Consider the following 72,089-nt stretch of genomic DNA (forward strand, 5'->3'; position numbering starts at 1 on the left):
CATTTCACACGTCATAAAAGGCTTTTAGTCATCGAAGCATTCAAGACAATGTAATGCAAATATTCTTGACGATAATGTGGTTCAGTTCTGAACAATTGTATAATTAAGGAAGCTTTGGTCTTGTAAATATGTTCAGAAATGGTTAACTACATCTGGAAAATGTAGCTTGCAATGTTGGTTCGATGGATGGGGATGTGAAAAAAAGTTTGGAAGCGATTCCGTTTCTGAGGAGGCTATTTCTGATGTTGAAAGCATCTCCCCTTCAGGAACACTAAACATTCTCACTTAGCATATTACGAGATTATAAATATCTACTTGGGTGGTAGCCTTAGTTTCTTTCTAGTTTATTATATTCTATTACCTGGTCGTTTTCAGTTTATTTTCCCTAACTTTTTTTTTCTTTTTTTGCCTCACTTCCCTCCCCCAACTAACTTCTGTCGCCACCGTGAACCAGGATGCTGTCAAGAAACTTAAAGCTCCCCATCTTGAGGGGTATTAGTATGTCAGTTCTCTGATGACATCAGTGGCAACTAGCATGCTACGAAGTTTCCGGGACTGCGTTCGCCGTCGTAGTTGACGGGATCGAATGTCCCTGCTGAGTCTTCCTGTGAACATGGAATTAAAATGGCCTATAATAAAGCCCATGGACTTAGTTATTGGTGGATGAACGAGAGAGAAAGAAAAAGATAAAGAAATAAAAAAACCACCGAAAAGGGAAAAAAAAAAAAACTACGGGAAATGGAAAACTCTGTCGGCTGTTTCACCTAAGTCTATTTAGCGGAAACGAGGATGTACCGTCCTCCTCAAAGATACAGTGCGAGAAGCCTTGACAACCCCACTTTTGTCCAATAACGCAAATAGCCTGCTTTTTTTAAGCTTCTATTTGTTGTGCTGTACAGTATCTAAAGCGTAGGAGGCTGGGGAGTTTTTTAATCTTTGTAATAGTTGCACTCGCAAATAATCTCAATCTCCACTAATAGAGTTGGTCTCTGGCAAGTTGCCAAACCACTACTGCGAGTCAAGCTGCCAATCAAATGTGGTATTTATATAGAATAAAAGGACTGGATAATGTAGAGTTACTGTCCGTGCATTAGAAGTGCAGTTGTAGTAATTCAGACTAGAGAATCAAGTAGTAGTAACCATTTTTGTGTTCTTCCTTAATAGAGAGAAGCGTTGTTTTCTACTGACACGTAAGAACACAGCTGAGGAGTTTTGATATAAGGAAGTTGTCACGTAATTTTCTATAATTTGTTTATTTGTTTCCAAGGACAAAGTTTTTATTTTACTGTTACTGCCAGGGTAACACGACGAGATGGATATACGAGGGTGGTCTGAAAGGTTCTCGGCCTAACAATGAAAAAACAAATTTATAATTTCAAAATTATTTTTATTTTTAACATAATCTCCCTCAAGAGTAATACATTTATTCCAGCGATGCTCCAGCGCCATTATCCCGTCCCTGTAGTGGTTCTCAGTGAGATCTGCAAAATACCCTCCAGAGCTGCAATCGCCTCTTGATTCGAAGAAAAACACCGACCAGCGAGGAAGAGATTCAGTTTTGGGAAGAGATAGAAGTCAGAGGGAGCCAAATCTGGGTAATAGGGTGGATGTTCCAACAATTCATAGTGCAGATCCCTTAATTTTCCCATCTGATGAAAGATGATGTTTTTTTTCTTCTGCAAACCGAGTCTTTTCTCACGAATTTTCCGTCTAGTCTGGTTAAAAGATCGGAATAATATTCCCCGGTTATTGTTTTACCCTTTTCATGATAATTAATAAACAAAATGCCTTTAGCATTCCAAAACACCGATGCCATGACCTTTCCTGCTGATGGAACCAACTTTGTCTTCTTTGGTGCTGAACAACCGGCTTCTCTCCACTGGTTTGACTGCTGTTTGGATTCTGGTGTGTAATGGTGAATCCAAGTCTCATCCATAGTAATAAACCGATGCACAAAATCAGTTTTATTCCTGTTAAAACGCTCCAAGCACTATTCAGAGATTTTCATGCGAGTGCGTTTTTGATCTGCTGTGAGCAAGCGCCGCACCCATCTTGCGCAATGTTTTTTTTTCATTTGCAATTCTTCTTGCAAAATATATTCCTATATTTTTGAAATGTTCTTTCAAAGTTCTTTGAAATGCCTACAGTCTCAGAAATTTCACGCACTTTGACTCGTCGGTCATCCAATACCATATCGTGCACTTGATCAATGATTTCTGGTGTTGTTACACTTTTTGGACGTACTTCACGTGGATCATCTTCAAGGCTGGTACGGCCACGTTTAAACTCGGCAGCCCATTTCTTAATTGTCAAAAACGAAGGAAAAGAGTGCCCATAAACATAAACTTTTATGAACTTCGAATGAATTTTTTGGCATTAAACCTTCTTTTACAAAGAATTTTATAACCGCACGATACTCAATTTTATCCATTTCAAGGGATACAGACAGCTGTATGAAACAAACTACTTGATAGAATGACTTGCAATTTCACATGGATGCGTAAGACAGATGTACCAACTTAGAAAAAAAAAATCTTGCCGATAGTGTTGCCATCTATGGACTAAGCCGAGAACTTTTCAGACCACCATCGTATTAGATGGATATACAAGTGATAATGACGTGATCATAATCAACATAAAACTGAAATATTAATTTAATTTTTCAAAATTTATTATTTTGAATACTCGTGTCCTTATAAATACTAAAGATCTACGAAAAAATAAAATATTCACAATTCATTTTAATTTGTCCCCACTGCTCTACAAACACTGTCCAACTACAAACAGCTCCGAACTCCTCACGTGCGTTAAATTTGGTAGGCAACTGTTTATTTCAGCGTAACAACCACGCCTCTTGAGACAGCGGGGCCTAAATTAATATGACGAGAACAATTTTACAGGTGAAACGCAGAAACAATTTACAACGAGTTGCGTCAAACTGTCAGCACAGCCATCACTGCTTGTTTCGAGGTTCTTGCCAGTTACCGTTCTGGGAATCCAACCCGTGATTTGCGTGCTGAATACTTGTTCATGTTGCTGTTTCGTTTAATGAAAATCAACGAAACAGCAGCAGCATTCACCCCGCGACAGATCAGCCATCTCTTTAAGGTCACTTGTAAGCCAACGGAATCGAATTAACTAAAGTACATAACGGAACTATTTCACTGAAAAAAATATATTATAAACGTAAACTATCCTAAATACGATATTTAACTATGTTGACTTAATTTGACTATTTTTGTTATTCGGAAAATTTTCTACTACTTTAAAAGGTTGCTTTATCGTCTGTAATCCGAAAATAATAACACAAACACGAATTTCCAAATTAATTGTATTTAAAAAATCACTTATTATCTCCTGGAGTATTGCATTTTTTCATATAATGTTCTCCTTACATGTGCTGTCGCCCGCCTAATCTTCCCAATGGTATTTTAATTGGTTCTTCTACCTCCCTCCATACTTTCACTGTTAACTGATAGCACAATCTAATTTTTAAATAATTGTTTTTTTTTCCAGACTTTTTCTAGACTATGAATGTGAGTTGCGTAATTTTTCTTATTTCTTTTGTTTTATGCAAATTTAATCTAAATTTTAGGGCAATGCATTATACTTCTTATACAAAAGTGCGTTAAGTTTTTAATTAATACTTTTCTATCTTTCAATTAATAATTAATCATAGAATTATATGATTTATTTATTTTTTAATATATACACCTTTTATTGCTGATCTAATAATCATTATAATTACTACTCCCCCTGATTTTGCTTGTAAATATGATTCATGAATTTAATTTTTTTTATTTTTAATCTGCTTCGCCGGCAGCACTACTTTTTTTAAAAAAATCCTTTACTGCATGTTTTATTACGTTGACATTTATTTATACTAGATCGTTTCGATGTTTTTATCGCTCCAATTAAAAGTTCCCTATTAACGTATCCTCATTTTTATTACCATATTCTTAATAAGCTACTATATATCTTTCTTTAAGATGTTTATAATCTTTCAGTTTATGTTATTCATTGTTTTTATGTCTACATTAGTAAGACAAACCATTATATGATAAGTAATAAAGGCCTGTAGGAGAAAATCTCGCGTGTGCAGCGAAAAACAGTACAGCGAACTGGGATTATTCCTCCTCATGCCGAATACTCTCAATGTATTGTTATCCTTACAAGTTGCGATTGTTTAGAATGTGTTACGACAGCCATTTGCAGCTTCACTATTTGCTTTTGCCAGACAAAATATGCACGAGACCATCAGTGCCTTGAAAAAGCGCCATGTTTAATTTTTACAGAAGGGTTCCCGGATAACTAATCCTTAGCCCATCCAGGTTAATAGCCTTTCGTGGATGGAATCACATAAAAATATTAAACAGACCCGTAATAATATACAAGGAATGCTTAGCAATATGCCTTATCTTTCTTTTTTCTTTCTCTGTTAAGTTAAATGAAGCATCCCGTTTCTTTATTTCCTCTTTGCTACGTCGCATTAAGTAAATAGTAACGCCATGTAGTTTGCAGTGGACCAAACTGCTGATAATTTTTATTGTATTCTGTTTACAGAGAAAACCACTTCAGGTACGGGATCTTCGGTAAGAACTAAATAAGATCAAATTATCTCCATTTCCCTCTAGTTTACTAATTTAGTTCCTAAGTAACTCATCCACTGGCGTATATGTTCAAGGGTTCCATCCGAGAGCCAATGATTGAAGTCCTTTCTGTAGAACTGCAACAATAAAACACGTAGCACGTTAACACGGGGCACGTTCTCTTTACTACATGGCTTGCATTTTAGCCAAATTCAAAAGTACTTAGCTTTGCTATCGTGTAGAAATTAGCAAGATTTATTGGGAAATTCCCGAAGCTCCTAAGGTACTCAAAACTTCTTCTGTGTGTGTGTGTTCACTTTTATTAAGAATGATTTCTCTCATGACTTCAAAGAAAAAAAAAACGTACACACATTTAAGTTAATTTTTCTCTTATTAAGCATCTTCATGAAAAGTTTGAAGTTGAAATAATTTTGTAGGTAACTGCATTTCATACAAGAACAATCAGCATAAACATCGAAAAGTGGATAATGATTAATTAGAATAATTTATAGTAATTAGCCAAAAATAATTCCACAACGTAAACACGATACTAACACGCATTTCAATTTAAGTCCATCAAGAAATTATTATTATTTTTTCCTCACGGAATTAGGATAGTTGATACCCGACCTAAGTTTGAAGGTATGAACGCAATCAGCTACTTAAATTTACGCACGCTGGTGCTAGAGGAATACTCGACATTATTTCGCGCTAAGAAGACAAGCAATACAGTCCTTACCCTCACAGTAACAACAAAAAATTCGGCTCCCATCTTTCAGAATTTTATGAGAATTATATTAATGACTTGACTATCTTTTCATTGACCTTACGAATGATAAAAGACTGCAGTTTATTCCCCGTAAACCACACGAGAGTGTATCAACTCTTAGACACATACAGGCCTCCGATTCCAAGAGTATATATCTGAATAGGATCCATCTATAACAGATCACGTTTGTTATGGCTGTTTATATGTATTAGTAATGTTGTGATGATCAATATAACCTATATTTTAAAAAAATCGTCTTAAAAAAGATCGTTAATTAGCTGGCTCTTGTTATACGCTTCAGGTAACTTTATAAGTATGTACATATACTGGACGAACAACAAACTGGAAAATACATATGCAACTACAAATCCTCTAAACGTCCGGCATATGACTAACCATCAGCGCCAAGAAAAAAACAATATGTACAAAACAACAGTAACACCTCCACCCACACGAACTTAAAAAAATCTTCCTAAGAAAGCTGACAATCAGATTATATAATGGGAACGAATGCTTGAATTGCTGGATATGAACGTACGAATGAACTCCGTCTTGACATCAGAGTCGTACAAGTTATGGTCGAGTTTTCTCGATAACATCCTTGGACAGTGAGATTTCGAAGAAGCAAATAATTCCAAACAAGACTTCTCTTTTGCTAATCCTACTTAGTTCGGAACAGACAGCATTAAAGAATTTTTTGATCATTCTGCTCCAGTTAATATTACTACCTTCTTTCATTCTAAAGCTTCATAAATTGCACTTTGAAACTGATTCACCAACGCAATCCCTGAACTAAAATAGCCTACGTAAGAAAAGCAAGATCAGTCTCCAGTGGATACCAGCTTGTCATAAGACAGAATTCTACAGAGCACACTCTTCACACAAACAATCACTTTAATCTCCCTTACATCCAGGGGAAAGCGCGTTACACCCACTATTGCAGCAACAAAACCTGGAGAAAGAGGATTCGGACCCTCTATAATTGGTTGCGTGCTTCTGCAGACAGAAGTGGTCATCTTGCAGTGAATTAAGGAGCGTGTTCTCCCTCAGCACTTCCACATGTGCATGATCTGCATCGGAACCGTATAAATTGTGGATATTTTTCCAGTGGGTTCACTAAATGGACTTGCCTGAAGGTTCTATTCCCGAAATCACATATTTCTATTTCCAACGAGTCATTTCTCTGAACTGTATTGAACTGAGTTTTTGGTTTCAGCCAAAAAAGTACGACAGTGGTGCGAGTTGCTAAGATGTACATGTCAACTGCTGTATAATCTAGAGGGTGGTTTGTTTGTAGTTCCGAGAAATGTCAGGATAGGATATGAATCTCCAAAGAAGTGGTGGTGGTGTAAAGAAATAGTTTCCTACGCAACTGCGCCGTGTATTTATTCATGGGAGTGTTTTAAAGCACGAGTGCAGTTAACGTAGCACACCAGAGGGACATCTAACAGTAGTCACTGCGAAGAAGCTGATAGGGAAACGTAGCGATGGGTGAAGCTAAGCGCATCGCTCTAATGACTAACTTACAACAGCCCCACAACTACCATTAAACTGTCGGCTATTAATAATTAACAGAACTCCCGCTTTCTGCGAACGTTACGTTTTCTGGGGACTACACACCTGGTTGCCCGCGGCTCACCACCTGCCTACTCCTTCACTCTCACGCGCTATTAGGAAATCTACGAACCGTTTAAGTGATGCACGCTCAAATTATGAGTCACTCTTGGTGGCCTATCTTTCATTCTCCTTCGGCGACACTCCGCCAAGAAAATGGTCTTTTTCCAGGGAAGGGGAGAAAAGAGGTGGGTCTTGCTTCGTTGACAACAGGTATCGACTCTCCCGTGCTACGGCGTTTTGACGGTAACCCGTGCCCGTGCAGTAGACAAAGAAGAAACCAAACGTGATTAATTATTTCCAAAAGTGGACAGGTTTGTCAGGTGAAAGACAAGGATAATGGATGACGGGACTGTTGAAAAGGAGCATATGACATTTTCTTCGCACTCATGCAGCAGACGAAACCTGATGGGCTTCTTATTATTATACAGTCGGTGGTTGTGCATCATGAAGAGGACATTACGAAGGCCTTTGTTACACGGGCTAGTTGCTTATGCGAGCCAGGTAATAGCGAACTCAGTTTCGGGCAAAAAAATCTTCTGAAACAATGGCAGCAGTAGATGCAAGCAAGCTCAAATTTTTACTTTGTTGAATAGAAGTAACTTAGTCAAATTAATGATTGAAGATTTAAGCACGGAACCCGCTTAGCAACAAACATAATAAATAAAGCTTACCGGTACACTTTGTTAATAGAAAGAACATTGGCTCTTTTTGAAGTTTTTTAAAATTAATCAACTCCTTATTAAATACAAAACTCTTTACAGAAACAAAGTTCATTAAATTACTTTGCTGTTTTTCGTAAATATTAGCAATACCTTGTTAAACATAATCTAAAAATAGTGTTGAAGAATATATACCTATAACCAATTATTATCAGTTTGCATTATAATCATTTTGGAACGTTCGGCGTGTATTTTACCAAGGGGTTTTTATTTCTTTTTTAAAATATTAAAATTTGTTTCCACATTGCAGTATCGATTTGTTCGTGATTTGATTACGGCTAATTGGAGTACAGCTTCCCACCTTATTTTTTTTAAAAAAAATTCTTCGTAACTCTTTCGGAGTCTCTCAGCTAATTTTTATTGTTCTATCTACGTGATATATATATATACACCAATCCAAAACTGCTTGCAACATTTTGATTGGTGTACATTTTAGGTATACTGGACACCTGTCAATAATCTCTTGCGATGAGGGCTGAAAATATGTGCTAAATCTGACATTAGGGTGAAGAGTTCATTTAAAAATGTTATTTAGGTCAAACACCTATGATAAAATATTAATGTTTTCGTATATCAAACTAAAAAATTATTAGTAGTTGGTTGTTTAGATTATTAGTCAAGACCAATTACATGAAGCGTCACTATCAGCTTGTCTGTTCTCAATATGAGAGGAAATCCTCCCCCATCCACAAAAATAACTAAGGAAAGTGTGATTCTAATCCTATTGTGGTATACGCAAATAGTTGGACTATTTGAAACTACCATTTTGAAATGGATAAACAATACAAGTTTCGACAATTTTTTTTTTAAACGAAACCTCACATGTCTTCTTTCGTTAGTTATCAACGGTATGATCTTTATTTTTTCGGTTAGCAGCACAGGAAGTGCGAAACATGAATGCTTAATACTTCGGTGTGCATTCAACTGTATTATTAATTCAAACTTTGTTCTAAGAATTAGTCTTATCCGGGCACTTTGTAGGTATTTATCTCAACAACCCATGTATAACGAGGAAAATTTTTCAGAAAAAAATCATGGATGCGGCCCGCAGGCATTGGCAGACCAAACAGATTGGTGAGCGTGCGGCCTCAGGGAAGTAAGGCTGCCCCAATGCAAAGGATACCGAACAGATAAAAAATATTGACATAGTGTTAGTTATTAGGTAACTTGATTTATACAATATGGTATAAGATATTTCCTCTACGTCCGACGTGCTTTTTGAGGGAAGGGAACTGGGGATCAAGCTAGTATCACTTTTTCTGACAAGCCTTGGCCTACACATCTGGTTCTGCCGCATATGTCTGTCTGAAAGATGGGAACCGGGAAGCATACTTCGGACAAGATAAGTTGGTAAGTTTTAGAAACAAACCTCGACTGGAAATAAAAAAATCACAGGAGTTATAATAAACACTATTGTAAGAGTTATTGTATCATACTAAAAATATTTACATTCAAAGATATCTCGCGAAAAACATCAAAAAACCCTGGATAATTATTGATATGGATTTACGAGCCGAATGCCAGTAAAGACTTCCTTAATTTTTTTAAAAACTTTTTCTACGTAAATCGTCTACTCTATTGTGGTATTAAGACAGAAAAAGCTGTGTGTTGGCGAAATTTTTCTAAGCTCTTATTGGTGCCTGGTGATTAACGATAATCTCATCAGTAATTTTTACGTTTTAACTTTGTTTTTTTTTTATCCCACGTGTTTTTTTATACCGCATCAGTGAATTTATTTTCCGATAATAATAACCAGACATCATCCATACCTTAATAATTAAATACTAAAATAATCAAAATCGATATTTTTAAATGTGTTTTTTTTTAAAATAATAATCACTCATAAAATCAGCTGTAAAACTATAAAAACAGTAATTGTAGTTGGAAAAACAGCAACTGTATATTTTATTTCATGTCTTTCAAATGGTATTTTATATAAAATCAACAAACAAGAGAAAAAGATGAAATAACACCAAAGAATATCCTACATAATTTTCATACAATTTGGATATCACACTTATACTACGTATTTTTTGATTTCATAAGTTTTTCCTTAATTGCAGAAAACTCACCGCCTAAAATGAAATCACGGAATATCTCTCATGTTTTGAACACTTCTCGAAGTGTATTGAAGAGAAAGCTTTTCACCAATTTTTCTTAGTTTCCAAGAACAAACATTCGACTGTAAGTGTGATTTATGTGGAGAAACAAAGGTAACAAAAAACGATGGTAAATGTGGTTGGAAACTGTACAAAATTTGCTTGGATCTGATGATAAAACGATAGTATCAGCGTGCGTTTACAATGAAACTACTCTAAACAGAAAGCTTTTACAGAGGAAGTCATCAGTAAGTGCAAAAAAAGAATTGGTTGAAAATTTATGCATTACTTATAATAAGAAAAATTGCACTGGAAAATTCCATTTCTCCAGAGAAATTAGCATCCTTCCGCATCTATGTACATCGTATCTAGGATACGAAACAAAAATCACACGATGCTAGCGACACATACAAATAATTTGAAAACATTGTATTCAAGAAGGGGCAGTTGTCTACAGTTCACTTTGTGTGATGCGACTTCCATTCGGCGCCAGCTTTGGGGATTCGAAGGGCTTCTTGTCAAGGATTACGAAGATTGATTTCCAACGCGGGAGTGGAACTTTATTAAAAGAACCCTCTACTGCTTAATGAAATCTTCCCTTTTTAATTTATAGTTACAAAGCCACTTTTGATAGCCATCTATTTAAGTATACGTACAATGCTGTATACGCAGATAATCCTTATTCAACAGATCCATAATTATTTGCTCAGAATAATGATAATTCTCCTTGGAAACTCATATGCTAATTATTATTTGCCATTTGTGTGCATCTGTGGAAAGAACATTTGCTCACTGTTTGGCTAAAACATGGGGGGGGGGGCAATACCAGCAAATTCATTCGTGTTCGTAAAAAAAAAAGTAGTACCGATCTGTATGTGTTTAATGCGGATATCAGAACTCCATTTTGACCATGCAAACATGCAATTTATGACTACAGTGAGACCATCCGATTAACTGGATGAGCTCCTCATCGGATTGCAAGTACTCATCATTTGGCGTCTTTTAAGCCATTTCAAACTAACAAGAAAGAGCATTTGAAGGCCATTATCTTGGTTATTTTTTGATATCTCCACTTTTCACTCCATCAAAATATGGAAAGCAAGTAAAAAAAAAAAAAACGCTGTCAAGATTCAATTCAAACTGATCGGAAAAAACTTAGAGAAATCTTTGAGATGTTAAAGTTGCTTGGGCAGGAAACAATGCGTGTAACTTAAACTTGTTTCGTTTCCTAAGTTCTAAAGTGAACGACGTTGGTAATTGTGCTATTTCTTTTTTTATACTCATGAAAATGTGTATGGCCGACTAGTTCACAGGAATATGAACCCATATTTTAGTCAGATAGTCTGCGAAAAGTGCTGAACAAGAGAATGATTTCTCATCATGATAATGCGCCCGCTCAGTCTATTTCTGGCTGTGCAGAATCGCCTAACACGACAACTGTTCGGTGTATCTTCTTCCTCCCAACATTCTACTCCAACTTCTTGTTTTCTATTTTTTTATAATTTAAGATGATACCGAACGGAAGAATACCTGATTAATTCCCTCGCATTGTTTAAGTCGCACACTATATTCACAAATTCCCAATAAAATATTTTAGTGTCGTCGACGTAAAAAAAAAAAGCAATCAGGATTTTTTTTCTTCTTCATCGTAACTTAGAATACTACCAGAAATCAACTTCTGAATATAAATTATTATAATTTAATAGTTTTTTTTAACACATATGCCATATATATTTATATGGTGTATGTGTTAAAAAAATCCTATGGGAGCATCACTTTTAGAATGCAAAGAAGTTAATTTTTTTTTTCCTCGCTTGAATATTAATGCTTATAAACAAACTTTTACGATGATTGCTGTTAAATCGCTGTTCAGCAATGCTAAGACAATCGGCTGCATATGTGGCCTTGCGAAACCTGCTTGCAATGAGATCTCCCTCACACCTCACAAGAAGTTGTTTTAACCTTCCGCTCTCGAATTATTACACCCGCCTTTGTTGTTCGGGAGGATCCCCTTTCTCATTCAACAGCGAAGTTCACTCTGCCCACATTTCAATGGCGCACCTTTCAGTAAAATTTTTGCTACTTTCTGCCTGATAAATCATCAGAACTTTGATTTTTATTTACTTTTCTCATTAAGAACAATAAACAGCAACCATTAGTGCTTTCTTTGTAGAGGGCGCTGTCAACTTCAGACTAAATGAGCAGTGATAAAACCCTGAAGTATGTGTGGGTTTGTCTGCTTCATCACTTTGCTGTTTCGTTTATGAAAGAAGCAGAAGGCCAATTGGGGTGTTTGGATATGTGGCCTTCTGCAGGAAGCGCCTCGAGAGAGAGAGAGAGAGAGAGAGTCTGATAAAGATGGCTGATTAGAATTCTAAAGTTGCATCGTCAGAATTCTGAAGATGCAACTAGGATTTTGAAGTAAATGTATTAAGTCTGTTAATTGCTTGTAACCGTATATTTTCCGGGATGATAAACCTTACCACCCACGAGACCGGCGAAGAACCTTTATTATAAAAGTTCTCTGCGTCCCAGACAGAATTCGAAAAAGGGCGACGTAAGTTCAATTCTAGTCGCCGGAACTTTACTAAGCCATTTTTCGACAGGTTCCCGAGTTCATCAATCCTGGCACGGGCAAGCGAGTTTTTTCTCCCGGGAACTCTGGTTTTCGTCCGGCGTACTCAAGAAAATCGACCTTAGAATCCACGCTATTTTCAGACAGTAAACACAGTATTAGGATTACGGACCACGAGATGGCAGCACTTGTGAGCCGCCTCTCCTCACAAGATGCCAGGTATAATTATTGTAGGTCTTAGGCCAGCTATCTATGATTGAACTGTTCCCTCAGACTCCAAAAGTTAGATAGAGCTAAAACGACCTCACCTACTCCCTGTAGGGAAATAAAAGGCGTTAGCTGATTTCTTTTTAACTCTAGACATATAAGCAGTGGAGGCTCGTGGCTTCAAATCGTGGGGTGCTGCAACTTTCGAAATATACATACACACTGTAAGTCCAGTGTATACGTGTTTGGATAAAATATCAAAATTACGGTAAAAATAAAAAAAATAAAAATTAAACATGAAAAAATATTGTTTATTATCGATAAAATTATACAGTTTGGTATAATTCAAAATTACTTAAAAATAAAATCCATTCCTTTAATTGTAATTAAAGGAATGGATTTACAATTTTTGGACATTACAATTAAATCCTTTAATTATAATATCCAAATATTTAAAGAAACGGAGTAAACACGATAAGCACTACGAACACTCTACTACTAGCGCAAACCGCATATAAACAACAGTGGAACTGCGGGACGGACAGTGCCGCATTACGCTAATAGCTCGCATCTCACTATGACGTGCATATGCTTGCGCTCGTAGCAATATGACACTGTGGAAAACACAGTGCCGCTAAGGTCCTTCGCCCTCCTAAGTGCCACAAGATGGATTTTTATTATTTTTTACACAAAATACGGGAATTGTATAGGATTGTTGATGATGAAATTAAATATTACAAGCAAATAGAAATAAACTAATAAATATATTTATATATCGAGAAAAATTGGGGGTGCTGCAGTTCCGTAGTTATGTACGAGCCGCTCCTGCATATAAGAATTTCTTATTAATCATGTCTTCACGAGGCATCGTGTATATACATTGAGCGGCCAGTTATAAAGTGTTCCATGATCTCTGGAATATGACTTCGTCAGACATTGACGTTTCGTTCTGAATTTTATAAAGCAAGTTGGCAGTTACTATGTGTGGGTACGTGTGTATAATTTAACACGATAATCGGCCAGCATCGTGACCTAAGGAACTGCAACTGTGCCCAAAATGGGAATCCCGCCGTGGGCAAAGATGTTTATGATTGTGTTTAGGGGAAAGATGAAGTTCATCGCCCGGTGCAAGACTACGCCCGGCTTATTGGAGGCCTGAAGTGGCTTGAAAAGTTCCATTACTGGTTTCCGGACCAGGCGAAAAATGAATTAAAATATACAAAAATTTTATGCAAATTAATAAAATATAGAAAACAAATCCTTTTGCCCACCCACGATGCTAATAGGTTACGACCTTTCCTGGCCGGGAGTCACACAAAAATGATAGTATTTATTTCGTATGGGGTTCCCCCCCTCCCTTTCCTCCCCGTCCCTCAGGGCGGGTTGAACTCTCCTAATGAGGGATTAAGTAGGTATTTTATTACTAGGTCCGTGTGTGTGTGTTCACGGGTGGGTGGCTGAGGAACGAAAAACTGAGTTTCCGGGTGAAAAACCCTCTACCTCCGTTTGAGAGTAATCTATTAGCATCGTGGGTGGGCAAAAGGATTTGTTTTCTATATTTTATTAATTTGCATAAAATTTTTGTATATTTTAATTCATTTTTCGCCTGGTCCGGAAACCAGTAATGGAACTTTTCAAGCCACTTCAGGCCTCCAATAAGCCAAGCGTAGTCTCGCACCGGGCGATGAACTTCATCTCGCCCCTAAACACAATCATAAACATCTTTGCCCACGGCGGGATTCCCATTTTGGGCACAGTTGAAGTTCCGTAGGTCCCGATGCTGGCCGATTATCGTGTTAAATTAGTGTTAAACTATTTCGTATGGGATTCCCCCCCTCCCTTTCCTACCCCGTCCCTCAGGGTTGAACTCTTCTAATGAGGGATTAAGTAGGTATTTTATGACTAGGTCCGTGTGTGTGTGTTCACGGGTGGGTGGCTGAGGAACGAAAAACGGAGTTTCCGGGTGAAAAACCCTCTACCTCCGTTTGAGACCAGCTAACTCGCCTTTAGTCGGAAGGAACCAGATCAAACCCAGGTCTTTCCGACCAAAGAGCTTCGTCTATACTGACTGAGCTATGGAGGCTCAAAATGACTGAAATTACAATAGTGAGTAGCTGACGACCTCAATGAATTCCATTCGTTCAGCCAAAATAATAATAATAATAAAAAAAAAATACACTTCCATCAAACATTCAAGTATTTCTATCTTTCTCTCTCTGTACCGCTGATTTTGAATAGCAACTGATGCTGTTTGAGAGATGGCGTGTGAGTTTTTTTTTTTTTTTTTTTGAAGTGAATCAGCATTCTATAAATAAGGGCAAAGCTGATGCTGAAGTAGCACTTGTAAACTTTAAAGTCCAAATTTAATTTAGGCTTTGGATTTTAACGTTCAAAGAACATTTCTCACATATAATTACGAAAGGTCACGCTCTCAACTTGCCATAAAACTTCACCATGATGTTATATTTTAATAAGTGGTTCAAAGCTTACTTCGTTAAGGTACCATTGCCTTGGCAACGTAAGCACCACATTATCAAAATAACATGAACTTGCTTTTATTCAAAAAAAAAATAAATAAATAAATAAAATAAAAAATACAACCTCAGAAGCGCGAGTTAAAAGAAGACACCTCAAGCTGTCGTCTACCCGAAATAGTAAACACAAAAGGCCTTTAAAGATACATCTACAAATGCCAGGGTTCAGTTTACATTTGAAGGATGTTCTCTGCCTGAAAGAGTTTGAAAGGCGTAAAAAAAAAAAAAAAATTTTAAAAAATCCATATCCTTTTCAACTGAAGTCCGGAATATATGCATGTAAAGCACGGGCTATTTCGCAGCCCCTGATAAACATCGTAAGGCAGCTACCGATGTCGAGAACAGGGCGCTAAAGTTTTCGACATAATTGTTCGTCTGACGCGATAAGATCTTTTTACGGAAAGCCTACCATTAATGTCTCGAGGCACGCGCCATGAAATATAAATAGAGTTTCAGCATTCTGCAGTCCCGAGTATAAAAGGGAAGGAGAGAGAGGCGCGTGTTCGGGTGTGCAGACCTGTGTACCAACCGAGTATAAAGGAAACAAGGGATATAAGGGTGTGCTAATGAACTTGGTTCACACGAACGCCAATGATGTATTCTCTTCGTCTGAATATTTTTAGCATATCGAATGAATTTTTATGTAAATGCAATATTCAGTAAAACCAGGTAGGAGTCGACCCGTCTGGCGTTCCTTTCACTGTAGTGCAGTGTTAGTTTACATGCCCATAAAAAAGTCCTTTTTAAATAGCGCGATAAAATGTCTCATTCAACAGACGCACCTTTACACAATAGGCCCCAACAGAGCACGCATATATTGAGCGAAATACAACACTAGAAACGCGTTGATTTTGCATTATATGTTTAAACAGATATTGACAGAACTTCTGTCACTACTCGTGCATATTGCAGACGACAGTTCATTTTGTTTCTAATAAATCACTTCAGCCTAAACAAAAAAAGATTTCTAACAATAGCTTGTTGTAACTGATTTCATTGTTGCAGCGACAGTAATTCATTTCATAAATCTGCTGTATTGTTATGCATTTGGTTTTACATTTCATGCTATTGGATGGTTTTCAATCTATTCATGTATTGACCAGGTTAGTGCTACATGAAGAATGCCAGGCAACTGAATTTGAATATCGGGATGCAACATTAAGCTAGACAATTGTGTAAGATATACGTCTGGGCAATTATGCAAATATGTTTCGCGTTCTGTAATATCTGCGGGCCAAGTATAATTTTGAATTTCACATTATTCCGACATCGGGAGATCAAATTAAATTTTGCTTGGCTGTTAGTTTATGGTTAAAATCCACTGCACTAAATAAAACAGGCAGTTGGTTATGGCAACGTACACTTCGAAATATGATATGATGTCGAACTATCATTAAATCCATACTATTTACAAGTGGCGTTTTTAATTCCACACAGGAAAGTCATCAGAACCAAGAGTATATTAGTATGAAGCGTGGACTAGAGGCCGATATAAGACAGAAACCTACTGATGTCCTTCTGAACACTGCAGTAGTATAATACTTTTGGGGACATTTGATGAGAGGGAGACTGTTCTTGGGGGAGGGAGAGAAGCCAATCTAGCAGGTGTGAGGTTGCGTCGGGTACAGTGTCAGCTGCTACAAGAGTATAGTTTTTGAAGGGGGGGGATGCAGGAATGATTGATGATTCAGTTAAGTAGCCCATTAAAACCCATAGAAAAAAAAATCATATGGTAGGGTGGGCTGCGTATAGACCTTGGTTGTAGCATATAATACGTGAGAACAATATTGTCTTGTTGCACGGCTGTGGGATTTGTATTTGAATTAGCAGCTTAGAGTGGAAGAATGCTAATTTTTTGGAGGCTGGAAAAGCTGTGTCGTTGTAACATGCAAAAGTCAGTCTGAAAAAAATTATCTGCTAAATTACCCTCAGGCCAGTCCTTAGAATATTGAAATCAATGGAGAAACTGACGAACAATAGAAAGAACGGACAAAGTACAAGTTTGGGTATCTTGATTCAGGGAAGCTATTAATCTGCCTTATATACTGTCTGTATACACACACACACACACACACACACAGAAAAAACAACAAATTAATGAAATAAATAGGAGAGAGAGAGAGAAATTCGCGATTTTCCCCATGTGTACATTATTCGTATTACACCAGAAAAATACAATCTCTTGCTTTTTCGTATTTTCAAATTACATGTTGGATTTTAAGCATTCTAACCCCTCCGCGTCCCCTAAAAATGAGAATCTCACCACTAACACTGAAAAGCTTGTGAAAATCCTATCTGTAAAGATTTCATTTATTGTTTTTATTCATTTCAATGTTTAATACATTATATATACTGAAGCTACTCAAAACGAACAAAAGACAAGTGCAAAATTATGGAAAGAGAATTGAAAATCTAAGATTGGATAAGACAAGAGAACAGACCAAGAACGACAATCTAGTCGGAGGGAAACTGAGCGTGCGAATTTTGGATCAGGTATGGATGCTATTTTATCTGCAGTTTCGATAAAGACCAACTACGTTCGATTTTTTTTAAAGCGAAGTTTTCGACTAAAATAATCTCTTCCCGCAATTTAGATGCGGTGGAATTCCATATTTCTTAAACGCCTATAAATTTGCTTGAACATATAACTTACCGAATTCTTTTTAATCCCAATCTAAACATGAATTATCTAGAAAGTACAAGGCAAATTCGGTGAATGTTTCAGGAAGTCTTCTGTTGGGCCCAAGTGTCCTTTCGGGCTGGAATAGGTAAGTGAACGTCTTGTTGGCCAGAACGCGTGGGGTATAGCCTTAGCTGGATCGGAGCCAACTACGAGAAACAGATCCTTTGTGAGAGTTTTATGCGAGTAAAATGAATTATAGGCATTCAGCTATTAAGGAGTAGCACACAATATACAGAGTACCCACCTTGGCGCACGAAATTGGCGAGCCGAAATATATCACAAACTATCCGGAATATTTTCAGACGGTGTAATAACCGCAGAAGCCATTTATACTGAATAATTAATTTCTTTTCTTTACAGGGCATTTGAATGCGGAATAGATCAATGTTTGCGGGCATTTATCATAAAGCTAAAAATATTTCTCGACGTGTTTAGTTCTGGTCGAAAGAGTTCATGAGATAATGTTACAGCACGAGGGGTACCGAGTAATGTTAAATATTTGAAAGGCGGGGCAATAGATTATTTCTAAAGGGCATTTTTTCGTCGTAATTCTAATAGAACAATTTTCGTAGAGCTGAAGGACGTAATTTCGCTTCAGTAGTAAATTGTTTACAATGTGAATCAAAAAACCGGAGAACCCGGAGAGGAAAGAAATTAAGATCGCATAACAAATCCGGCTATGAGCTTTGTTTTTTTAAGTGACTTAGAATGTAGTCTTTATACTTGACATCCTTTTCTTCGTAACGAAGCAAACACTTCTTGCTTTCCGCCAGTCACTTGGTTTAGTTGGATAACTAAAGTTTAATTTAAGCATTGCTTCATTACAAGTGGCGGATGCCTAAAACCTTCTTATTGCTATCCTCACTGCTTTCTTCAGCACGAAATCCAAGGAGTAGATGAACTAAAGAACACAGCTTCTGGCTTTACGAGCCATCACGGACGGAGATTGGATGTCGAAGTTACAAAAGTTAATTCCCAAGACACGATGCGTTCGCTCTTTCTACGAGCACGTGAATTGATTTTCAGTGTGTGAGAGAGAGAGCGAGGCTAATATGTTAAGCAATGACTTCAGTACCTAGCCTTACTATATATTGGCAATTTTTTAAAACTATTTTCATGTACTTGTTTTATTCAGTCGTTTTTTCCCTTTAATAAATGGTTTATTGCAAAACATTCGAGGGACGGAATTTAAATGTCTAATCCTGCATTTTTTCACAAAAAAATGCAGGATTAGATATTTCACAAACAATGCAGGACTTCGCACAAAACAGTATTGTTTTGTCCTTATAAGGACTGGCTTAAAGGGGCGAAGCAAAAATGCTTTTCATCTTCCCCGTTATCTGTAGAGGACAGTGTAGGGATAAGGTGTTATTGAGCTATTAAAGCTCTGATCATGGCAGGAGGGTGACAGCAATAGCCGAACCTCAGTTATAACTTCATTGGCTACAGCACTGCCATCCTTTACCCTCCAAGGGTATTATTAATCACCGCATCTCACGGTCGATTAACCTTCTCCCTAAAATATTAAAACGCTATATTAATAGAAAAAAGGTGTACTTGAAAACCATTTTAGAATAATTAAACTCTGCTATACTACAGAAAATTTTCAGCCATTGCATTTAATGTATAAATTTTACTTTAATATTCTATATAACATAAATCGAATAAATAAACTGTATAATCTTGATTTGTAAAATAGTGCAATCAGAACCCCGTTTTAAAAGAACATTTCCTAATTTTTTTTCAGAATTTAGAGGATTTCGTTTTCGTCATATATAAATATATTATTCCTGAAAAGCTGGTTTTGGTTTTATTTTACCTTCGACCACCGAACAATGGATTGCTCTCAACGATTCTGTGATTAGGCTAATACCTCTTAGACACACACAACACCATGGCAACGATAGCTGTCACTTGGTCCATCTATAACTGATATTAAGAGTACCTTGAAGTCTCGTTTAAACGCGGTACTTTATCTGTGTTAAATTCGAAATGCGTTGCGCCCATCGTAATAAAATGGGCTCAAGTGCCGAGTACAAGAAAAAGCATGAGAAAAATATAAAGGCTATCAAAGAATAAAAATGCCGACAGCAGCTCGTTTCTTGACGACATCCCATTTGCCTTATTCGCCGAGGACGGCAGGCATTAGAAGTAAGAAATAAAAAAAAAAAAAAAAAAACATGTCCAAGAAAGAGGCAAACAAAAGTGTACACATTAATAACGAAGAGCACTTGAGAGGACGGCATTCAACCGGCCTGTGGCTCAATAAATCGTCCTATTATTGCTTCCATAACTGATGCGCCTAACGACTAAGGCTGGCTGAAGAAAAGAGAAAAATTATCTAATAATATGTCGTAAACGTTGGTATCTCTCGAAATTTATGGAAAACAACGAATAAAAGCAGACCCTAACTAGAAGTCTATGGTCTGATATGACGATACCAAGCTTGCTTTAAAAGGGGCAGCCGTAGGAAGAACTTTTAAGTTATGAGATTAAAAGAATGAATATTTCCCGCACAAGCTAGTATTTAATAAAGATATCGACTTCAGTGAACGTACTAAGTTACCATTACGATAATACTTGAGATTCACTGATAATGTGCACTGGGAACTTTCCCCTGCAACTTCTTCGTAACTTATACAAGTTGTCACCAGGTAGCAGCACTAATGTAATACTATTAGCAATTTCGGAGGTAGTCGAACCAAGAAATATTCCAGTCCATAATTATAACAGAACTTTAATGAAACATTTTTCGCTAAAATATAGCGCTATTTAGTGATATTATTTAAGAAACTCGACTGAACTTTTTTTTTATTTGATAACATCTTAAGTGTGTCTTTATTATAATGGTTTGTCCTCTGATCTTTCAAGATGTGGAAGAAAGGTAGGTTTATGTGCAAATCACTCGATTTACTTTCCCGTACTACATAATATTAATGGATGTCGATGCAATTTTTAATCAAAAAAGTTTTTACGATCACCCTTAACTTTGCTTTAAGGAGTCGACGAGATCGGTGATATATTATATTTATTAAATATCCGTTTTGCTATTAAAAATTGCAATAATTCTGCTTAATCTATTTTGGTTTACGTAGTCAAGGGATAATGATTATATTAATTTAATTAAGGAAAATATATAATAATTTCAATTCGATTATTTTGTAGGACTTTAGGCTGTGTTAAGCCTAATTAAGTAACATCATTCTTAACTCTAAGCCTAATTAGGCTTAAGTTCGAAATTTGTCATCAAGATTACATCCAGAAAAACAAACAATTTTTTATTTAATCTGTAAATAATCAATCTATGTACATAATAAACGACTATTCGGAACAACTGCGGATAGATAGCGGCTCTATTAAATAAATGTAATTTACAAAATTCAGGAGATTTCTTATACTTGTAAAGGGCTTTGTAGTTTTATGTAGCGTGTTTGTGTCTGTCAACAGTTTGTCTCCTTATCTGAATAATTTCCATATTTATCTACGAAACTAAAGCACGCTCATAGATTTAGCATATTTGGAAAAGAGTTAAGATAGCGCACGTTCGTTTGAGAGATTACGGCTTTCTTGATATAACCAACGTTGACAGCAACACTTCACAAAGAGCGTGAGAATTATTTACTGGGATTTTGCTGACTAAAATGGCAAATGACGATAGCCCTGCCTCACTAACATAAAGGAATAAAAATGTTAAAACCGAACTCAAAGAAACGCTTATTACGGTCAACAACAATAAAATTGTGGCTTCGTCGAGTCATATTTTTTCGCATTTTAATCATCCAAATTTATTTATTTATTTTTAATGCATAACTCGTCCGCGAATAGTTCTAAACTTATAGTACGCTCGTACAAAGACAGGATGACATAAACCAGAAATCCTACTGCACTAGAGACCAAATACGGAACTTTTTTTCAATTCACTTCAGGCCTCCAAATAAGCAGGGTTGTGGTGGTCTCACACGGGCCAACAAGGATAGCAATTCTAATTAATCTATTAGAAGTAAATTTCAACTCCAAACATTATATATAGAAACAGGATTATCACTATTATATTATTACAAAATTTTTGCTACACATTGCACGTGCCCGGTAAAAATGTTAGACAAGTGCATTGTAATTATTAGTGATAGCAATTGGTTCCCCGATAAAAGTGCTAATGCTAATTAAATACGAAGGCAAAATAGTCAATACGGATTAAATCTTGATAACTGGATTGGAATATCTCATGACAGAAATAACTTGAAGGAAACTATGCTTGAAAGAAGGATTTTAATTAATCAGAAATTGAGCTTTAATTGGTAGATTTATGCATGGATGGGAAAATGCTTCAACATTAAGGAGATTCAAACAGAACTAGGTACTGATAGAAAGAAATCAGATCGTAAGTTTGGTGTGTTCACAAGTTGCATTAGCGAAGGGACATGTCGTGTGTGTGTGTGGGGGGAGTCCCAATGTATCCCAAGGCTTCATACGTTGAAGATTAGATCGTTGAAATATTAGTAGCAGTCTTCTGTTCTTTTATATAAATAATGGCTTCACATATGCTTTTTTTAACTGTCAGAAAATTAAGTGTAAAACAAAATATTTGCAATCAGTTATTTAAAACAACAAAAGACATTTTTTTAAACGTTGGGTGAATGATTGTTGGATGATAAGCGATGCGCATGTGCCAGAGCATTGTTAAAAAGATGGTACGCTTCCCATTGTTGGAATATTCCAATTCTTTCAATGTACAGCTAATACATATCTCAAAGCACGACTCGAGAGAAGAGTAGAGTAATCTGTATACCGAGGACTAAGTCTAAAGGCTAAGAATAAAGAACAATTATAATTTAAATCAATGATCTGCCCTTCGTGCAACAAACTAGGGTTATCTCTCAGTGAGCAACAATGACGTAATTAGGGATTTTTGGCTGGGACATAAATTGTTAATTTCTTCACAAACATTAATAAGTAACAATTTTTTTTTTAACGTCCGAAAAAAAAACCTTTAAAGACAAACAGTATATTAATTCAATGCCCACTAAACCTAAAAAAAAAAAATCTATAAACATATTAATGAATTATTAACGACTTATAAGACAAGCAAACATGTACAGCAGTGTACATTAGATCTACGATATTAAACTGTGGTGAGATATTAATCACATTTATTAATATTTTGTTTGTTCGCAATGTTAAACAACTCGCTCTCAAATGCAACCGAACGAGCGAAGCCCGATTTATTCTTTAATTGAAGCAATTTATTCTGATAATTTTCCACTTTGGCGCGCGCAAATACGGCACGTCCCCGAACAACGTAAAGTCAAATTGAAAGTGGGGGGAGGGAAGAAAAAAAAGTGTTTACCTGAACATCACTAATTACCTTTTGCTCCTGAATCTGTTTTTATCTTGCAGCGGTGTCTTTAATGATCCGTTCAAAATCGCAACTCTTGGTCAAACAACACGAGAGGGTTGACTGTGTGTGCTGCACGAAGAAGTGCCGGCATCCATTAGGGCGGTACCGCCGCAATATGGACACAACCACATCAGTGGGGTGGGCGGGAGAACATATGTAGCGATGAATGACAATTTTTCTTACAGGCACAGCCCCTTATTGAAGGCCCAAATGCCACACGAATCAACGGAAAGTCCTTAGAAAGAGTGAAAACGCGGCTACACGAAACGAACATTCATTTCGCTCACGTACACCCTTTCGTGCAGGAAGAGGACGACTTCGTATCAGTGACAGAAATAGACCCAATTTATTGGGTTTGAAGATTAGATCGTTGAAATATTAGTAGCAGTCTTCTGTCCTTTTATATAAATAATGGCTTCACATATGCTTTTTTTTTAACTTTCAGAAAATGAAGTATAAAACAAAATATTTGCAATCGGTTTTTTTAAACAACCAAAAGACTCGTTTTTTAAACATTCGGTGAATGATTGTTGGATGATAAGCGATGCGCATGTGCCAGAACATTGTTAAAAAAGATGGTACGTTTCCCATTGTTGGGATATTCCAATTCTTTCAATTCACAACTGTGCTGCTGCAGTGCAATAGGAAGGTTCGAGCAATCTCAGAAATTCTGAATGTTTCTTTCATTCCACCCATGACAATATCACGTGATATTAAAAAGTAAAAACAAACCTTTCAGGAAATATGTGAAATACCTTAGAAAATGTTGCAATAAATACTTCTTCAGGAGAACAGAACCATGCTATGCATTCACAGTCTCCGAATTGTACATAATGAGAGGGGGATTTTGGTTCATTTCAACACACTGAAATATAACGGAATTGTCGTCTAACTTATAAAGAATAAAATAAAATACACCATACAATAATACTCGTCAATATTTATATACTTGAATATTGTGAAGTCTAGCAGGGAGACATTGTGACGTAATAATGAATGTGAAACAGAGTTTGAATCTTTACTTGGTTATCAGTGGCTTTCTTCACCAATTATTCGTGAGGTTCTGTTCAGTCGGTAGGGTTTTTGATTTATTATTTTTTGTATTTTTTTTTTCCACTCCCGACAGCTTCTATGGATATTTTATTTGTAGACATATTCCAGGGAAATATATCGACTGCTCCTAAATAATAATGCGGAGTAATGAATGCATTATTTCTTATTCTGAAAGACAAACCGGTCTGAATGATTGAGAGAGTCGTAAAAGTGCGGAATTTATCTACGGGAGCAAAAGTTACGGTTAATGGAAGTTTGCAGGAATTCTTCCTCAAACTTTCTTCTCGAGTAATCGCTGTCGGGTGGCAAATATATGAAGAGGAAAATCTCCTTACGAGACAACCAACCAAGCACCGAAGTGGGTACGCACTCCGTCACAGTCAGATGAAACAATCTATAAGGCGCTGCTGAAGAGGGTCGCTTTTTCTTCTTCTTGCTCTTTTCTTGACGGTGCATCATCCCTCCCCCCCCCCCTTCCGCTAGTCTCTTTACCCCTTGAGGATCAGAAATGATTACGTCACGTTTGCTTCTGCCCCCTAGTGATAAGCGCAATTCCGAACTATCACACCTGCCACTTCCCTGATTGCACCTTATCAATCAGAGATCGACTGCTCGATCGAATTACCTATCTGGTGGTGACCATTTGGCATAACTTCCCACCCATCCCCTTCTGCCTTTCACTTCGCTGGAGCTTTCTTCTTTTTTCCCCCCAGTTTAGCGTTCGTAGTTTCTTTCCTTTAATATTTTTTCTTTAAGCGAATAAAATCATCATAAGAAATTGAGCTCTCCATCTTCCGTGAATTTTTGAATACTCGAAACATTCTAAGCGAAGTATGCGATACAAAAAAAAAAAAAAAAAAAAAAACTGACAGTGAAGCCGCTTGTCTACTTTAATCCAACACGAGATATCTTTCCTCCTACAAATTTTACTTGAGATTCTTGGTTCAGAAAGTTCGGTCTCTATTTCTTTTGTCCCGAGACTCGAAAATAATTCGATTATTTCGCATCCTCATCTATCTGTAGGGCCAGTAAAAACTCTTAAATGTCACTCAGGATGATGACAATGTACATCAGTCATTTTACTATTCCAATCCTAAAGTTTTAGAATTAACTTTCAGAATTATCATATACGTATATAGAAGTAAAAATAGAAAAAAAGTATTTCTATTTTTATATTTCCCAATATTAACATTACTTTAATTACCGATTGACAATCGTGCTGTTTAAGGGGTTTCAGGCCTACATTACGTGATATTCAACGCTGCTCCAGAGGGCCATTACCATCTGAAGACTCGAGATAATTCAAAGTAAATACATCAGGTATGCTGGGCCGTGGTCTATGTGCCCCTGCAGCTAAGATATTCTGGCTTGAAAATACTTCTATGATGCCAGATGGAACAGCAATGCAGTGTACTGAATATTGCCAGCTCATGGTGAGCATGTAACTTATGATGAATTAGCTGCATGGCCTAACTTGTCAAAAGACAATCTCGACTTATTGCTGGTGTGGTCCTGTTTACCCCAAAACAGACTGTCTAAAGGGAGTTGTGTCACTTTCACGGTGTATCATTCACAGCTGGACGAAATGCCAAACTAACATTGTGTTATTAGCCATCATGTGGAGAGAATCAGGGGACTCTACCCGTCCTAAGGTGGGATCGGTTGAAGAATACATGGCAAATGATTTTTCATTACACTGACCGCACTACACTACATGGTTCGTTAGAGACTTAAAGCGGTCTCCAGAACAAGATTTCTGGCTTTCCCTTCTTAATATAGGTTATAGATTTATTTTATGTTTATGAAGCAGACTAGCGTTTCATGTGAATTTTTTTTTCTCCCGGCAGTCATTCTGAGGGAACCCCACTCCCCGTGATCGAGAGCACAGTTTCAACAGTTGTGAAGACCCAACAGTCGCTGAGCCAGGATGAATCGACTAGCTAGTGTAGAGGCTTCTATATTATCTGACGAGTAAGTTCACCTATCGGCTATGACACGGGTGTTCAACCCGTCGATCGCGGAGCGATGTTTGGTCGATCTCTTGTGTATTCCTCCTTACTTACAAATTTAATTAAAACTGAAAACATAATATATTATTTATCATTATTTTGTATTATTTTCAATTCGCTTTAAGTGTATTGCTATTGTTTATTTATTTTTTGTTAAAATTGTCAAATCAGTAATTTTCTTATAAGTCCAGGTAAATGAATTAATTTAGATCAGTGGAAGTCAAACAGCGAGCCGAGTGAATATGATTATAAGCAAAGTGTAAAAACTCGATTGTAGCCATAAATATTAAATATTCCAAAGCACATTACATCGATTTTTTACTTAGGTTAAGTCCCATGTGGATATTGTAAAAAAATGAACTTTGTTTGTCTCGGTATAGTTTGTAGATGTTTTTGTAAATAACTCTTTTGAAGCTAACTGTATATACTGCTTTAATAAGAATATGTTAGAGTGTTAAAAACAAAGGCAATGTTTTTGTAGCCGAAGCTGTACATGGCGGCATTAGAAAGATTGTTATTGAAACTTGTATGAATGAGAAAGGCTTGCAGGCTGTAAGTGTAAACATCTCTGAAGTCAGTCAGAAAGAGTTCAAACAACTTTCCAATTGCCGGCAACTTACAATCAAAAGAAAGCGGAGGAGAACAAAAGGTGTGAACTTGAAACTTAAGATGAAAGACTCATACTGATTCTTTGGGAGTTGCCAAACTTCATGCGAGGTCTCAGAGGAGGCTTAATAAAAAGGGACTGAAGCAAGCAGAAGGGGTCCCGGTTCCAGAATTGCTCTCAGAGAGGAGGCCGCTCGGATCCACGTTGCTTGAGAGAGGAGTTTCCCGCTTCCAGAAAGGAGCTTCTCGGTTCGAGAAGTCGCTAGAGAGAGAGACTACTTCTAGGCCGCAGACAAGGTTTCAAATTGCCGAAAGGAAGAGTTCCAATTGCCGGAGAAAGTTTCCAATCCAGGTTAATGTCAGACATTCACCAGTGTGTTGCGTTTTCGTTACAATTTGATGAATCAAACGACTTCACTGATATTGCTCAGTTAATGGTATTTATTCGCATGGTATTTCAAGATTATTCAAGTAAAGAAGAACTTTTGAAATTATACCATTATTGGGAAGGACTAGGGAAGAAGACATTTTTTCGGCATTTGATGAATTTGTGAAACAACACAAACTTCCGCTTTTTAAACTTGTGTCTATTACTACTGATCGTGCTCCTGCAACGATAGGTAATAAATCAGGCTTCATTTCAGTATGTAAAAACGATGACAAATATCCAGATTTTTTAACGTACCACTGTATTATTCACCAACAAGTACTGTGTAGTAAAAGATTAAACACAAAAGATGTTTGGATATTACATTTAAAATTGTAAATTCTGTTCGAGGAAAAGCCCTGCATTTAAATTACAGGCAGATGATGATAGGGAACTTATGTTGTACAGTAATGTTCGTTGGCTCAGCAGAGTCAATTTTTAGAAAGATTTCTTGTATTAATTAACGATATAAAAATTTTTCTTGATGAAAAAGGAGATATTAATCCACAATTGAATGATAAAAGATGGTTGTTACACTTATCATTTTTAGTAGATTTCTGTGCGAAATAAAGCAATTTAAATTTAGAGTTACAAGGTAGAGATAAAAATTTAATTGACATGTTAAGTTCAATAAAAATATAAATGACCGCGAATTTAGAACTGATATTGCACAAAAAATTCTGTCGTATTTCGGATCGACATACTTGTCAGAATCCGCTTTTTCAAATATGAACGTCACAAAAAATCAATTAAGAAACAAATGATCATTCGGATGATTGTCTGCGATTGGCTACTTCTTCATATCAACTTGACTATGAAAATATTGTGTGGTCTAAACAATGCCAAATTTCACATTAACTTTTTTTTTTGTTTTAATCAACCAACATTTCCTGTAACTTGTGAATTTGTAATCAATCTGTTGTTTTTTCTATCTTTGGTTTTCCAAAATAGAGAAATAAATATTTTATTCCAATATATATATATGACAGAATGATCATTGACTCGGTTAACATACATAGTTTTATGAAGAATTAAATGACTAGAACCGAGATTTAAGTATAAAGGTTTTAATATAAACACACTACTAGTTTCGGCCTGTAACAGCCTTCTTCAGGTGACATTATAAAAGAAAAAACACTAAACATTGAGGGTTAAAAGACTACGAATAACACAGACAGTCTTTATACATAATTAGCATGAAAACGTTGCAGTTGTATTTGAAGCTGTTCTTTCGTTTGTTGCATTGTTGGGAGAGTGCGTGTTTGCTGCATCACGTGAACGCCAGTACATGATTACAGCTGAATGACTATCTGGGAGGTTGTAGCTTAAGTTGTTATTTAGATGAACAGGAGTGAAGATGATTTCTCTAGATTCCACAATTTTTCTCTCTATTTCGTCATTGCAACGGAAGATGTTAGTAGATTTTTCCCAGCAGACTTTGTGACTTTGGTTATCATCATTAGGATTAGCCGAGAAAAGGATATGACTTGATAATGCACTCGCTCGCTGTCTCTTGTAAGTAATGTCTCTCATGTGTTCTTCCATACGCATTTCGACAGATTTGTCTGTCTGCTTACAAGAGACAGCGAGCGAGTGCATTATCAAGTCATATCCTTTTCTCGGCTAATCCTAATGATGATAACCAAAGTCACAAAGTCTGCTGGGAAAAATCTACTAACATCTTCCGTTGCAATGACGAAATAGAGAGAAAAATTGTGGAATCGAGAGAAATCATCTTCAATCCTGTTCATCTAAATAACAACTTAAGCTACAACCTCCCAGATAGTCATTCAGCTGTAATCATGTACTGGCGTTCACGTGATGCAGCAAACACGCACTCTCCCAACAATGCAACAAACGAAAGAACAGCTTCAAATACAACTACAACGTTTTCATGCTAATTATGTATAAAGACTGTCTGTGTTGTTCATAGTCTTTTATCCCTCAATGTTTAGTGTTTTTTCTTTTATAATGTCACCTGAAGAAGGCTGTTACAGGCCGAAACTAGTAGTGTGTTTATATTAAAACCTTTATACTTAAATCTCGGTTCTAGTCATTTAATTCTTCATAAAACTATATATATATATATATATATATATATATATATTTTTTTTTTTTTTTTTTTTTTGTTGTATTAAAATATTTGTTGTAGTAAAATAATTAAAAGTGATAAATAAAATTTTAAATACACAAAGTTTTTAGTTGTGTATTTTTTTTTTTTTTAGTTGTTTATTTGTGCGTAATCAGATATCAGGTTGGGGGAACGTGATCTATATAAGAGAGTAGATCGCCAAATAACGTTTTATAGAAAAGTAGCTCGCACAGTAAAAAAGGTTGAACACCACTGGACTATGACAACTGAAAGGTTTTATAAATGTTCCTCGCGTCTTAGACGGGAGTCGAACCCACAGGCCTCATGCAGATGTTATGGGTGGGAGGTTAAAAGCTAGTTTCGGAAAGATAGCATTTCCACCTCAAAACAAACTGCGCAAAGTTCGTCTGTTTTGAGAACCCCTTATAAAGCATTGCGAATACGTGGCAGATGATTTTTATCTTCCGGTGTGAGACAAGCTATCTACTTACTGGAAGTGGCGAGCCTCCGTAGCTCAGTCACTATAGACGAAGCCCTTTAATCGGAAAGACCTGGGTTCGATTACCGTCCAAGACGTGAAGAATTTTTATTATACGATTAAACTAAATTTATTATAGTCTAACCAAGTGGAAAAAAAAAAAAAAACTTCCAACATCTTTCTCTAAATTCAGAGTAATTTAATACTCTGGATTTAGAGTATTATCTGGCAACTCTTATAGGTAAATATGACTTCTCCATTGCTTCCACCACCTCTGGGTTTGGCTCCCACTGACGGGACCTCAATAAAGGTAGAAACCGGTCTGGGTAGCGGCCCTTCCCTTAATGCATAGCACTGTACATGTCCGCAAAGAGATGTGCTTTGCATTATGGGAGATACTAAGACAAGGAGTGATGAGAACTTGGTCCACCTTTACCACGAGTTCCCTCAGTTCTGAAGATACTTCAGGTGTAAACTTTGTTTGCTTACACTTGGATAAAGGATTAAACTAAATTATTATAAGTGAAGAACCTTTATCTGGTCTCTTTCGACTAAAGGTGAGTTAGCCGGTATCATACAGAAGTATAGGGTTTTCTCACCCGGAAAGTCGAGTTTTTCGTCCCTCGGAACAGGCAAACCGGCCCGTGAACACACACGGATATATAGTCATAAAATACGTACTTAATCCCTCGCTGGGAGGGCTCACCCAGTCCTAGGGGGGAGTCGAGAACGGGGGAAACCCCCACACGAATAAATAAACTGGAAGTGGCTTGTAAAAATTTGCTAGATAGGGTTTGTGGATGGATTATCTTACCCCCCCCACATGTAATTAATATACGACAGCTTTGTCTTTTTCTATGTGACTCACTGATAAATTCTCTGTTAAGATAACAACTCGGTTTTTTTTTTAAATATTTCTTTCTTGAAATCTAGAGTTCAGTACTCAAATCCAACTATTCCCCCTCTCCCTGAGGATATAACAATGAACTATTTAAATTGTACACTTCGTCCACAGGGATTCGTTACCTTACCGCAATTGACCTCGACCATCCACAGCTATTTCCCCTGCAGCTGTTATGCAAAATCATTCTTAATCTCACGTGCATTGCAATTATAAGTTTCAAATGAGACGCTCAACATTAAATTTCTGATCTTTATTTTCTTGGTCGGACTATTGCATGTGAGCAATGCGCAGTAAGCTGCGCACAAGGACGAAAGTGCCCAAGCTTGGCTAATTTCTCGTTTGTATGGCTTCACTTCTATTTTTATGTTTGGCCGTTCTACTGCTTTTCCTATTTAATGAATTAATATAAAAACGAGCATCCATTTTTCTTTTTCTCTTCACAATTCTTAAAAATTCTTCGTGTTGTTTACTATCAGTTGTTTGGCTCTTTCCACGCTTCTTGTAATTAATTCTCTTCAAGATATATCGCTCCTTTCGTTTGGTAATTATTCATTGCTGCTTTCTTCGTATTATTTTCCCCCCCTTGACGGTGATTAAGGCGGAAGTTCACGGGGCTTAGAAGAAATGATCGCGGATTTTCATTTGTTTCGTTATGGATATTTCATGTCTGTGCTCTCATTTTGTTTGCTTATTCAAATAACTTCCTTTTCGATATATTATTGCTCAGTAAATTTCTTTTTGTTTGCTACACGTGAAAATGAGATGGTAATTATTGTTGGAATTTATCAGGAAATAACTGATTAAAAGAGCAGCAGGAGTTCAGCAAACGGTTATTATATATCTGAAAACTGAACTAAGAGCGACTCAATACACGAGAGATAATAGAAAGAAATTAAATTAATTGGTATATTAAAATAATCACTGTTTGCACTGGCTCATTTTTATTTTTAAGACTTTAAGCCAGTAAAGTGCTTTTTATCTTTTTTCATTTGATATATCTTCTTACTATTCATATTTTGGGATTTCGGTATTAAATTTCAAAAAAAAAAAAACAATTAAAAAAATTAAAAAAAACCTTTCACTTATACCGCAATTAAATTCTATCTGATAACAGCACAATCATGAGAAACAACAATGGCGTTTCCATGGCAACAGTACATTGTTGTTAAACCAACAATTCAACGTCCATTATGTTTATTCATTTTGTGTCTAAGCGAAGTATGGAATATACGACAAAGAGCCAGTTAAATCAATAACACCGAATCAAATAGAATTAAAATGTTAAAATCAGGTCGACAGGAATACATTAACAAAACCACCAGTTACAGAAGAAAACGTGTTCCAAATTTTTCTAAGAACAATTTATGAATGTTCCTTTTGGTATGCAAAGCCTGATTCCATGAAAGTTTCCTTTAATAGGCTGAAATTCCCGTAGAAATTTCACCGTCTGTAAGTATGCCTCAGATATTATATCAGGATTTATGAGCACTTTCAGTTTGATCACATAATTCAGCCTACTTACGTAAACAGAGATTTTCGTATATATTTGCACAACGTTACTGTTTAAATGATACCTATTTGATAGTTTGCTGGTTAAATATACCCATTTCTATCTTAGGAAGTCGCGAAAATGTTACAAGTTCATTACTTAAACTACCAGAGTGCAACAAGAGATAAATGAATTAACGGGCGTAGATTAATCAAACTATTCTGGTGTTATAATATCCGCAGCTTCCTTTTCGCTGTATGTAGACTGATTACAGGTATTTAACTCCGCTAAGATGATTTTTTTAAAAAAATTTTTCTTCGGGGTGTAGGATCAATTTAAATTATGCCATATTTTAGTCAACAATGAATGAACGAATGATTCGCGTTAGCGATAAATAATATTTATAATAATTAGAACTTTCAAAGAAACTAGCACTGATTTATTTAGGACTAATATTAGCACTAATAGTCAAAATTGTCCTTATAAGGACTGGCTTGAAGGGGCGAAGCAAGAATGCTTTTCATCTTCCCCGTTATCTGTAGAGGACAGTGTAGGGATAAGGTGTTATTGAGCCATTAAAGCTCTGATCATGGCAGAAGGGTAACAGCAATAGCCGAGCCTCAGTTAGAGCTTCATTGGCTACAGCATTGCCATCCATTACCCTCCAAGATTATTGGATTGAATGAATCAATCACCGCAACTCACGGTCGATTAATCTCTCCTCAACTAGTCAAAATTGCTGAGAGCTAACTGTGATATTAGGATATCATATCAAACAATTAAAAAGGTGTATTCGCTACTTATAGAATTTTAAAAAATATTTTAAACTATTTAATTTGCATTATTATTTTATAGAAAAATAAATAAATTGGTATCTTTTTTTCGTGAAGTTCGGTGCAAAATATTCCTAAGGAAATAAAAAACAAACAAACCAAAAAAAAAAAACATTTATTTGGGCGTCTCGTTTTTTTTATTTATTTTATTTTTTAATGATTAAAATTCTAACTTCTAACATCTATCAAAGCATGTGGAAATGCGAGAACCCATGAAGATACGATAGTTGTTTTTTAGATAAGTTATTCTGAAAATGTTCATGTTCTCCCAGATAGCCTAGCAACGTTATCCCACTCCTTTTAATACATATCAACATCTTTTGACGTCATATAAGTTGTTTAAAGATTTATTGTTATTTTTTATTTATTTCATTTTTTATCGGAGTAATTAATAATCCCAATAAAAGCATGCAGCTGAATTCACAGTACAAATTAATCTTTTAAACTTCAACAGTGCTGATGGCATCCGCTTTTTGCAACGCAGGGGAGTCTCTAATATCTGTTGTTTAATTAAAAATGACAAAATTAAGTAGAATAAAAAAAAGTAGGCTTTGGATCTTTATTATGCTATTAAGGGGATTTTTCCTCCAGGATCTCCGGTTTCGGGTTATAAAACCCAAAAGCGGGCTCATTTATCAAGGGCTACGAATAAGTACAAAACACGACAAAGGTAGTTGCTCTGTATTTCGCTTATTCTTAACGAATGCCAAGTAAACTCTCGTGAATTCACCGGAGACCAAAACGCTGAGGAGGTTGGAAATAAGAGGAGAGCATTAACAGAGAAAAGTCCGCAGTAAATGAGTATTTATTTATTTATTTCGGAGCAGCAGCGCATGTTATTCCTTTTCGGAGGGAGGGAGAGAACAGCGTGACATGAAAATGTATTCGCCGCCTGAAGTTTTTAAATTTCGCGTAGTATAGCTGCCCTACAAATTCTCTTATGGTCGCTCCCTGCTCCATTACACATTTCAGCGCCCTAACTGCTTTCGCACAACAGAAAAAAAAAAAAAAAAAAAAACTATAAAATAAAAAAAATCCCTGTTCACTGGAGAAAACGTGCATTCTTTTGAACCTCTGCATAATGTCTTTATCTTCGTGCACCCAAACCTGACCTCTTCCCATTTATCACTCGCTTCTTTATCAGCTGAGATTTCTAATTCATTTGTCTCCGTCTTCTTCCACGAGCGTTCTCTACTTCCCCTCAATTTTTAATAATTACCCTGTTTTCAATAATTTTTTTAAGCTCATTTACTGAACTCCGTCGCTATTAGTCGTATACTTGCGCTTCTGCTTTTTATCCGATCCCCTAAAACTGTCACGAGCACTTTGCCACGCGTAGAAAAGCTACATAAAAAGACCCGCGTACAAGCCTATTCATTCAATCAAAGCGTTACCACCAGCTGAAGAGAGAGAGAAAGAAGGGAAAAAAAACCGATAAAAACGGTACTAATCTAGAGGATTAAGTGGAAAGTTTTAAACTCCTGCATCAAAATCCTTTCTTGAAGCAAGGGCGTAATCAATCACATACAAAATCTGTTAAACTGTAAGCACTAGTCATTAAGGGGAAAAAATAATACAAAACAGTGGGGCATTGATGACAAGGGAAAGAGTAATGGGCCACGATGAGGCTTAGGATGATTGGTAATATATGAGAGAGTACAACAAAGAGAGAATATAACTATCCAAAGGCTATGTGTTCACGGGTTCTAAGCCCATCGAACCAGAGCTGTCATTAAGTGTCTACCAAATAGTGATGGATGCAGTGCAATGGATATGATTTAGCTTCGCCTATTAATAATGATGGTACACCGACAGTTAATATGCTGAACCTTGACAACAACAGGATGACGCTTATTTTGCTAACTACCCTCAAAAATGAAAGACCCGGAGAAATAAATAAAAAAAATAATAATAAAAGACAAATCTTACGCTATTGGAGTAAAATGGCTGATGAATAGCTTAGACCCAACCTGTTATTGAAGAATGGCGCGTTTCGTAATAACTGTTGATTACTTACCTGTCATATTTAAGGTTAGTATAATCTTTAAATAACGTCAGTTGACAAGAATTTGACATTTGCTTATGTTACACAATCGATTACACTACTTGTTGATCTTCAAGATGAATGATTATTGGTGTTAATCAGTCCGTTCTGTTATGTGCACGATTAGCTTGAGGCAGTCTTCTAATGTTCATTGTTGAATTTTTTGTTTAATTGAAATAATTCAATATAAATTAATCACAGCGCAGATAATACATGCATATTAAGCAATGCTTATATAGTTAATAATTAATTGACAACAGATACAACAACAATGGAGTTTTGTTTTCTATTGTTGTGTAGATTCTTTTGTAATATTTCAAAAATGTTCGCTGCGCGAGTTTGTTTGACTATCGACATCTTTCAAGAGAATCAATTGTGGCGAAATTGTTGTCTAATAATACAGATAAATACATTTGAACTCCTCCACCTCAATAAATAAATAAATGTCATTAATTTAATGTATAAAATATTTTACGGTTCACGTCTTTTTAGTGCAATAATGCCAACTCGAGCTTTATGCATGCTATTGTGAAGTTATCCCTTTCAGAAACTGGGATATGTTTACCGAGTAGGCAAATTTTAATTTGCCCACTGAATAAAAGTGAAACTAATTAGTAAATCACACGACGGATCATATTTTTATACTTACTGAAGAAAAACGAATGCTTATAGCAGGAGCTCTAGTCGCAGGACTTCTTTGAAGTATTGTATGTATACTAATTTACATAATTATAAGCCAAAATCGTAGTGTATATACCACATTAAGGTATTTTGTTCACCGAATAAAAGAATTCTACAGATTTATGTAAAGCGTTTGTTTTAGTTAGAATATTTAATTTGCAAATATACACCTTTATTTTAATTATATAACTTTTATAGAATAAATCCAATAACAACGATTAAATAATTGTAATTTAAGCATACATTAATGAATTCATCGACAAATAATCTTGTTTACGAATAAAATCGATATGATATAATCAAAATTGCTTTTCATATTTGTAATAAATTCGTTGACGCAATGAAAGTTTTTTTTTTTTTACCCTCCTTCAAAGTTAACGAAGTGTACAGATGGCTTGCACCATCCAGGAGACTAACCACATGGTAGAGCCATCTGACGATGATCTGGGAGATACGAAGAGATCATGACAGCAGACTATCTTTCATCTGATTGATCATCAGACCAGGTGACCTCATTTTACTGATTAATGTCTGATGGAAGCTTGTATCAAAAACTCGCGATAAATCAGGACTCCAAGTTTAACACTTGCCTGTGAGTTTCAGTCCACTGTTGTGACAGCCATCAGTCCGACGGTGGAACGTGATGGATGTAAATGGAATTTCCCTCTAGAAAACTCGGAATAAGCGACTTAAACAAGATGAAAATTTCCTGATAAAGTCTTCGATTTAATTATTACGAGCAACTGATGTGGATGTAATTTTCCGAACAGAAAGGCAGCCCTCATCCATTGAGGGAAAATTAAAATGTATTCAATTGGGAAGATTCAATTACCCTTATTAAAATACAAAGATTGTTAATTAACAAATTAAATTTTGATTAAAATTAAGTTTTTTTAAAACAAATAATAGTTGCGTATTGAAATATCTGGAATAATTACTGTAAAGAAATTAATACTTTTATTTTTGTTCTTCTAATGAGACACCTGAATTCAGTCTAGAGGCCCTTCAACATAGGATTGTCGGAGTTGGCAACAATGGAAATGACGAATTTATCACGTAAGTGAGAGATTTTTTTTCCCTTCTTTTTTTTTTTTTTTCACGATTGCTTGTAAATATATGTAGGAGATGAAGTTCATCGCCCGGTGTGAGGCCACCGTCCCACTTATTGGAGGTCTGAAGTGGCCTAAAAAGTTCCATGTTTAGCCTCTACATCGGCATTTCCAGATTATATAAAAATAAAAAAAAAATAAAAATGCACTGTAGGTTTACTATGTTACCTGGGTTAATAAAATACAAAAATAAATAAAAAAATTACAATATTTAATTAGTTCATTTAATGATTAAGAGTGCAGAGGTATAAATCTAATTGCAAAATACACGTTAAACTGATTAGACATTTAAAAGCACTGCAGTGCATATTAATATGCACAGCAATGCTTCGATCTGCACAGAATAAATGTATCATGAAAACATTTTTTAAAATATGAATTCCACCCTGCAGAAGTCATAAACCTATTGTACATTAGTACCGTGGTCGGATTAAGGGTTAGAAAATCCGGGAACTTTGCTCTCGAGACCAAATATGGGACTTTTGTCCAAGTGAATGTTCCCTAAAACAATAAAAAAACAACTAAATTACAGAATGTTTAAGAAAGAAAGAAATGTCATATAAAAGGAACAAAGTGAGAAGGCAACTGTACATTGTGCCAACAGGGTGACACACACACACGCGAGTTGAAGGCATCACAGGGGAAACAATCGGCGCAACTTGCCAGAGCAATTGAGTTCAACAAACAACGTTAAATTCTATCTACAACATTGTGTGCAATGTCACCGTGTCTTGTAAGAGGTAGGACGACACGACGCCACTGACAGAGGTCAGCAGACAAACATAAGGAGACGACGCTAAGAAAGCGTCACGAGAAAGGAAGTCGTGGCCGTTAAAGAAAATCCTCGCGTCTCTAATTTCTCGCTTCTAATTAAAAGGAACAATAGTAATTACCATAATTAATATCGTCTTAAGGAACATTTCTCCGGCTCTTTCTTGAAATGTCTGTCCTTTCTTAATTAATAGTGCAGGATCTTCTTTATTAAAATCTTAACCCTCTTGCCTCCGACGGTTTAAGAAAACGCCCGAACAACCCTAACGCTAAAATTCAAGGCAGCCGGGTCACGCTACCGTAACCGTGCTGGGACACACCGTCGTCATTAGCAAAGTGGAAAAATGAAAAGCGCACGTGACCGGGATGGGGAGGGGAGGGGAGGAAAGATAGCTGGTGTGCTTGCTCGCGCGGCGACGATTCGGCATGCGTCTGGAATGAATGACTTTTAATGCTGGTCTACTCGGTTGGCAAGGGGCAACGGGGGCACTGCAAGGTAACGTTTAACGAACCAAGACTCCGGATGGAAGGTGTAATGAAAGAATAACAATTAAAAGAAAAGTGGTCTGGTGCTAATGAGAAGGAATAGTTCGCGTAAGTGGCTGTTCTGATGGGAGTAATTTGATAAGATAGCTGCGTATGCATCTGCCTAATGTAGCGACCGCGTATCGCATTGGGAAGGGTGGATGAGCGATAAATTGGAGGCGCCCATGAATGCGGATTAAACTATATATGGTTACTTTAATTGCAGTTTATTATGCCATTATGAGAGAGAGGCGTGTATCGGCGTTTCTTCGGTAATTTTTTTTTTTTTAAATCAAGAATACAAAGGATCTAACCATCCCTATAGATATAATTAAACTAACAGAAAACACTGCGACTCGTGTGCGTCAGCAATAATTTTTCATTTTGTGATGTTGGTTAGCTTATCCGAATGACAGGAATGATCCAAAACTTCGCCGATGTTTGTCCCATTTCAGTACTCAGTCAGCGCTAAATAAACCCACTTGGAATTACTTTCAGGGGTTAATGAACCAAAGTCACTTATTATTGTTTCCCTGATGCTACTTTTTATTTTGGTTTGCAGTTCCAGGACTGATTCAGCAACTACGATGGTGGTCTGAAAAGTTCTCGACCTAACAATGGAAAAAAAAAAAACGAATCTATAATTTCAAAATTATTTTTATTTTTTAACATAATCTCCCTCAAGAGTAATACATTTATTCCAGCGATGCTCCAGCACCATTATCCCGTCCCTGTATTGGTTCTCAGTAAGATCTGCAAAATATCCCTCTACAGCTGCGATCACCTCTTGATTCGAACTAAAACGCTGACCAGCGAGGAAGATTTTTAGTTATGGGAAGAGATAGAAGTCAGAGGAAGCCAAATCTGTGGAATAGGGTGGATATTCCAACAATTCATAGTGCAGATTCCTTAATTTTCCCACTGCCAAAACACTTTGTGGGCAGGTGCATGGGCCTCATGAAAGATGATGTTTTTCTTCTGCAAACCGGGTCTTTTCTCATGACGTTTTTCATCTAGTCTGGTTAAGAGATCGGAATAATATTCCCCGGTTATTGTTTTACCCTTTTCAAGATAATGAATAAACAAAATGCCTTTAAGACTAACAAAAGAAAATGCCCAGGAACACCGATGCCATGACCTTTCCTGCTGATGGAACCAACTTTGTCTTCTTTGGTGCTGAACAACCGGCTTCTCTCCACTGGTTTGACTGCTGTTTGGGATTCTGGTGTGTAATGGTGAATCCAAGTCTCATCCCTAGTAATAAATCGACGCACAAAATCAGTTTTATTCTTGTTAAAACGCTCCAAGCACTATTCAGAGATTTTCATGCGCGTGTGTTTTTGATCTGCTGTGAGCAAGCGTGGCATCCATCTTGCGCAAAGCTATTTCATTTGCAATTCTTCATGCAAAATATATCCTACACGTTCTTTTGAAATGCCTATAGTCTCAGCAATTTCATGCACTTTGACTCGCCGGTCATCCAATACCATATCGTGCACTTCAACAATGATTTCTGGTGTTGTTACACTTTTTGGACGTACTTCACGTGGATCATCTTCAAGGCTGGTACGGCCACGTTTAAACTCGGCAGCCCATTTCTTAATTGTCGAAAACGAAGGAGAAGAGTGCCTATAAACTTTAATGAACTTCGAATGAATTTTTGGGCGTCAAACCTTGTTTTAAAAAGAATTTTGTAACGCACGATACTCAATTTTATCCATTTCAAGGGATGCAGACAACACTTTTGCTTCAGACAGCTGTATAAAACGAACTACTTGATAGAATGACTTGCAATTTCACATGGATGCGTAAGACAGATGTACCAACTTATAAAAAATAATCTTGCCGATAGTGTTGCCATCTGTGGTCGAGGCGGAGAAATTTTCAGGTCACCCTCGTAAGTGTGAAGGCATCACGGATTGTGCGATATCCTGTATAATTATATTCAAACAGTAGTAGCTAAAGAATGGAGTAAATAGAATGTACGTATTTTACTTGACGAATGTCATTATTATGACATTTCATTGAATTAAGAGGAAATAAAAACCAGTCATGAGTTACACAGAAGTTACTGTCATAAAAGGTTGAATGTACAAAGTGAACAAAGAAACAATCGCTATTCTCCTACACTTCCACGTGCTCTGTTTCCAGTGAACGAATGACCTCCATCCACTCTGAGATGAAATGTCAACGAACTCTACAGCAGTTCGTTCAATAGGCAGGCAGCGCGCACACACACACTCACTCACAGAATGTTTATACTGCTGCCTTCAGAATTTTTTAAAGTCACCATTACATAACTTGTGCACGTATTCCACTTCATTGTTACGCGTCCAGTCACGTGCTTCAATACACTGTACGTCACAGAAGAATCAAAAGTAAATTTAGTGACTTACAATAGCAAAGTTCATAATTTCATAAGCTAGTCATCGAAGAGTGTGTCACTTCAGGGATTCCGGAGAGGGCGAGATGAAAAAGGGCGAACCGGAGAGGGTGGGATGGGGAGCGAATGCAGCAAAACACACGCTCCTGTGACTCTTCACGCATCTTGCTTTTCCATAAACGAATATAAGCCTATCTCAAGCCTTTGCGATATTAGCGTTCTACTGCAGCTCCCTCTCGTATCAACAGAAAGTGACTGACTGAATTATGCGTGTTACTGGACAATCCTTCACCCCCCAACGATTCCGTTCCCTTCCCTTCCCCACCTAACACAGTCGAACTGCGGAAGGGCATCGGGTGCCGGTTTATTCTGCGTCGCTTTCTAAACCTGATGTTGCAGCCATTGTTTCGCGTGCAAGAAAGTGGCCTGGGCATTTCCAGTTGCCGCTGATTGATGCTCTAGTCGAACCAGGCTTGATCCGGCAATCGGGACAAGTGTAGTGACGCGTGCAGCGCGACGACCGTGTCGCTATGTATTTACCAAAAGATCAGCGGGATCACTGTTGCCGCCGTGGTTGGATGAAAGGGGCGAGTGAGGCTATTCGGCTATCGGAAACAAAGAGACATTCTAGAAAAGGGTGATACGATGCGTCCCCCCCCCCCCCAACCAACTCCTCCGTTTTCAGTTCTTTCGCGGTCTTCCATCACCTTCGATCTTATGCTGGCCATTTTTTTTTCTCCCCTAAACAAAACTGTTCTTTAGTCAAACAACCAAAGAAAAGCGGAGACTCGTCTTTAGCGTACGTAGAGAAACTAACATCCGCCAGGGGGCGATGTAAGTCCGTTTTATTTGCTTTGGAGGTTACGTTTTTTTGGGAGCTGTAACTCTTCTCCAGTGCCCGCGTGCAGCCAAGTGTGACGAAGTTGTACCTATTAGCAAGGAGAAACATGTCTTGTGAAGAAGAAAACAGACTCCGAGAAAGTTACGGAAGTGTACTTTAGGTGCCTCGAAAGTTGATGCGTAATCAAAGTCGGGGAAAGTAGTCGGGAATGCAATGTTCGGAAAGAATAACTTTCTCCCTTTGTTAAAATGTTCGGTTTCCGATTTTTAATGCTGATTGAAGTAAAAGAAACTTTATTCTGTCCAAAGAAACATCTCTTGAATGGTTCTCGATTGATTACTTAAATGTAATGCAATTCAGGCTAACGTACAGATACTTAGACATGCGCGAAGACCATATTTGCAGCGGATATTTTTGATATTGCTTACTCCTTTATTTTTTTACGGAAGTCATCTGGCCCGAGCGAGAAGAAATTTTTGCTGGTAGATTAGCATTCATGGATATAAGCACTTAGTTCGTCCTGATTTATAAAACTCCACTGACGTTTATTTCCGTTCTCCTCCATTACAACAATGATTTCTATGGTCACGTGTGTTCAAGACGTCATAATCAGAGCATACGTTTTTCAAATAAAGCCAATAAACATGTGATTGAAAGCAAATACCTCAACCACTTCAAATAACAGAATCAGACAAACTAAAAAATAAATAAAAAAAATACACTCGGTTAAAAGAATTTGTTTTCAGAGAAGGGTTCTTATTGGTGCTTAGTAATTTATGATAAAGTCAAACGAGCTCACTCAATAATTCATTAATACAGGAATATTATGCGTAACTAGCAAGGAGATTATTTTAAAATCGCTCACCAGCGATAAATGTCTGTTTTTCGATAGCTTTAAGGTCATTTGCCAATAAGAACAGCTGAACAATTGCGAGAAGTCATATGAAATTAAACAACAGCTAAAATACTCAACAATATTTATGTGTGTGTCCAGTTTATGCTTGTTTGCTGCTTACATATTAATCTTATGGTCATTTAGAATATATATTTGAAGTCTCTTTATACAAGATATTTCACAACGTCACCAGACTGAATTTATTTATTTTGTACCACGTACAGTTCCCGAATAGACACTGCTTACAAATGGCAGTAAGCGTATCAATAGTGCCAAGTAATTTAATTAGGAAATAAATTATACTATTTCTTGAGCACTTTAGAACACAAAAACAGTAATTTTACCGAAACTAGTGAAATATGCCGCGTATTATCCAGCATTTAATACATACAAATACAAACAGAGATTTACATTTATTCCTTCTACTCACAACAACTTATTCTATAATATACTGGATAAGTTAGGTTGGTGTAGTTTAACAAATTTAAGAAGAAAAAAAAAAAAACTTCCATTTAATAATTCCGATTTAGAATATGCTAGATTGAAGTTTATTCTTATTTGAAGAATAAACACATCATTATTAATTATTATTAAGAACCAGAGCGTGTTTCAAGATCTGATTATTATTGTTGAGTAGTTTTGTGAATTTGAGTACTGATTCTAAAGAAGCATATTTATACTACCCAAAATTTATTGCAAATAAAAAAAATTGGAAAAAAAATACAGAAGATTGCAAGAACCACCAAGAGGCAGTTCTTTTAAATTTGTGAACACATTCGGGATTGCTGACTAATTCCAACCTTGACCACTAGGGTGCGCATATTGTCAATCCGTAAAATGTAAACAGAGCAGCAGAAAAGAGCTATCTTTTAAATCAGTTTTAATACGATAGACTTTGCTAAAATCAGTATACATATTTGAATGTTGTGAAAATAACTGCTGAATAATAATAACAATATTTGTTCCTAAATCGGTAGCTACTAGAGATGCTTTGAATTTCGGATTAAAATCCCCATTTTTTTTTTTTCCGAAAAAACTCAACTGAAAAGAACTTAAAGTTGTAGAACAGATGGAAGCTGTTCTCCTTCCATTCGAACGTCAGAGAAGTTACCAAACGAGGTTAGGCTATAATAGGCATCAATAAATTATCAAAATATAATAGTTAATACTTTTCTTAAATTCATAATCTTTGAAAGGTAGGCAATAGTTACCTGTTTGAGTTTTGATTATTTTGACTTTGTTTTTATGGACGACACGCTTGATGTGCGTTTAAAAGTCAGCCACTCAGGTTTTTATTCTTCGGAAAAATCCTAAAGAAAAACAAAGGTTAAAATATTAAGTATTATTTTAAATGCAATTTTTTACTTTATCTAAATGAACGAGACATAAAATCACAAAGGAAGATGACGTAGATGGAGCGGCATTCGCGTCTTAAGAATCAGTAATTCCTTGTAAAGATTCTCAGTTACAATCTCCTTCCTGTAAGATAACCATCAAATAATTCCGATATACTGCGGTCCTTCTAACAACGCGTAACTATTGGGAGCCTTCATCTCTCAGTGCTGTCTGACGCACATTTTAATTTGGTTCTGTGCTGAGTGACATACCTTGAAGACAGACAGTGACTGTCACGACCTTCTATTCTGTCAGATCTTTGCTGCTTCTCCACCTTGACAACCGTGTAAGTGATCTTCCACTTAATTAGTGGACTTCCTGAAACGTGTGACATGTGACAGGAAATGACTGCAGAAACGACATAAATAGACAACAGTAGTTCCTATCGCGAGTTTAGAGATATTTGCCAATTAAACTAAAGAACCCTAGCACAGATGACGGGTCTACCACACGCTAGGAATATTCTACGGTTTACATATAATTTTAAATGATTTAAAAAAAATAAATAAGTGTTTTGTCTTTTTAATTTAAAGCTTGAAATCGACCAGTTCGTGTTAGGAGGGGAGAATGGGCTTTATTTGTCGTAATTACGTTGTGTGCTTCTATTATTTTTTTTTAGTCATTCATATATTTTTTTAATTTTAGTAGTAAGACATGTCCAGTAGACATGAGTGTTAGTTGCAAGCAATCCAATCTTCATTTCAGAGAAGTCACTGGGGCTCTATACATCTCCTAAGTAGCTTGTGGACTGAGACTTCCATCAAATACATTCCATTTTACGCTTTTTACACAGCTCGGGATGCCTTGTCTTGTGAATGGGAGTAGAGAAACTAGCAAAGAAAAAAAAAATCTAATTACCAAACGTTCCCCCTCTCAGGTTTTTTCCATTTTCTCTCTCTCACACACATATGCTGTATCTTTAACTGCACTAACTTTTTTTTTTTTTTTCGTCTGTGAAATAAGATTAATGATAAGCGTCAAATATTTCCTGTAGAGGTCGTTTTTTGTTGCCGTGTTTCTCAGGCAACGTGGGTGGCTTAAAACAGTAGCGCACTCTAACGGAAACTAAAAACCAGTAGTTTACACGGTTGCTTTACCGGAAATTCATGATTAAAGTTATCCACAAATTTCGTTGCCATGGTAATAGCGACGCCATCTGGAATCTCAATCTCTAGTGGCCTAAGTATAAAAATAACACGATCTTGTTAGGAGTTATATCAAGAGATGACTCTTTAATTATCATACCGTGGTTGATATCCATCAATTCGACAGTTTAATACATTATTCTCATAATATTCATTAATGTAAGGGATATAAACATCAATTTTTAAGAGTCGTAATATGAATTAAGTTAGCGCAGCGCGATGTTTTCAAATGACAATGGATTCGATAAGTCCACTAAAATCTTGATGATGTTTTGAGATCAATCGAAACATCGAAAAGGGGTATTCACCTCAATGCCATAGGTAAGAGTTTGTTTTGTAGCAATTCAGCGCACTAGACCGAACAATGACATATCTGATTATCCATTTTTCAAACAGACAAATTTACAGCAATAATCCTACACATTTGTAGTTGTTCAGGCATCTTCTCACAGATAATTGAAAACAATTATGACAGCTGTATTTTATGCAGCCAATCACATCGTCTATGTGCATTGCATTCTAGGTCAGAACAGCAATAACGAAGTGTGTTCTACTATTTCATTCGTAAATGCCATCTGTTTTCCAATTTACTAATGCAGTCCCTCGGAGAAATCTTCTACAAATGGTAGGTCTAGTCGGAATTCTAATCCAGTCCGTCTGGGAATATTTTGACTGTAAACTGCCTGTACATATGCCATGAAGACACGAGTATAGCTTTGATCCGAATATAGCTGGACGTGATTTCTGAATTCGATAAAAAGTAAAGTAATATATGTTATTAGATGTATGGACTATGTAATTACCATGGCAAAATATTCCCAGCTGAACAAATAGTACAGGATCACTGAACGACTGAATATTGGCTTAGTTATCATCGACCTTCATATGGTACAGTATCGCAGAACCCAACAATGCATTCATATTCTGATACACGTATGCTGTTCAAACAATAGTTTGTTAAAAACGTTGTTATAACAATGAATAGCCCTCGCCATTATTGCTTAGTACTTACTATTATTCAAAGCCAATAATAATATATAATCGCATTTCTCTCAGTTATTGGATTAGTAAAAATTTAAATTTTTTTGACAATGTTTTCCAATTCCTCTGGAAGATTCTTTCAATGTCCGATTAGTCTAGATTTTATTGAGAATTTTTTAAAGAAATAAGTTGTTTGTTTATAGGTAATTTTTGGTTTATTATTTTCGTTATATGTGGTATTATGTATCCGTAAATATATTCTGGAAACCATATATTCGGTATGCCAAAAAATCTGCCCCTCTACCGCGGATCGGTTATTTTAGCCTTGATTGAAATCAAGAGTTTCTTCATTACATTCAATTTACCATTAGCATTTCTTCGCTTATAAGTTTGCAATATTAGTATCGAATTATTTGTTAATTAGAAATGCGTGCACAAATGTTCGAAGGGGTGTAATTCCCCCCCCCCCCCAGACTAAAATGCAGGATTGTAAACAAACGAAACGAGTGTTCTGTCGTCTAAGGAATGTATGAAAATAATTAGAAGCGAACGATTTAAATTAGCTAATCACTAGTTTCTTGGACAGATTAGGCTGACTATTGGCTTTAATATGACACACGCGCGCGCGAGAGAGAGAGAGAGAAGTTAACTACAGAAAGCGTAGCATGATTAAAACCTTTTCTTCAGACGTCATCCAAGTAAATTAGTCAATTAGCTTCTCTTCATTAGACGAGATTTAGTTTCAGTAACTGTCACTCATGGCGCGTTGTTCGCTGCCGAGCAATATCAGAAACAGACAATGCAACCGAATCAACACAACTGCTTACAATCCCGTTTCCGTAATTATGTAGAATGACCCCCCCCCCCCGCGCACTTTTTTTTTTTTTTTTTTTTTTTTCGTATTCGGAATCGATAGGGAATGCTAAATTGCTTGAATATTATTAGCCGTTTATGGAAATGTGGAGAAGCAGTTGGTTAAGAAATGAAGGGACAGGGAGGGGTGGGGGAGTGAGTCGAACATTGAGCGAATGAAAAATTCTGGTTTATAGGAGGCCGCGCTTGGAAGCAGCTGCACTTTTGCGTGCAGCCGATGGAGACGCATTTGCGCATGCGCGATCAAGGAGTTTTGCATTCCCGTTTAGGAAACGTCATATTCAATAAATTTCGTATGTCAAAAGGCCTCGGCGATACAATGAAATGTCTGCATCAATTAACTTCGAAAACAAATTTGCTGCAACTGCGTCGCTACTTTATTAGGGCTTGGCTGCCTTTCTCTTTGATCCAGGGGACAAATGGTGTGGTGGGGAAGGGAGGCAGACGAGACGGTTTGTTGACACACCAGAGTTGAGATATTGCAACCCAAGTTGAGCGTGACATTGCGTCGAAGCATAACGCCAAAAAAAGCGCGGGTTTCTTCGCCGTTTCTTTTCATTCCCACCCATCCCTCGGCCCGTTTCTCTTCTAAGTGGGAGGAAGAATGTCAGGGAAGCTCGTGACTGACAGAAAGGCAGTGGGTCGTTTAGACCGAAAGCAAAATCTTTACATTCCTTTAACCGTATTACGTTTACCGTATTTTCACTTTCCTTAGCAAAAAGTTTTAAAAATGACGTCCGTCTGTTGGTGCCACCCACTGCGAAACGTGGAAAGAAGAAAAGGAAGTCCAATGCGAACATGTGCATCCCTTCAGTGACAGACGGCAATTCGATAGTTGCTGACGAGCAGCGTTTTAGGGTAGTCTGAAGTTTTTTCTATTTTTAATGCCATGCCAGATTAGAACGAAACCTAAATACGTTGGCAATCTTCGCATCAGACAAGGAGGATTCGTATACCCCCTCCCCCGTACTCATATTATCATTTTATGATTATAACTATTAAGAAACTTTATATAAAGTTATATAAAATATATAAAGCTTACTTTTATTTTGGCTTCTTACCACTGCAAGACACCTAATAAATACTGCTTGTCCTACAGTGGTAAGGAGCCAACAATAGGAGGAAAAAAAAAACATTGGGTGAATAAACTATCACATACTCCGTATCTTGCAGCGGAATAATGGCATCCAATATATATTGGGTGCAAAGCACTCATTAGATATTGATACCTTGCAGTGGAATAATGACACCAAATATTTATTAAATGTCATTGTTCCACTGCTAACAAACAATGTTAACTGAAAAATGGTAATAATTGAAACATGGCAATATACCGAGATTGTTTTCCAATTGTTGCGTGTTGCTTCCACTGCAACAATCAGAATCTGTTTGTTATCATTAGTCGAATAACTTCAAACAATGTTAACTGAAAAATGGTAATAATTGAAAAATGGCAATATACTGAGATTGTTTTCCAATTGTTGCGTGCTTGCTTCCATTGCAACAATTATACTCTTCTATTTGTTATCATCAGTCGAATAACTTCACACTTATTTTAATTATTTTTATGAATCATATGATAATTGTACAAATAACTGCTTGTTGGGTCAAATGCAACTGCAGCAAAATGGAGACAACATTCTACCAATGAAAAAAGACATTTTTATCCCCCCCCCCAACTTATCATACTTGTAACGATATACTGCATATCTCATCATTCACGTACATGCCATCCCTCACCTTTTTTTTTTTTTCTCTCTAAGGAAGAGGAGGTACTCTACTTTGACAAATCGTTCCGACTCCATTTTCTACCTGGATTCATGACGGTGTCATCTGCAGGAACATTCAAATAGCAGCAAATGATGCAGGCGCAAAACACGTCAGTCTAACGTTATACATCCAAATATAAAAGATTAACTCCGCAGAAATAAAGATAATGCACTGAGCAAGCAGTCAAGAAAACTTGTGGTTTGACAATATTGGAATATTTATTACTTCATTCGGAGAGAGCAGCTCATTATATTTTCATTTGCAAATCCCTTTTAACCAAATAAATCAATTATCTGTTTATTTGGCAGAAAAAATTACCTCTTAAACCTTCTGCTTTGCAGAAACCACTGCACGCGCAGGTTAAAGCTTTTTGATTTGACAACAATCTTTATCATCGCTCCCAAAATAATTAAAATTTAATGGAATAATGGAATGTTAACAGTATAATGGAAATTCGCTGTGACAGTTATGGGGAAACCATCTTTTATCTTTCGTACGGTCGCTGGGATTTATCGAAATGCATCGTAGTCAAACATTCCCCAACAAACTTAGGAACAGCAGCGGCACAAGTACGTTCCAGACAGTCCATTCAAAAAAGTGTTGATACAGCTTTTCATTATCTCTAAGACACCCAATTTATTGATATTTGAAAACGAAAAAAAAAAAAAAAATAGAACTCACTTCAAATCGCTAATTACTGTACGCAACAAGAAGTTATTTGGAACCAGCCTGTTCCAATTATTGAATACTAGATTAGATAATAAACTGAAGAGAAAAAAATTGCTTAAAAAGAGCGATGAGACAGTGGCATTACTTGGATTTTCTTTAAGGTTTCTGACGCCATCTTGAGACTGTTTATCTTCCTTTCAAGATCGTTCGTTATGATCTTGGTTACCATTCAGTTGAAGTAAGTGTTTCCCAAGTCATAAAGCCGAGCGTTTTTTTAAAACACCGAACTTTGACCTAGCTGTCACTCAAGAACGATCCATCTTCATAGGCGACCATCTGAACTTAACTTTACAGCCCGCTGGATGATTTTTTGTTAAAAATAACCTTACTTATATTGCTTTGGCAGAAGTATCCATGCGTGGTAAAGCAATTACCAGATTATTGATAGCACACAAAGAAAACATGGAGTAATAAAGGACCTTTCGAAATTCGAGGGTCCAGTTTGAATAAAGGACCTTTAAATATTGTGGATTTGATAATTAACAGTGTACAAGGACTGGACAAAGATTAAATTAAAACTTTAAGTACCGAAGGGATTTTTTTTTTTTTGGTTGGTTGGTTGCGAGGATACTGACCTACGAACTTCGAAGACAATACGTTTTGCGTAAAATCAAAACAACGACTTGAATATATGTTTCCCCAAAGTTTTACGCTTGTATTTAGCATGAAAACTAATCAGGAAAACTGAATCAGGTAAAATCCACGCAGCTGCATTGGTTATTGTGGGTCCGGAGTTGTTTCTCATGCAGCACGTGGCTGGCTAAGATATTTTCTCGCACTCTTGGTAACCCACTGAATAGATGTATTGCAACAAGTAAGCGAGCAAAGAAAGAAAACTTGGAAGGCAAAATATATCGTGCAATTTCGGAAAAATGTTTGAAAAGAACAGGTGAGGCTCACGGATAAAACAAACAACAACAAAAAGTACGGGATATCTTTTTAGATATGTGCAATGAACGCATGTTATGTTGATGATATATTAGATAGAGTGAAGAGAGCAAACTAAACTCGAATAAAGTTGAGGATAGTCAGAATTTTGTCAAAATAACGCGCAATAGATGGTTGGTTAGAGAAAATGAAAGAAATTCCGAACATCACCGAGTTCATTGTTGTGCATGAATCAACAATTATTCACCCTGCAACAATCAGGTGCATAATTTACAACAATAAAATATTTATTTTCTTTCTATGCAGCGGTGCATTGTTTATTATGCATGTCTACACGTTTAAATACGTAAACCAGTTTTTACGGTATAAATTGAACTATTTAAATGAACTTAAATAGTTCATTTAAGACAAAACAATATACTTTATTAAAAAATAGGAAATTTAACTTGTTGAGAACAAGTGAGTTTACAAGCTGGAACATTACTATCTTAAAGAGAGTATTCGAATCCCCCCCCCACACACACACATTCGAGTGATCAAAACCAATCAAAAATTAGAAGCAATCACAGAATAAATATACAGCCAGCAGATTACCACGATGGAACGAAGCATAAGTATCGCTTCTTACTTGCAATACTATCGGAGAAATATTCCATCTTATTAATTCCGACACAATTCTAAGTGCCGAACATTAAGAACTTGTTTAGAATTCAGATTACGTCTCAAAAGCATTTATTTTCATAACAACTGGATAATCTTTGTAGCTACTATTGTGAATTGCTCTGTGATGCTATTCTTAAGTGAAGACAAAGATGAATCTCTCGCTAATCTTAAGTTGCCAAGAACAGTTAAGGAAATGTTAGAATTAGCCTTAACGGCTTTGCCAAATGAGAATTTACCCAAGCAAATAAGGGGTAGTTTGTTTTCCTAAGTAAGACTGAGTAAACTAAATAGAATGCATACGATAAAGACCTGCGGATCTTAGAACACAATCTTCGCAGTTTATCCCTCCTTGGCTTAAATAATAAGTCTCCGGAATATGAAATGGTAACACACTACTTCATTAGATAGCGGTCCGCATTTTTAGACGCCAAGAGAAACTTGAGAATTTTCTAGTTTCTTAAATTATCTCCACGTTATTAATGATATTATGAACGCCTGGAAATCTTCAGTGAAAATTCTCCACGTGGTTACAAAGGTCTTTAGACTAACTGCTACAGAAAAGGTTTCACTTTCGAGTTGGATAAGCTAATGGTGTTTTAAGGTAACGTAATGATATCCTAAGTAAGTTAATGTCCTTTTAAGTGGATCACCACAGTTTACTATTTTAATTTTTAATCAAATAAGCTAGTTTCTTCGCATTTCTTAAAAATATAATCACGTGATAAGAAAAGTTATTTCAATGATCACCGTCAGTCACAAATATATTTTGCATATCCTTAAAATCTGTCTGGTTTTCTTCACACACGTGTAAGGCGTACCAATGATTTCTTGAATATCACCAAAGGAGAAGGAAAAACTCGAGGACAACGTGTCACTGAGTCGCCGCATTCGTCTTGACGGCCTCGAGAACGGGTTTTTCTTTCTGTGTTCTTTTTAAATGCGATTATAGCAGCGTCGAAGCGATTGGTTCGTTTATCTGATAGACCTTCGTAACAATGTTTTTGGGTCGGTGCTCTGCACGTGGAACTGGATACCAAACAAAAGGAAATACTAAAGAAATATTGTCGGTATAACTGAAAACTAAATATTAAAGTTTTAAGTTTTTCATTTCGGTCTCCCCACCCCATACGTTGTAAGCCAGTTTATCATTTTTTATTTTATTTATTTTCGTGTTTGTCTGCCACAATTTTAAGATCTCTGTGATCACCAACGGAGGAGGAGATGACTTTGGTTGTTTTAACCCCCCCCCCCCCCCTTATAGTGACTGGCACCAATTCTATCCACTTTAGAAATTCAGTTTGTGCAAAGGGAAGATCTCATTCCTTTCTCTCCACCATTCATTCCCTTGGGTAGAGGAAGGTTTAGCCTTCGACTCGCTATAAAAATCCACACAAGCGTGTGTTGGTTCGATCACTGACCGTTAGCGTGCCTGATGTCGGTAGCCGCGTAATGTTCCTATGATAAGCACACAGTGTGCGTCGGTTACAGTGGCGAGAAAGGAGGTGTCGGCGGACGTGAGGTAATAATAGCCATTTCGAGTGTGTCGCTTGTCACCAAGTAGAGGGTCAGATTTACATGCGGTAATAAGACACACACACATAACCTGCGTAGCAGCAGGATGCAAGTACGTGCGCCAAAAGGGTTGCTACGAAGGCTACTTACTAATAATACTTCACATAAATTATAAATGTCTAGATTATGTCTACGGGGCAATTAATAAAATTGCCGCTGTGTAGACCTACAAAAACCGTGCAGTTACCTTGACAACAACACTGCAAGTTTGGCTTTCGAAACGAAGGCTTGCCAGTTATTCTGGGTGTTGTCAGTGTCTCTTTCACGGGCTCTTAAAGCACACCGGTAGATATTTCTATTCGAGGAAATTATTATCTGAGAGGAATTAGCATTAAAATGTTCTACAGGTTGGAGCACTGTAGACCATACGTGACAGTTGGTTAAAGAAGTATCGCTTAACCAGACCAGTTGAGAATCAACCCAGTTTGATATCGTAGCTGAGAATATAGTACATGTAATTCCAACCTCCCCCCCCCCCCCCATCACGAGACATCCACTTCAATTTTACGTAAAAGAGAAATATTTCCTATTAATTTATTACAGCTATTCTGAGCGAACAGTGTTTTATAGTTTGGCTATAGTGAATATTTCCATCTTCGAAAAGGCATTTAGTTGTGCGGAAGTGAGACAAGACATCTTTTCACATTTGCATTTCGATCTAATTCCCATAAAACCCTTCGTTGTTATCATTTCCCTATCCAATATTTATTTATTCAAGCCATCAGCAAGGGCAAATCTGAAGTTCACATTTGACTTTTCAAATCAATTTCTACTTAGCAACACGCATGAAAATTCACTGCGTAGCTTTTCGAATAACAGTCCGATATTTTCATTATTAAACAAGCCCAGTGCAGATAATCTCTTCTATACAGAGAATGGCACTCAAAACACGGACGAACTCTAAACAATATCTATGATTCATTTTACAAAAATAAACAAGCAAAAGCCTTTTTTTATTTTTGTTATTTTTTTTAACAATCGCAACGTGTCGCGATCCACACGCTGTTCCACTGATTGGCGGTGTCGCGAGCTGACTCAACAAACAGCAATTTCCTGGTGTCACGCGTTTCGCGTGGCACTCGATGATGAATGCGGGAGAATGAGAACAGAGCAGTACTTTAAAGAGTTCGAGGCTTTGAATTTCAAGTAGTTTCTGCTCTCTGCTTCCTTTCACTTAATTAGTCTTTGCTTTCCGGCCTCTGCAAGGAGAATTAATTGCCCAATGTCAACTTTGGGAAGGGAGGAACAGCTACCACGCGCCTCTTTCATAATTACCGAGTTTTCGCTCTCTCATCTTGGTTTTCGATACAATGGTAATACTTCGTTTACGTGCAGAATTCTTGTAGACGGCATCGAGGGGACAATGGAGGGACGCCACTGTGGCGGGAGACTGTAAGCGATTCTGCGTCCATTCAACACGTGCTCGCCAAGTTCAAAAATGCAGGGTTGGCTTTACGACATCGTCTCGCTTTTGTATTACGATCATCGTGAAAAATCACCTTTCTTCCAGGCTGCTACTTATGTTGCTTTGCTTCCGGCGATGGTTTCGTTTGACTTTCCCTTTCCCCGTCTTAAGTATCTTTTATTCTCAGTACATCCCCTTTTTTAGCTTATGTTTCGCTTTCTGCACATCATTAATCACTTACCACAGTCTTTGTTTGTTTTGCCTTCCTTCGCTGTTGTCAACACAAAGTTCGGCGGTGTAAAGTCATATAAATGAGGAACCAAAACCGCATCTTAAGAAAAATAAAGGTAATTGTTTTCCCTGCTTCTTTTTTTAACTTCGAATTATAATGCAGCGGCAGGAGCATCGCTAAGTACGTGTGTTAATGAATCCGAGTTTGTCAAAAAAAAAATCAATGACGCTGTTCATAATTTGAATTGTGTAACTTGTTCACATACTTATAAAACATGAACCGACTATTCTTTGCTAAGGCAATCGAAGATACGCACAGTTGAATATGTAAATTGTATTTTAATAAAATTGAGGCCATTTTCGAGTAGCAATGCTACTTTACTAAGGAGCAGTGATTATAGATGTGTGTGTATTTGATGGGTCGGTTTGCCTGCTTTCACGGACGAAAAACCAGAGTTTCCAGGAGAAAAACAATCCACCTCTGCACCAGACTAACTTATCTTTGATGAAAAAACCCTGATATATATAAAACTCCGTCCACGATTCTTCGCGTCATAGACGGGATTCGAACCCATCTCCGTCGAAAACAACTGAGCTAAGGAAGGTCGAATATAAAAATCTCCCATCTCATTTTTCTTTTTCCTCTTTTACCTTGCGGTGTCGAGGGTTTAATGATCGGCCCTCAAGCCGTTCACAGGATAAGGTGGTCAGCCCTACGCGCGGGTATATCCTATGTCCTGTAGTGTTGAGTTCTCAAGGCCAATTTGCGGATGATAAACCCAGCTAAACTGGGTGGGGGGGAACCCTGCTGTCCACACCCAAGACCGACTAACGTAGCTATGACTGAGGAAGATCCTTCAGCTCCTCACGTCTTAGACGGGCATCGAACCTAGAACCCTCCTTCCCCAGGCATATGGTTGCGAAGCACAAAACCACTAAGCTAACCGAGCGGACTCAATATAAAAATATAAATTATTAAATAGAAAGAATGTAACTATTTAGTGTAGAAAGAGAGAAAGAATCCTTTAAATCAGTTAATGTGAACTACAAAAGATGAAAAAAAAAACAGACGATTACTTTGTATTTTTTTAAAATTCTTATCGAAAATATAAATAATAAGCTTGCTTATACATTTTTATATTATTCTACAAACAAAAAACCCATCGTGCTTGATGGGTTTCTCCCCTCCCCGCTAAATCTAAAAAAACTCAGTTTAAGATATAATATCAAACTAAGATGATATTAGATAGCTAGATAAACTCTTTATTTATATTTAAAATAAAAAACTTAATTGAGCTAAGGAACAAAATATTCTGTAGGAGATAAATTTCCCGGCATGAGAGACCATCTACCCTTATTTGGAGCCTGAAAGTATTTGCAAAAGCTCCATGTTTGTTCTCTACACAAAAGTTTCGGATTTATTAAAAAAATAAAAACAGAAGTAAAGTTTAAGCATAATAAAAACATCCTTAGTTTATCCGCAAAAAGAATGTATTACAGCTTTGCAACCCTTCATGGGTGATAGTCATAATAACAACAAGGGAAAACAACTATAATGATGTAAGAAATGTTATTTTTTTGTTTATTTATTTTCCATTTAGTGGAAAATGGGAAAATTTGCATAATCACTGCTAATGTGGCTAACTTATTTTTCTCTGTATTAATACAAAGGGGGGGGAGCGCACCTCAATAGATATCGAAATTTTGTTAAGGAGAGGAAGGCGCACACACACACACACACAATAGGTTATTGCGCCATTTCTATCGCTTATTTAAGTACAAATTGTTCTTGATATACTAAGTAAGAAAGAGAACCCAAGTTAGAAAATCAAATTCTAAGAAATTTGTTTTGAAATAGTGCTTAGCATAAATAAGACGATCAGTTATTCAGGGATATAAGTTAGTGTCATAAGACTGGAAACAAAGATTAATGCATCACCAAATAATGACAAACGTGACAAATCTGTAATGTCGTAAATACTCTAATTAATATTTTGAATGAGCTGTTTGTTTTGTTCGCTTCCAAATGATTCTAATTACTATATAAGTATAAAACGAGCTGTAAACGCAGTGAAATTCGAATTCAAATCTATAATTTCGTTAAAAATCTACTAAGTTATGAAGAAAAAAATCGGAACAATAACGCTCTAAAATAGCATTACTAAATTTACAGATTCGTGTATTTCTCGTAGCAGCTTCTTATTCGGACGGCCTACAATAAAATACTGATTACAGTTTTATGGGAAACTAAAGACCTTTTCGTTCGCTTCAAATTGCATTCTATTTTAGCTTCACACCAGCTTTGTAGATATGAAAATAGCTGCGGTATAGGAAAGCAACTGCTTTCGGAAATATCGAATGCATAATAGCGTTGTGTACACTTAATGCATTTCCTGAAGAAGGTCAATTCTATATATAACTGTTTATTTCGAGGCTGTACAGCGAGACGGATGAATTTATATGTTAACTGATCAAAGATATGCCGTGGTGGGCGAATTGGATAAATATTTAAAGGCAGTAAAATTAAAATTTAATCACGGTGTTGAAAATGAACAATTTTATTAACGATCACAATATGAATAAATACTTAATCACAGAAAATTAATGCAATAAAATAAGCCATTTTTAATTCCTTACAAATTTTACTGCGTCACAATTTATAATATATATCATACTTGACAAGAAATTATATTTTTGTTTAAGCTGTTATCCAAATTGCCTTACTATACCATAATGGAAAGCACATTTCTCTTCGAAAGTGTATATTGCTTTGTATTATTAAAAATAAAAATAATAAAAAAACTAATATAATTTCTTGTTAAGTATCATTTACTTTAGAAAAACGAGAAAAAGCTTTCTTAAATTAGCTGTCATCCAGAGTATTTTAATAATAACCTGAGACACCTTTTTATTACTTATATGATATCAGCTTTAATGAAACATTTGTTTATTTGGTGATTAATAATATATTATTATATTATATATAGAGATGAAGGATCGACCGTGAGATTCGGTGATTAATACCCTTGGAGGGTAATGGATGGCAATGCTGTAGCCAATGAAGTTCTAACTGAGGCTCGGCAATTACTGTTACCCTCCTGCCATGATCAGAGCTTTAATAGCTCAATAACACCTTATCCCTACACTGTCCTCTACAGATAACGGGGACGATAAAAAGCATTCTTGCTTCGCCCCTTTAAGCCAGTCCTTATAAGGACTAAGTTACTTGGCTAAAACATAACAAGAGTAAGAAATTTCTTGTCAAGTATAATTTAAAGTAAAAGAACTTCCTACAATTATAAACCGAGCATGAAAGCATTCACATTTGGAATATTTAATATTTGAAGTCAAATAAGATAATGGAACTGTCATATGGTACTTAAAAGTATCGATTTTATCGTATACAATTTTGCAAGGTAGTATACATTCTCTTAGGCGTTGAGAAATAAAATCCAATATTTCCTTTTTTGTGAAAGGTTTATTTATATTAATTATTAGAAATGGCAACAATGGATACCTCTGGGTCTAACATGGAAGTTCTTTTTTCTCTCCCTGAGCTCCTGTACAATATCCAATGCCGCAGTTCTTAGAATTAAGCCAGCCTCAGAAGGATGAATTTCCTTGGGGAATAGCACTGTCGTAACGGATAGATAGCGTAATTAACCATCTTTAGTTGCAATATATCATCTTTAATGCCCACTGCGCTTTGTCTTAATTCTTCATTGTCTTTATTTTTACCATTTCTTCGCAATGCGTCCTACTAATCTTTTCTCTTAGCCCGAGTGTCGTAACCTCATCTTTTCTCTCCTGCATCTTCGTCATCCTTTCTTCGTGTCATATACTGCTATCGCCGAGGTGATCAATCCTTTCGTCCGAATGACAACAATCCCTATTACCGTGTCAACATTTCAATCAGGCGAAGAGTCTTACCTCAGACTATCTCTCGCATTCTTTCTTTGCTTGCGATATTCATCTCTATTATTGGAACTAATAATTTTTCTCCCTGCTCTCGAGCGTTTTAACAAGCTTTTTTTTACTTCGCAATCTCATTTCCTCTTATTCACTCATGCAGTTAATAGTTTATTTTTATGTGTTTCGATTTCTAATGATCTTTCGCAAAGTTAATTTTTCTTACTGTATCGCTTAATATTTTCCTTCTTTTAAAGTTGTTTCTGTATGTTTGTTATCTCACCATTAAATTCTCTGATACTGACTTGAAATTGGCTACTTTATTTATTATTACGTTTTATTTATTTTCATGAACGATGTATTGTAAAATGATTCAAGATTTACATTTAACTTAAGCGATATTTTACACAATTCATTTACTTTATAACGATGACAAATTACTCTGGCATCTTTCTCAATATATTACTTTATTCTGAACTGGGCTACACCATTTTCAGTTGTAGCATATATACACTCATGCAGTTAATACTTTATTAACTGCATGAGTGTATACTTATAAACCTACTTTGGTCTGAAAAAAAGACAAGAGGTAGGGTTACATGAAAATTCATCGAAAAGGCAATTCATCGAACGACAATTCGTCGAAAATTTTATTTCGATAATGTTATGATAAAAGTAATCCATTTAGAACAAAAACTGAACCATGCAGACTGCTTCTTGTACCAACAACTTCTACTAAGTCATTTAAGTCAGAGAGTTTTTGTAATAAAGTACATAATTTGGACACGTTATTTCTTTGTCACCCCGAATATAGCTGAACTGAAAACTGAACGATTCGACATTTTCTTGTAAAAGTTTCCAATAGCGAATCTGAGTAAAATTCATCCCCTAATAATTGCTGTATTGAAGTCGCATATTACTACTAGCAACAACAATAATAATAATGGAGCCTGCGTAGTTCAGTCGGTATAAACGAAATCGTTTAGTTAGAAAGACCTGGGTAGTTGGAATCCCTTTTACGACCCGCATAATTTTTTATCAGTCCTGTTCAGCTAAAGGTAAGTTAGCAGGCATAATACGGAGATGGCTGGGCTTTTCCTCCCGGAAAGAGGCAAATCAGTCCCATGAACAGACATTAAACAGTCATTGGACAAGAAAGATTATAAGAAACCATATTGTTCTATAATTTTTCTCTATTAAAGTAGCATTGCCATCTCACTCTGCACGGTTCAGTTTTTGTTCTAAAAGGATCACTTTTATCATAACATTTTCGAAAAGTTAAAATTTTCGGTGAACTGATTTTTCAATAAATTGCATTTTCGACGAATTGTCGTTCGATGAATTGTTCATTCGATCAATTGCCTTTTCGATGAATTGTCTTTCGATAAACTCTCCGGATACCAAGAGGTAGCGGAGATGAGAATGTTTAGGTAGATGCGCGGTGTGACCAGAAAGGATCGTCCTAGAAATGACTATATAAGGTGAAAGTTACGAACTTAGGAGTGAAGATACAAGAGGAAAGGTTCAGCTGGTCTGGTGATGTGACGAGGAGGGAGGACGAGTATGTGGGAAGAAAGGTCATGTAGATGGATGTGCAGGGGAAGAGGAAGCGCGGCGATCAAAGAAGAGATGGAGAAAGCTGGTGGATGAAGACCCGAGGATGAAGAACTTGGATGTGGTTACAGCACAAGACAGGAGATTGTGGAGGAGACTCATTAAAAACAGCGACCATACTTAAATGGGATAAGCTTCAGAGGAAGAAGAAGAATTTATATTACATTTTCTGAAAGTCAAACCGGATGGAGAACAAGCACTGTTAACATTCCTAATATAAGGGTCTCACAGCCTTAGGTTTGTTCTGGCTGCAATTACAACTAGAATTGAAGAAAATCAGATTCGCTTTCTAATTAATTCTTAAGTCTTGGTCATCATATTAGTCTGGTGGAGCAGCTTGAAATTCTTTCTCCTCTAATAGATGAGACGTCTTCTTGTAGTGATTGGAAGGATACACGCTGACAGATGTACAATGCCTCTGGATATTATAAACGGTTCTTACACTACCACAATTCTGCGGGAGGAAAATCTTCCCTGCCCTGTCATGACGAAGGAAGAATGATCCAAAAGACCACAACCGTATTACCACAGAATTCCATTACAGTGAAAAGAGAAATCAGGGCCAAGTACAGCTAGTGTTGAATTTAAGTTTCTCTAGAATACAGCTCTATTCCAATAATAACCCAAAACACACGAGGTAATAAAAGAAACCCATTTCGGCTGACGGGTATCATTACAACATTTATTTTTAAATGATTAAGCAAGTCGAAATGACAGTGGGTTACTCTACGTAGAAGAAAGGTTAACACGAGGAAGCGCATCTCCAGCGTGTTTGTTACTTGGTTTGGGGCTTTCTTAGCTGACAGGCGTCACTGCTCATAATTCGATTTCGTGTGTGTCACCACTGTCACTCTCGACTGTGATTTGTCTAAAAATCTTTATTATCATCACATTATTGTATTTAAAACGCCGAGCAGTGATCGCAATAAAGGTAGAAAGACTGAGGGTTAAAAAGTTAGTTATTTGCACATTTAGAAGGGTTATTAATAGTGAGAAGGACAACGTTCGTGATAAAACGAATTAGAGCAAAAATATCCCTTAAGAATATTCAGATAATAACGTATTGTGTACCAAAACCTCATAAATATGTATGTAATGAAATTGGGGGAAAAGAGACGTCACATTAAAGAATGATGCCTCTTCTTAATATTAAATCGTGTGGGTTTCCTAGATTAAGACAGGCTTCGAGCTTCTAAAATGTATTGCTCGTCTTCGTTGCATGCAATCGACTTTTAAGACTATAACTGACTTTTCTAAAATCTAATTAGTATCGGGAATCTGTAGGTTAATCGGATTTTCACAGGATGCTCTGTCTATCAATTCATGTGTTCTATGGACAGTAACTGAATGTGCTACACCCTCTGTCCAAAAAGAAACCAAATTTTTCGAAAATAGAAGAAACTAGTGACGCCCCCTATTGTATCTTTTTGTTGTCGAAAGAGGTAACCTTCATTAGTGTTGTGTCAACTCTTTATGACATTTGTTTCATTAGAAGCCGAGTTATAGTGCCAAGAGTTACAATTAGATTAAGTCATTTTTTGCTCCTACGAATAAGTCAGTCCCCTGGTGAATGTAACCAGGGTTATGACTCAACGAGATGGAGAAAGATTTAGGGAAAGGTCGATACTCATTATTACACAAAACTCGTTATTACCAAGTCCAAATCTCTGGAACCTTTAATTTTATATTAACGATTTTACCGCGTAACTAAGTGCCATCTAGTGGAAAATGACCAGCATATTTTTGTAACTCCATAATTGTAACTTAATCTAATTTAATCTAGCTTTTACACCATCAACCGGATATTTCAAACGACAAAACTTTGTGGTATTGATCCGAGATATTAAACTGCTTCGCCAGAGTTACTGGACATCTGAAAAGGCTTCAAAAATATCGTGTTTTGTCTCTACAATTTGGTTTTAGGATTATTTAATCTTTAGCTAAAAGCAATGCACTGTAAGTTTTCAATCTTTCGTACGTGAATGTCATAAAAAAACTGAATCTAACGAACAATGCAATGCTAGATCACTATTACTAAAGTTTTAACCTGATTTATATATTTTTTTTCAGGGGGTGGGGATGTCCATTGTAAAACATTACTGATCACAACAGATCTATTTATATGCGATTTATAAATTCTATTTTCAAAGTGATTGCAGTACTTGCTCTGCAAGTCCTCTTTTAAAAACATTTGCGCATCCAACTTTTCTTTGTGTTGCCTGCTTGAGTGACTTACTTTTTGCTTATAATTTTAATAACAACAAAAGGCAGACAAAAATAGATTTTCTTGTGTCTTTAAGATTACGCCTGGAAAAAATCAATTATGCAGAGCATTATGTTCAGAGATATAAGCCATAATTATTTTCTTTTGTCTGACGGGAACCATCTTCCCTTGTTTATAAGGTTCACACCGATTTAGTAAAAAAAAAAAAAATCCGCCAAGGTGACTTCTGGGTTAGCCAACCATCGAACCAAAGCAAGCAAACTTGAGCTACCATCAGATATGCACTTTAAACACAGTTTATTCACAAGTTTAGGAGTGACGATGTCTCTGGTGGGGAGTCACTAAATCATTGGCATCAACTTTCATCCACCAGGACATGACAGGTTGAGACTCCTGATTAGGCGCTTCAAGCAATTTAGTGCATCCGGCTTGCCATCCCTCCGCTGTATCCCTCTAGAGGTATTTTTTATCTGTGTAGTCAACGGGACCGGTTTGCCTGTTCTGAGGGACGATAAACCTGGGTTTCCAAGAGAAAAAAATCCTCCACCTCCTTACGAGACCAGCTAACTTACTATTTGATTGAAAAGACCTGATTAAGTTCTTCACATTGTAGAGGCGACTCGAACCCGTTCTTTTTAACTAAAGGGCTCGTCTATGCAACTGAGGTTCAACGGATGTTCTGGCATTAACATCACCTCATAACGGCAGATATCTTATTATCACAGACAGATATCTAATATCATATTAAGACATTCTGCTCACAATGTCTTAATATCTGCTATTATGAGCAGAAAAAGATATCAAAGAAAATTCAGTATGTTGCGTAACGATGGATGTCTTTAATTCTCAAGTGTATATTTGTATGGATTCCTAATATTCTTAGATCCATTGCAAGTATTACTGATTATATATTTTGAACTTCATAGTGATTTTGGGTGAAAAGCCTTAGTCCTTACGATTTTATCCGAAGATTCTCAAGAATCTGACTTCCAAAAGGGAAGTTTTAGTCGAAACAGGAAGTACTGAACGAATGAAATTGGAGTTGGTTATAGATAAGACTTTTTTTTTTTTTTTTAGCCTGACGTCATACAAAATAAGGGTAGCCAATCAATTATTAATTATCATCGTGTGCTTCATCAGCAAAGAATGCTATCGGTTTGTTCTTTATGCACAGTAATACAAGAAAAAAACACTTCGCCCTCCCAAGTTTCCGATCAAGCATGAGAACTAAAAAAAATAATGGTGGATACTTCATAAGTAATAGAGTGGAAGAAGTCATCGTAAAGCTTACGATGGGCTGCATTTCCTACAACATAACTTGTCACCTTCGCAAGATAACGCAGCCTTCCCTCAATGAATCAAGTTCCAAATTGCTCTAGCTCAAATAATTAAGGCTTATCAACCGAACATCCGGAGTCATCTATAAACTATTATCCAAACCTTTACTGGAACTGATCCAAAATGAGAGACCGTTGCCAGGACAACGACAAACAACTTCCAGCTTTGAAGGGGGAAAGCAGCTCTCACTAAAACGTTCGGTCACTCGCTGTGATTATAGCAGACGCCGAGGGAAATGAAAACTGAGAGAAGGCAGAATAAGACAATGTCTTGCCCATGGTTCGGCATCTTAACACGAGGTCTTATGGCGTGATATGGAGAGTAAACAACCCCTCCATTTCTTCGCTGTCTCGTTAAATCCCAGAAGATTTCAGAAAAAGAAGAAAAACTCCGTACCCTGCGGAGGTTCATTAAGTTGGCAGTTAGACTAATAACTAGCCGGAGGGCAACGACACCGTCACCACTCAGCGGCTGTTATAAATGTCCCCCCGTTTCTCGCTGAGAATTGTGCAGTTTTTAAATTACGCAGCGACAAGTCGAAGGAAGCATCAGGGAGGAAAAAAAAAAAAAAAAAAACAGAATAAACAGAATGCATACGGACTTGATGAAAACGGAAGAAAAAAAATATTCATCCCGTGTTAGAGAATGCATTGCCAGAACTGACAATAACAGAGGATTATCAGATCGGGTGTGTGTGTTGTCCCCTTTTTTTCTGTTTATTCAGTGTATAAAATGTTTGTTTATTTCTGTACATGAAACGGAATTGGCATATCTAAGCAAGCCAGCGCTTCTGTTTACATTTTCTGTTTTTTTTTTCTTTGTTAGAATGCGTCTGTTCGTTTGTATCTCTCTTCAATCTTCCATTGTAGTTCGATGTCCTATGCAAAATACCAAAACACTATTTTCTTGTTAACAAACAAGGAAAGACAGAATCTGATAAAGAGTTTGAGAGAAAAATCCAATAATAACGAACGAACGAAACGAACGATGGAATGGACATTTGCTATAGAGTTATTATGGATTCCATAATAATGTAATACCAAGGAAAAAGGGCGACAGATATTTATGGAAGAGAGATGCGCAAAACATAACAAGGAAAGAATTTTTGTTAAAAAGATTCCCGGAATTTTTTTCAAAACACCTATGGTTAAATATCTATATATAACATAATGGCATTCATAATTTTCATATTTTTGATATAACAGAATATTATTAATAACTGCAATCAAATACGTAAGAACAGATATATCAAAACACCATATCTTTTTTCTTTTCTTTATTGTTAATAAGTTCTAACTTTGTAACGAACTGCGATTTTTATTTTCTCTGAGGAAATATGGTGTGTGTGTATATATACTTCTTCCTTCTTGTTAATTATAGTACATATCTGTAATTTATTAGATAAAAAATAAGATTTTGTGAAGCAGAGAGATTAGTAATATAACGGGCTTTGTCAGAAAGTTAGATTACTTTGTTTGTTCTCATAAAGAACAACAATAACAAAACAAATTGAACCCAAAAGCGAATTTTGTGCATTTTATACATCTTTTTGTAATAACGTGCTAACATGCCACATATTTCTAGTCTTAATATCAAAGAAACGTTTCTGTAAGGGTCTTAACCTTTATATTGTATGTGGTTGGTCAAAAGCATCTAATTTTGGGATGGTAACCAACACATTTTTGAAAACCTAAGGACTTTAACTATTGGTTTAGGTTTGAAAATATGCAAACCTAAGGACTTTAACTATTAGTGTTACTAGAAGGAGTAGTTGGATCTTTTCCTTCTCTACGCATACTCGCGACTATGATTATGTCTCATATCAATCGACAGCATGCTTCCTGTTCAGACAGCGTTTGGCATACGCTTGGTGTTGGAAAAGAATCGAAATACTTGCCAAGAGATTAATCAATTCAGTATAACGCCACAGCGTATATTTTGTTTGTCTGCCGGTTTTAATTTTCTTGAGGATAAAAAATCTGTCAGAATTCTGAGATCACTTGTGTATGATACTGAGTCTTTTCAGTCTTAAATATGCTTGTGCACAAAAGAAATGCAGTTCTCCAAGAGTGCACACTTTCTAAGTAGGATTAGACGACTCAGGATCTAAGTAGCATTTTATTATCAGTTCATAAATATTGCCTTTTAAACCACGCGATTTAATATTCATAGAACTGATAAAATAAGCATTTCAAATAACAAATGGCTTAAAATAATTTGATAGAGAGAGGAACTCAATGTCTAGCGTTAATCGAACATGAAATATTAAACAAGCCGATGTCAAACAGTTAACAGTAATATCAAACAGCAGATAATACTTTTTTTGCTTTAAGTTATACACTAGACACCCAAATGTATAAGAAAATAGCAAGGATTTGAAGAAAAATGGAATAAATTATTCAAAGATTTTGTATTACCGAGGTTTATTGAGTGTATCAAATACTACCTTATTTTGTTTATCGAAGGCGAATGAATTCCATTATATAAGATCTCCAGGATATTAAGTATGCAATTTTTTCTCATCAACGAAGACTGCACTGCTTTTATCTTATTTCAGACACAGAGTGTTGTAACTATGTGCTAACAAAGAGGTTTCCGAGATGGTAAGCATGATGAGATAGATTATTAGTGTTAGTGTCTTTCCAGCAATTATTTGACAATGTTTATAATACAATCTCACTTAATAATAAAGAAGATATCCAAATCTCTGTCAGCAGCAAGATACTGTTTCATACTGAAGACATTGATCACCTAATTTTCTAGATGGCAGCACAGCACGGTTCTTAAGCTATACTGCTTTAGTTACGCTGAACATCAACAGTTTTATGCTATAAATATCAATAAAACTGAGAAAAATCCCACTAATTCAAAACCCTAGCAAGACGTTTGCAATGAATAGTAATGCTATAAAAAGATCATACTATTTAACAATGTTATGACCAAGTTGGACAAAGGATAAACTTGGTCATAACATTGTTAAATGTTATGACCAAGTTTATTAGATAAACTTTGTTAAGGTTGGATTTAAAGCCCATCTAAACCCTGAATACAACGATGGAAGGTAAAAGACCCAAAGGACGGCCCAGAATTAGATGGATAGACAAAATAAAAGAGGACCTGAAAACCAAATCACAACATGCGACACCAGACTGGACAGAATTGTCCGGACTCTCCCTGGATAGACAGAAGTGGAAAGAGCTCATTCGGCCTCATCATCATCCACACAGATGATGGAAGAGAGAAGAAGAAGAGAAGGTTGGATTTTGCAAAGGTCTTTGATAGGATTCCACACGAAAGGCTGTTGTATAAACTGGAGCATATGGGATTGGAATAAACTCATCACTTGGATCAATGGATGGTTGACTCACGGATATCAAAAAGTGGTATACAGTGGGTGTAAATCTGCCAGATTTAAGGTAACCAGTGGTGTACCTCAGGGTTCAGTCCTTGGTTCATTATGTTCAATCTGTACATTAATGACATTAGGAAGGGTCTAATAGGAGATGTGCAATTGTTTGCCGATGATGCGAAGATAGGCAGGGCAATCAGGGATGCTACTGATATTCAGCAATCATAAAATGATTTGAATAGACTGGAAATTTGGGCAAACGAAATTGGCTATCAGTTCAATGTTAGTAAGTGTGAAGTTATGCACTGTGGCGATTAGAATTCCAGCGGCATATTATATTAGCGGGATTATGCCACAAGAAAATGAAGGGATCTTAGCATATTGGTGGATAGGAATTAAAAATTCAAAGGTCACATAGCAAAAGTTGCAAATACAACTCAGAGGATAATTGCAATGTTGAAGAGAACCTTGACATGTAAGGATGAAAGGAATCCATTTTGTCTATTTATTAGGCTTTGATAAGACCACACCTGGATTACTGTGCGCAGATTTGGTCACTCGGGTTCCAAGGGTATAAAGAAAATGTGGAAAGGTGCAAAGAAGAGTTACAAAGATTATATCCGGATTATGGGATTTAGATTATGAAGACAGATGGCGAGTATGTGGATTGCAGACTCTGTTTAACAGGAGAAAGAAGGGGTGATATGATAGAAGTCTATAAGCTTTTGAATGGGTGTTATAGCATTTCAACTGATGAAATTTTTCGTTATACGGAAGGTGGGAAGAGAACACGGGGGCATCCATGTAAGTTAAGTTTGTTCGCAGTCAAGAAAGGGGTAAGCGCTTGGTTTTTTTCCCAGAGAGCAGTGAGTGAGTGGAATAATTTGCCCTTACGGGTAATGAGCGCATCTAGTGTGAATGAATTTAAGGGAAGGTATGACAGCTGCTTTCGGTGATTTATAGCCTCCCTGCAGGTCTCGAATAATAATAAATTGTACAAACATTTTTGTTATGAACGCAATCAAACCTTTAAATTGTGTGCGGATTCATCATATAGTTCCAGATGAAGCATCGGCAATACACACTTCGTGGATGTGTCATTAGCAATGTGAAAATGAATTTAAAAATTGTAATCTACAATGCTATCCTATTAATTCTGACTAAAATAATAAGGGAATGATCATGAATTCCAATACATAACGTTCTGGGATTCGGCGTACTGTCTGATGAGCGCTAGTAGTTAGAAACAGTAACCAGTCCAGTGAAATATTTAATCAAAAGTACCAGTAAAAGAGATTAATGGAAATAATATTTAGTATTTTGAAGAGAGTTCATGTCCTTTAGCGCAACATGAAGATAACTCACAACGAAGGTCTGCAACTTCATAAGGTATCGATCTCTTTTAAAGGCCAATAAATTTAGCTTTGAATTTTATTGGAACAAATAAAATAAACGGGAATTTATAATAATAATCTACCCTTTTAATAGCATTCAGTTGCAAGATTAAGCTTTTTTCTTCATTAATAACATGAGCTAAGTAATCACCTTTTATCATTAGTTCGTTGATGTGAGAGGGATTTTTTTTCTAAACTTCTATTTGGCCAGAGGGATTTTGAATGCGACATTTACCATAAATATAAGTCTTCGTTTATGCACCGAACGAATAATTTCTGTTGAACTCATTATTCGTTTGAATATCTTTCTTTGAAGCGTTTGGCAATTACTATCACAGCAAACAAACATTCCAAAATAAAACGCACGCATTAGGGGCAATAGAGAGATTTTACTTTTTTAGCTTCGATGTCTTCAACTAAGAAAAATATCTTTAAGAAAGTCGAAGCATCCCACCTAATATACAAGAGACTACTCTTGTAGAGAACTATATTTATTTGGGATTCCAAAATGCGAAAAACGTCTGATGGGAATATTAGCTACTCTTTATTCTAATTTTAGTTTGCATTTCTCCTTTCGGCGCATCCGATTTAAAAGAAAAGCTATTTCTTTAAGGCGATCTTATGTTCAGTTTACCGAGGTGTGAAAAGACTCGTAGAAACCAGCCTTCTCTCGCGCGTATTCATAATGTGGTAAGGAAAGGAACACAAGCGAAAAGCACATTAGATACCATTAACCGAACTGGGGGGATGAATGACCACTGCTGCCAGCCATCAATAATACAGGAAGTTTACTCATATTTTCCTGGAATGTGAAGATACGTTCACAAAGAGAGGCAGCTAAAGGAAGATAGACAACACTATACACTTGTTCCCAATAACAGTGCTTCTCATCAAGCAAAAGATACGTCACAGCAACAATTCGTGCATTACAGTTGGGGAGTAGTCACGGCTAATGTCAGTTAGAGCGGAAGTCGCCCGCACTTAATGATAGTCTAAGCTTCCGTTTTAATCCCATGTCTCTCATTATATATACATCACCTTCCACTACAGCAGACGTTACGGAACGACTAGGCTTTGTAGGCGGAAGATGGTCGTTGATTTCATCGGGCTTTGCTAGAGTTCTCTTTGTAAGGGTAGTATCTAAATTTTACGATCCGTTTTCCGTTCTTTCACAGAATTATTATGGCGCCCTTAGTTAAAAAAGCACAAAAATTCTACTTTTTTTAGTTTAAAACTATCCTAAACTTTCCATAAAAACTTCGCCCAGTGGTAAGAAACAGAAGGAAAGTATTAAAATATACGACTTAATAAATATACATATTTCATTACGCAGTGGAATGTTTTCTTATGTTGGACAATCGAAGCAATTCTGTTTCGCTATTATTTTGATCTAAAACATTCCAATAACAAATATACACAGTTGTCCAAACGGCATTCAAAAACCGCAATATTAAAATATTTTCCTATCATTCTGCATTTGTTTTTATTCTTCAATTGTAGAGAAGCTTCGGATTCTGCGCATAACAATAAAAACAGCGTTACCATTGGTAACTAAATCTGAAAAATGACATTGTTGTAGATGGCAAATAATGTTGGACTAATGCCAAAAAAAAACCAGTAATAGATGCATTCTTTCGAAAAGCTTAAACAAAGAAATCAACAATACCAATATGCAGACAGGTAAATTTCAATAAATGTCTTTGCATTTGTTGGCTCGCGAAAGCGCGCTGCCATTGGCACGTGGGCAAAAAAATAAAAAAAAAATGTTTTCAATCATCAAACTCGTAGATTTGTTACCTTCAAAATCCTGTATACATTCGACTGAGCTAAGAGATTGCATCCCGAGGGGCAATTACACGGAGTATTTTTCATCGGTTGTTGGAATCACACAGCCTATAGAAGAAAGTATTTTAATGCTTCTTGTCATTAGAGTCTGAGTTTGTAATGTTTGGATTTTGTCTTTTTTTATTTCTTCGAATAACTGCGAAGAAAATAGGAGCTTCGACTTTTTATTTTTTTCTCATACAACGTCATGGCTACCAAGCTTTTTTTTCTCTCTAAATAATATTCGTCAGAGATATTTAAATATTTAAGGGAACTACACGTTTCTCAATTTTCTAGTCGAAATATTTACTCAGCATTCGCACCACTCTTTGATATTAGAAGCAAAATAAATTTTATTTTCTTGTACGTTGATTTAATGTAGATTCCAAGTTTATCTTTCAGATGATGGCAAAAAATATTTCAGGAAATTTAGCCTCTCACAGAAGTTTCTTTTTTTCATTCCTCGATTTATAACGAAGAGCATCTCTTCTCTGCGGATGGATCGATATTTGTATCAGCCTGTTTTGTTTTACATTTCTCTTTTGTAAACTAAGAGGGTGATGGGATTGAGAGCGTGCTGCTATTAAGTATTCTCAAGATATGTTTACTTGGTGATGATAACGAAGTGACTTAGAAGATAGTTTCCCTTATCCAAGTGCAATTCTAAAAAGCGTCTCATAAAACATAAGCGATGTTTTGGCGTATCTTGCCTTGGGTTATTTGAAAAGCACATATAAATACATTTATCTTATGAAAATAAAGAACGAAAAAATAGCAGTCCCAACGCACCTGAAAGTAAAGTTAATAATGAAAAAATCAATTACGTAGCGATGATTCAAAAACACTCATGTGATAAATTGTGTGACGGCGATAGAACAGAAAATATTGCAGAGTACTACCGAAAAAGTGAATATGAAAAGATTGGAAAAATATTAATATTTCTGAATATTAGAGTAGCTAGGTGAACTGCTGTGTGTACGGCAATCTTTTACCTCTGCATCGCTGATTATAAAATGCTTAAATCAAAATATGTATAAATTATAAATAGATAATTTCATTCGAATGTTGATAACGAACTGCAACTTTTGTATACTTGTGCATCACCAAAGTGGCAATTATCCGTTGTTTTTTTAAAATACTTTAAGGTTATATAAACACGGCTAATATCTTTCAAGTTGCACAATTTAGAATGACGCGTGAACCTAGAAACAATGATTCCAGTTTAGGAGGATGTGACATCACTCTCGGACAACAATTGAACAACAAAAAAAAAACACAGCTAATCTGTAACAATTATTATATACAACTGTTCATCAGCTGTATTTTTGTGCAATTGTTGTTGTCAAGTGATCCTGCTAAAACTGGGACTATCGAAACTAGTCTATTGTTAACTAGTTCGCGATGAATGTCAATCTTTCTAGATTAAAAATTGCTCCCACCATTCTCTGTACAAGTATTGATTATGGAGCGGTTTATTAGCATGATACACATGTATCATGCTAATAAAGAATCCACTGGATGAACGTACCAGGAAATGGATTCGATCCAGCAGTCAACTGAAAAGAGGCATTATGACGTCAATGATTATTTCTCTCAGGAATTTCCCATTTTCAGCATCGGTAATACCGACATTTTTCAGTTACCTTAAGAATACGGATGCAAATATTAAACTATTACTGAATTCACTATTGAAATTTTTTCTGGAACTTGCTTAGAAGAATTTCGTATTGTTTGTTTGCGGTTTCCTCTTCTCGAAATTATTCCGAAACAAATCGGAGAAAAATATACAAAAAAAAAAAAAAAGGCATTCTTGCTGTTCACTCTATCTAAAAGCGTTTCACGTATATGCTCATATGGGAATATAATCACGTGGAAAACATTAAGGATTGTTAGAGAGAAGAAAACGGATAATCCGGAAGATAGGGAGGATAAAGGCTGACACTGTCGTAGAAATGGAAGGAAATTCCTTTACTGTTATATCCTCAGCAGAGCTGAGTAGAGATGGGCTGTAGCTTTTATGCTTTGGTAGTAGGTCGCGGATCTTCTTAATCTCTGTAATAAAATTCTCCTTCTCCGCAACCCTCGTCGCCAGATTACTTTATATCGGCAACACAACGCGAGCAGCAAGACGATGCGCCAGCTGTCCGCCGTTTCTTGACACTAATTCTTCAGCCGCCCCTACAGTAACTCTACGAGTTTCTCTGCAGAACGTCACGTTTTACAGAAAGGCTGACTTTACAGGAGCAATATTTGATCGAAGACTGTAAAAAGCGGGAGAGCCCAATAGTGAGTAAGTTGGTTTGCCTCCCCTCCTGTTTGGAACAGTATGTAGAATGGTAACAGCAGAGAGAGAGAGAGAGAGAGAGAGAGAGAGAGAGAGAGAGAGAGAGAGAGAGAGAGAGAGAGAGAGAGAGGATGCGGGGAAGACTAATTTAATCAAAACACTCATAAGTTA

The sequence above is a fragment of the Typopeltis vanoorti genome, chromosome 14 (genome assembly GCF_054136105.1).
Source record: "Typopeltis vanoorti isolate ZY-2024b chromosome 14, IOZ_Tvanoo_1.0, whole genome shotgun sequence".
Classification (NCBI taxonomy): domain Eukaryota; kingdom Metazoa; phylum Arthropoda; class Arachnida; order Uropygi; family Thelyphonidae; genus Typopeltis; species Typopeltis vanoorti.